At 54.7% G+C, this 72,089-nt stretch overlaps 3 protein-coding genes across 8 annotated transcripts; 1 reads left to right on the plus strand and 2 right to left on the minus strand.

Moving 5' to 3' along the window:
- Positions 1-899: 899 nt before the first annotated feature.
- On the minus strand, positions 900-17,715 carry LOC116955988 (uncharacterized). 2 transcript variants are annotated; one of them, XM_076053989.1, is made up of 6 exons: positions 17,478-17,715; positions 13,752-13,904; positions 10,166-10,420; positions 8,327-8,386; positions 7,404-7,655; positions 900-6,131 (listed from the first exon to the last, which is right to left on the minus strand). In XM_076053989.1, exons 1-6 carry the CDS (start codon positions 17,515-17,517, stop codon positions 4,402-4,404), a joined length of 2,490 nt encoding a protein of 829 aa, XP_075910104.1. In that variant the 5' UTR covers positions 17,518-17,715; the 3' UTR covers positions 900-4,401. The 2 variants fall into 2 exon arrangements, with proteins under 2 accessions (XP_075910104.1, XP_032833265.2); XM_032977374.2 differs by having other exon boundaries at positions 4,708-6,154; positions 17,478-17,709.
- A 667-nt stretch (positions 17,716-18,382) lies between these two features.
- TTI1 (TELO2 interacting protein 1) lies at positions 18,383-42,828 on the plus strand. The gene is made up of 14 exons (XM_076053988.1): positions 18,383-18,552; positions 19,870-21,237; positions 22,248-22,912; positions 23,766-23,884; positions 25,462-25,647; positions 29,153-29,296; positions 32,755-32,927; positions 33,792-33,948; positions 36,062-36,301; positions 36,772-36,986; positions 37,552-37,692; positions 39,456-39,684; positions 41,475-41,562; positions 42,348-42,828. Exons 2-14 carry the CDS (start codon positions 19,870-19,872, stop codon positions 42,553-42,555), a joined length of 3,933 nt encoding a protein of 1,310 aa, XP_075910103.1. The 5' UTR covers positions 18,383-18,552; the 3' UTR covers positions 42,556-42,828.
- A 14,115-nt stretch (positions 42,829-56,943) lies between these two features.
- TSPO (translocator protein) lies at positions 56,944-68,806 on the minus strand. 5 transcript variants are annotated; one of them, XM_076054015.1, is made up of 4 exons: positions 68,702-68,806; positions 63,214-63,408; positions 61,739-61,877; positions 56,944-60,391 (listed from the first exon to the last, which is right to left on the minus strand). In XM_076054015.1, exons 2-4 carry the CDS (start codon positions 63,396-63,398, stop codon positions 60,197-60,199), a joined length of 519 nt encoding a protein of 172 aa, XP_075910130.1. In that variant the 5' UTR covers positions 63,399-63,408; positions 68,702-68,806; the 3' UTR covers positions 56,944-60,196. The 5 variants fall into 5 exon arrangements, with proteins under 5 accessions (XP_075910130.1, XP_075910127.1, XP_075910128.1 ...); XM_076054012.1 differs by having other exon boundaries at positions 68,694-68,785; XM_076054013.1 differs by having other exon boundaries at positions 68,690-68,775.
- Positions 68,807-72,089: the final 3,283 nt, after the last annotated feature.

Below are 72,089 nucleotides of genomic sequence, written 5' to 3' on the forward strand. Positions count from 1 at the left end.
AGATGGATTACATGTTATAGTTTGCATCCTTTATTTACACCAGTTGAGAACCCATTGAGATTAATTATCTCCTGTAATCGGCGTACTTTATTTAACCAGATGACAGCCCATTGAGTTTATTTAACCAGGCGAACGCCCATTGAGGTTGTGTGTATGTTTGTTGTTGAACTTCTTTCGCACCGCACGTAGCAAAGCGTGCTAATCGGAAGTGTGGGGGAAGGACAACAAACTAAACACAACAAGCAGTTCTAAAGAAATGGGTTTCTGTGTGAGTCTACGGGTCTCTGTGAGTCTACGGGTCTGTGTGAGTCTACGGGTCTCTGTGTGAGTCTACGGGTCTATGTGTGAGTCTACGGGTCTGTGTGAGTCTACGGGTCTCTGTGCGAGTCTACGGGTCTCTGTGTGAGTCTACGGGTCTATGTGTGAGTCTACGGGTCTATGTGAGTCTACGGGTCTATGTGTGAGTCTACGGGTCTATGTGAGTCTACGGGTCTATGTGTGAGTCTACGGGTCTCTGTGTGAGTCTACGGGTCTGTGTGATTCTACGGGTCTATGTGTGAGTCTACGGGTCTCTGTGTGAGTCTACGGGTCTATGTGTGAGTCTACGGGTCTATGTGTGAGTCTACGGGTCTATGTGTGAGTCTACGGGTCTATGTGTGAGTCTACGGGTCTCTGTGCGAGTCTACGGGTCTCTGTGTGAGTCTACGGGTCTATGTGTGAGTCTACGGGTCTCTGTGCGAGTCTACGGGTCTCTGTGTGAGGCTATGGGTCTCTATGTCAGTCTAGGTATATATGTTGAACTTCTTTCGCACCGCTGAGCACAGAGCCAACTTTGGTTGGCCGAAGCAAGCTAGTAATTTGAACAGAACACATAGAAAGAAAGTACAATGCACAAATAATTGTATTGATGTTTTAATCCATTGACCCATCCGCTTTCCAGAGCAATATTATCCAGCGGCATTTGTTTAAGCAAGCAAAGTCTGAATTCGTTCAGACTTCTTGGGCCTCATCAGCAGTCATGCTTGTTCAACAAATGCTGATGGTTTACAGGTTATTGGCAAGAGCTCTCCATATTAACGATATGGTATCACCGTTCAATGCACAACGCAATGCCACGTACAAATACATTATCGTGGGTAAAGCCAAATATAATCGGAACTCCGTTATGTCTCTCTCTCTACATATAAATACAAATGTTTTAGCCCACGTTAAAGAATACTGACTTCTATTAATAATATAAAATAACAGTTGGTTTGTAAAAACCATTGATGAAACACGTTATTTTGAAATATAAGCGTTGCAATAAATCATCTTAGATGGAGACTGGGTTTCAGCTATTCGTGATTTATGTACGTGTACGTTGAACTTCTTTCGCACTGTACGTAGCCAATAGTGCTAATGAGAGGTGTGTGGGTAAGACAAACTAAACACAAAAAAGCAGTTCTAAATAAATTCATTTTCCAGGTTTCCAGGCGTCTTGGTCAGGTGGATCAGCAGTAGACGCCCATCATCCCACCCTTTGGGGCCGATAAAATGAGCACCACTTTGTTGGGGGGGGGGGGGGGAATCGGAATCAATGCTCATTTGAGCAGGAAGTCACCGACAGTTTTCCGCTAACCAACATTAAATCATCCACCGTACTGTAACGTCATAAACTGTGACCCATATTTCTGATATCACAATAGGGCTCCGCGATCCACACACGCAAGCGGTCCCAATGGCAACTTCAAAATGACCACAGACATCACCGCGGCAAGCCAACCGTGGCCGTACTACGGCCTCTCCCCCACACCCATCCTCATCACAGGAACGTGAACGTGGACTATTCACCATTGTCTCAGGGGCTGGGGAGCAGGAGACCGGCACCCGATGCCTCGGCGCCCACGTCGATCAGCAAAATCGCCTCCGTTTCGTCGGCGCGTCCCGTTTCCGGTCACGAAGCGACGTCACAAAGTCCGTCGCCGCGTCACGTGACGTTGGAGGGGGCCGGCTACGAAGCGCTGCGTGACGCAAGGCCACGTGGTGGCGGCAGACACGCGGTCGAGGAGGGGGGGGCGGGGGGGAGGGGAAGAGCGGCCTCTGGTGGGCAGTGAGAGGCCACTGCGAGTGTGGCAGCGGCTCCCTCCCCACCGGAGCGGGCTCAGTCCAGCGTCGACGCCTCGATACGAGGGGGGTGGGCTCTCGCCACTCCGCCTCACCCCACCAACCACTACTCATCGTGAACTCGTTCGTCGTTGATCGAGTCCACCCCCCCCACGCTTGGGGGGGGGGGGCGACAAGATAAAATGAGTTCCCATAACTTTAAACATAGGAACATTTATATCGTGTTGTTGATGCGGTATTTGAGTTTTTTTTAAAAAACGCGAATTTTTTTGTGGGTTACTTTTGCTCCGGAATTTGTATCAGCTTCATTGATCGTTCGTTTTTTGTGACATGGCAATTTTGGTAGCCCAGGTCAACTCCCGCAAACGAGGCTCATTCTGGTCTCGTGTTAACACCCGGTTACAACAACAAAATCAAGATTAATGCAGTTATTCGCAATTATTTTACCCAGGGAAGCCTCACACCGATTCTCAACACACTTTTTCAGGAGGGTCCTGCCACGTTTTTGTCGTGCAGTAGGGGGGGGGGTTGCTGCTGTGATCCCAATTGAATCAATCGCAGGCAACTTATCAAGCATTGTAATATTTGGCCAATGCCAGTGACATTGGACGACTTAAAATATATTTTTGTCATCTATTGTTCTGCGGGGTTACTGCCAACGCCGACAAATAATTAATATTTGCACAAGCTGGGTTGGGTGGGGTGGAGTTGAGGGAGGTGGAGTGGGTGCTGCGTGTGTGCCTGGATGGGGTGGCTGGGTTGGCTGGATGATTGTAAACGCGCTGTAGCAGACAATTAATAATCCTCTGCTCACCACACACGCACCTCCGATTAGCACGGTTGGCTACGTACGGTGCGAAAGAAGTTCGGCGTACATACATTCAGCTGCGTGCATTCTACATGCCACGTGCTCATCTGTTCCCCTTCATAGGAATCGCCTTTCTCGACGTTTCGCCGGAGTTATTGCATCCCACATCATCAGCAGCAGCAGCAACACCAGTTGATGCACTCTCCAGCGAAACGTCGGACAAACTTGTAAAATAAAAGTGTGCTTGCTTTTTTTCAACACTCGTCCTCCTCCTCCTCCGGGTTGGCTGAAACAAAAATGTCGTGATTAGTTTGTGGTCCTTCCCCACACACTCCGACGAGCACGGCTGGCTACGTACCGTGGTGCGAAACAAGTTCAACTTGCATACACAGACTCACCACACAGAGACCAATAGACTCACCACACAGAGACCCATAGACTCACCACACAGATACCCACAGACTCACCACACAGAGACCCACAGACTCACCACACAGAGACCCACAGACTCATCACACAGAGACCCACAGACTCACCACACAGAGACCCACACACTCAACACACAGAGACCCACAGACTCACCACACAGAGACCCACACACTCAACATACAGAGACCCACAGACTCACCACACAGAGACCCACAGACTCACCACACAGAGACCCACAGACTCACCACACAGAGACCCACAGACTCACCACACAGAGACCCACAGACTCATCACACAGAGACCCACAGACTCACCACAGAGACCCACACACTCAACATACAGAGACCCACAGACTCACCACACAGAGACCCACAGTCTCACCACACAGAGACCCACAGACTCACCACACATAGAGACCCACAGACTCATCACACAGAGACCCACAGACTCACCAGAGAGACCCACAGACTCACCACACAGAGACCCACAGACTCACCACACTCCCCACCAGCACGGCCGGCTACGTACCGTGGTGTGAAAGAGGTGCTAGCACGGAGTCGACCGCTCAACGCGTGCGGGCCACTTGCCGGGAATTGCCGAGCGCCATGCACCTCCCCCCCCTCCCCCCCTCCCCCTACTCCCCCCGTATTGAGAATCATGGGAAAGAACCTTGCGGCTCGCAAGCTGGGACGGACGAACTCTCCGTGCTGTTCAGCGGCCGATCCGCTCCCCTAACCCCCCCCCACACACACACCCTCACACTCCCACCTCGCGCCCTTCCCTCGCTCGGACGCGGGTAGAGAGATTGCCATCCTCGGCCGTCGGCTCTCACCGCGAGGCTAGACGCGCTCTGCTTTCAAAAATCAAACACGCACGCATTCAGATGAAGACGCGGGTCACCCGCGTAGCCCGTAGCAGGCTGTTGGGGCGAGTGCTGCTCAGCGAGCAGCACTCGCCTGCGAGGGGCGGCACGGCACGGCCGCCGAGGGGGTGGGTGGCCAGCACCGCGCCCGGTCGCCTTCGCCTCCCCGGCGGGCGATGTTTACCGACCCAGGGAAGGCTCAGGACGTATACTCCTCCACTGCCATCGGTGGTCGCGAGCGGGAACCGAACCCTTGTCGGCCGGGTTGGGAGCGCGGCGCTCCCTGCACCGGCACCGCCGAGTTGGGTTCCGTACGGAGCCGTCGCCCGAGTGCCTTCGTCGGCCGGCGCACAACCGCGGCGCGGCCGGAGGCGGAACAAAAATAAATTAACAAAAATAGATAGGCAATAAGTACAGCAAAACAAACAAAAAATTCGGCAAAGAAAAACACTGGGGCAGGTTTCGTTTGCGCGACGTGAACCCGAAACCGACGAGCCGCCCGCCCGCCCGCCCGCCCGCCCGGCCTCCTCCGGACAGCCTCTACGGATCGGGTTCCGTCGCAGCGGCCGCTGCGCTCTGGGAAGCCGCGACGATTATGGGCAGCGTCTGCAGAATCAGCCCGCCCGCGGCGCCCTCCGCCAGCCCCGCCGCCGCCTCCGCCGCCTCTGCCGCCAGCCCCGCCGCCGCCTCCTGCTGCTGCTGCTGCTGCTGCAGCTGCTGCAGGTGAGCCGCGACCGCGACGTCTTCCACGGGCCCGAAGCGAACGATGCTCAGCGTGGGGGTGGCCGCCCTCACCACGAAGTGGCCGTGCGACGACACCTCCACCTGCTGCCGCCACCGCCGACGCTCCTGCGCCGCCGCCGCGCCGCCGTGGTCCACGCGGACGACTTCTCCCGACGCCAGCCGCACCGACGGCGCCTCCTCCTCCTCCTCCTCCCCCGCCGCCGCCGCCGCCGCCGCCGCCGCCGCCTCCTCCTCCTCCTCCGACGCCGGGGCAGCCGGGGCAGCGGCGGCGCTCCCTCCGGCCGCCGACGCAAGCAGGCCCATCTCGTGCAGCAGACGCACGGCGCTGGACTGCGACGCCGCCGCCGCGGCCGCCGCCTCCTCGGCCGCCGCCTCGTCCTGGCCGCCGACCTCGCCGCCGCCGCAGTCGCCGCCGCCGCCGCCGCAGTCGCCGCCGCCGCCGCCGTGCGCGATGCGCATGGCGGCCCTCACGATCTCGTCGCTGGGCGGCACCGGCGGGCCCGCGATGACGATCCGCAGCACCTCCTCCTCGGCCACGGCGATCGCTCCGCCGGCCCCGTCCGCGGCGCGGCCGTCGCCCGGCGCCAGCCGCTCCCGCCGCCGCTCCCCCTGCGCCATTCCGCCGCCCAGCTGCAGCACGGCGAGCGCCGCGCTCTGCACGGTGCGCGCCACCTCCTCGTGCTGCCGCCGGTGCGAGCGCAGGGAGTCGGCGCGCACGAAGGCCGCGCCGCACGCCTCGCAGCCGTGCGGCCGCTGCTGCTGCTGCTGCTGCTGCTGCTTCGACGGCGTCCGCGCGGGGCTTCCCCGCTCCTCCGAGCGCCGCCCGGAGCGCCGGTGCCGCGGCGAGGCGGCGATGCCGTGGGCGCGGGCGTGGGCCCGCATGGCCGTGCGACCCTCGCACGCGAAGTCGCAGCCGCGGTAGTCGCAGCGCAGAGGCGCCGGGGCCGCCACGGCCGGCACGGCCGGCGGAGGCGCCGGCGCCGGTGCCGGCGCCGGCCGTGCCGGCTTCCCCTCCTGCTGCTGCTGCTGCTGCTCGAGGCGGTGTCGCGAGCGCTCGTGCGACTTCACGTTGGCCTTCATGGAGCTGCGGTAGTCGCAGTGGTCGCACTTGTAGGGCTTCTCGCCCGAGTGCACGCGCATGTGCCGCTTGAGGTCCGAGTTGATCTTGAATTTGGCGCTGCACAGCTGACAGTGGAAGGGCGAGTCGCCTATACAAAGCAGTCGGAGAAGAGGTGGGGGGGGGGGGGGGCGAGGGGGGGGGCGAGGGGGGGGGGCGAGGGGGGGGGGCGAGGGGGGGGGGCGAGGGGGGGGGGCGAGGGGGGGGGGGCGAGATGCACGTACGGTGGGGTGATATTCCAGTGTGTGTGTGTGCGTGTAGCGGTGAGCGCAAGTAGTCAGGAGCAGGTAGGGAATAGCAATAATAAGAATAATATATTACCGTGACATAATTACGTTGAAATATGAAAGTGCATTGTGATTGCTACTGGTGGCCATACGTGTGGTGTGCATGAGTGTTGTGCAGAGCGAGGAGTGGTGGCGCAGCGGTCAGCGCCACGCTGCGCCACGAACCCGGCGACCCGAGTTCGATTCCCGCTCACCGCCAACACCGGCGTCGATTATCCAAACCGGTCCTGGGCCTCCCCTAAGTCGACTCGGCCTCAAACGAGTACCCGGTGTAGCGGTGTGTAGTAAACGTCACCGCTGGGGAGACAAAGGCGGCCGGGCGTGCGTAGTTGCCGGCACCGCTCCCACCCCCGCCGTGTGCCACAGCGCCGGCCTTCACGGGTGCCGCTCGCTGACGGCAACTTGCCCCCCCTCACAGCCCCGTCAGAGGCTACGCGGGGGAAATCTCCCGTCTTAGTTTCGCTTGACCGGGTGGATCCTCACTTCGTAGCGGGGGTTTCCTGGCCTGGATGACCAACCAGGCGGGATAGACGGTGCGAAATCGAGGCGAGCAGAAATCGGAGCGTGAACAGCCGCGGCGACGCGGGAGGAGCTTCAGAAGATATCGCGCGGGGACGAATCGACGACGCCCAGCGGTTGCCCTCCCCCGGAGTACAAAGGGCGACCGACGGGGAAGCAAGAAGAAAAGGTCGCTAGCAGCAGCAGCAGCAGACGACGACGACGATGACAACGATGACAATGATGACAACGATGACGACGATGACAACGATGCCGCAGGCAGCGACGAGACGGTAAACCGGGCACTGTCTGGATACCAGCCGTATGTCGTAGGATCGACAGCAGCAGCAGCAGCAACATTTGGGGGAAAGAAATGTAAAGGAACCGGTAGGAGAGGAAGGACCCGACAGAGAATGGCTTGGCGGCGGCGGCGGCGGGACCTTCCCTACGGCTCAAGCGTGGCGCTCCCCTAAGCCGGCCCTAGGCTTCCCCTCGGTGGAATCGGCCTGGAACGAGACGAGGGCCCCCCCCCCCCGCTCCCCCCACGCCACTCACCGGTGTGCGAGCGCAGGTGCACGACGAGCTGGCTGGCGTTGCGGCTGGCGTAGGGGCAGATCTGGCAGCGGAAGGGCCGCTCGCCCGTGTGCGTGCGCAGGTGCTTGCGCATGCTGCTGCCGTCGGACGACGAGTAGTCGCACTCCATGCACTGGTAGGGACGGCGGCCAGTGTGAGCGCGCGCGTGCAGCTGCAGCTTGTCCCGCCGCGAGAACGCCTTGCCGCACACGCCGCACTCAAACGGCTTCTCCCCTGTGTGCGTGCGTGTGTGTGTGCATGTGTGTGTGTGTGAGCGTGCGTGTGTGTGTGTGTGTGAGCGTGCGTGTGTGTGTGTGTGTGCGTGTGTGTGTGAGCGTGCGTGTGTGTGTGTGCGTGTGTGTGCGTGTGTGTGCGTGCGTGTGCGTGTGTGTGTGAGTGAGCGTGAGGGGTGACAGTGTGTAGCGGTTAGCGCTACGCCGCGCTACGAACCCGGCGGGACCGAGTTCGACTCCCGCTCGCGGCCAACGCGGTGACGATTATCTGAACCCGGTCCTGGGCCTCCCCTAGGTCGACTCGGTCTCAAATGAGTACCTGGGTGCGGTGTGTAGTGAACATCGCCACTGGGGGAGACAAAGGCGGCCGGGCGCGGTGCTGGCCACCCACCCCCCTCGTGCGCCGTGCCGGCCTTCACGGGTGCTGCTCGCTAACAGCACTTGCCCCAGCAGTCTGTTGCAGGCTACACGGTGGGGATCTTTGTGGTTGTGTGTGTGTGTGTGGGGAGCGGCGGTGCGGTGCTTAGCGCGCTGCACTACAAACCCAGCAGGGGAGCTGCTCGCTTTTGATCTCGGAAAGGATCGCGAGCTCACGGGCAAAATGCAAAATCAACACAGTGGTGGGCGGCGGGGGGGGTAGAGAGGAGAGGGTTGAGTGCGGTTGTGACTCACCAGTGTGCGTGCGTACGTGTCTTGTGATGTCCTTCGTGTGAGCAGTTTTAAAATTACATCCTGCGCACACACACACACACACACGACCAATCTTACAGTCTCACCAAAGTTTCAGTTTATTTATTAGGCATGGCCCTGTGAGCCATTCGGCTCTTGAATCGGGTGCAACCGCAACAACAAACAAAAAAACAAAAACACGAACAGGAAAAAACATCTTAAAGTGACGATGCGCAACAGAAAAAAATCCGGCAAAAAACGGCAAAGTCTTCCAGAAAAAGCACCGCATATCAACGCTGTGTGCAAAAATCCCAGTGGGATGCAAGTCAAACAACAACAACAACCATGAGACAATTCAGATTAAAGTTACCAGTCTAACTCTGCGCACTACAACAGACAAATATGGCTAACTTGCACCGCACCACGACTCCCATTAAAGGCTGGATCAGCCGATTGGTGGCGCAGGACAGGTTCACATCATTTGCCACCGATGCGAAGTCATGGGCGGGAATCGACAAGACAGGATGCCCCCCGAGTTCCGAGCACGGCGCGCTAACGGCCGTCGAAGCCGCTCCACCCCCCGTGCATACGAGCATACACACACGTGCGCGCGCACAATAGCGGCATCATCTACCGTAACACCTTCATCATTAAATCGGTGTCCATTACTGGAAGTCCTCGTTTAACGCATTCGGGATCACTTTTCGCGGACCGCGCCGGTTATAACGCCCAACGCGCACCGTTATATCGAGAAATGTGCCCCCGTTAAAACTACTTTCTTGAGCGGCGCGGCTTAGCGGTACGATGCAGTTCGGCGGCGGCGTGCCCTCCGTTATTTGTCCCGCCATGGGATGACTGCGGGCTTACTTGATAGTCCAAATGCGATTTTAAATTTGCACAATGTGATATACTTACGCCCTGTCATTTTCGATTGACGTGCCACTTTTCAGGAAGGCATCGACTCGCGCGTTAAAACGATGAACGAGTGTACCTGCGTAAGAGGCAAATCCGAAACTCAGCTGACCATTGTCCTGCAGCTCCACACCCACTTGTGGTTTGTGTCGAGTGAAAACAACACTCTGTAACGCTTCTCTCAGGAGGTGGTGGGGACGGCCCGGAGGTCAGAGACCTTTTGAAAACTTTTTTAATTTATTTTACCAGGTAAGGCCCACCGAGCCGTACAACTCGTTTCTCAGAAGTGGCTCGGCCACAAATGAATGCACAAATAATTGGCTCTTAATGTGGAAATCCATAGTCGCCCAAAATGCGGAGGGAAAATCCGGAGGTGCCGGAGAAAAATCCACGCGACCACGGGGAGAGAGAGAGCCAGAAACTCCAAATATACAGCAGCAGCAGCAGGCATCAGGGGTCTGGATCGAAACCACGACCTCCTGCATACCAGGCGAGGCAGTTAACATCTCCTAGCCACCGTGATGATGAGAGAGAGACACGCAAACTCCAAATATACAGCAGCAGCAGGCGTCAGGGTCGGGATCGAACCCACGACTTCCTGTACACCAGGCGAGGCAGTTAACATCTCCTAGCCACCGTGATGATGAGAGAGAGACACGCAAACTCCAAATATACAGCAGCAGCAGGCGTCAGGGTCGGGATCGAACCCACGACTTCCTGTATACCAGGCGAGGCAGTTAACATCTCCTAGCCACCGCGATGCCACCGTGGTGATCTTGAGCCAGCACAGCTGAGAACCCTGGGTTCGAATCCGGGTTGCATCCACTGCCTGCGATTAAACCGCGACCTCGGGGTGTAGCGAGCTGACGGTCTCCAAAAAATGATCAACACAGCCTAAACGACAACAGCAACAGCATCAACGCAACGCACCTTGGAATTTGCACTCGTATCTCTTCTCTTTTGTTACTTTCACCTTCCCCGCCGCTCCGACAGCGGCAGCAGTCGCTGCAGCAGCAGCAGCGGCGGCGGCGGCGGCGGCGGCAGTAGCCTCGGCCTTCTTTGTAGGGGTGGAGTTCACGACCTCCAGGCTGTGGACGGGAGAAGGACTCCTGCTAACCTCAGGGCTGATCATCGAAGCGGCGTCGAAGACGCATTCCGCGGACGGCGGGTTAACGTTCGCAGGAGCTGGGGGGAAGAAAAGAAAGGGAACGTCACAGTGGCATTTATGAACGTGTTCGCCAGATTACACGGCGCTCCTGGGGAGGAAAAATGCACACACACAGCCGCGATGAAGTTGGACGCCCCCGGTTCGTCCGCGCACGCGGACGCAACAACGGCGTTAACTTTCGTTGAAATCTGGGGGGCCAAAAGGGACCGATGAGGTGCTTGGGTTTTGATCCCTGCGTCGAGGTGCGTGGCTGGATCTCGCTCGCTCAGGAGCTCCGTAATGGGCAAGTCAGAACAGCCGAGTTCCTTGGGTGCGAATGTTTTCCGAACTTAAAACGACGAAACTATTTTTTTATTTTACCAAGTAAGGGCCCACTTAGCTATATAGCTATTTTTCGGAAACGGGACCTGGCCATCACAAATGATAAGCTCAACGAAGTGGCTTGTCCTGTGGAAATTTAGAGCCGCCAAATGCACTAAACGCATATTTATAAATGTGGAGGGAAAAACTGGAGGACCCGGAGAAAAAAAATCGACGGGATCACGGGGAGAGAGACACGCAGGCTTCAGGGTCTGGATCGAGCCCACGACCTCCTGCACACCAGGCGAGGTAGTTAACATCACCTAGCCGCCGTGATGACGATGAGAGAGAGAGAGACGCAAACTCCAATTACACAGCAGGCGTCAGGGTCGGGATCAAAACCACGACCTCCTGCACACCAGGCGAGGCAGTTAACGTCTCGTCACCATGGCGCCCATCATCATGAAGCTCTAACGATGTTCACGATGATGGCCAAGCAGGAACAACCGAGCCGGCGAATCGGAGGTTCCGATGTAACGAGCCCAGGGTCTCGGTGTCTCGCTATTTTAGGCAGCTCGTAACGGCCAGTAAATGAGGGCCCGGATTCGAGCGCTAGGTCAGATTGCTCCATCTCAAAAAGGTGTTTAACGGCCACGGCGATATCAAATGAGGCAACAGTTTGAGGCCTGGGACTGGGGTTGCTCTCCCCTGTCCCTCCGTCCACGAGTCTCACTCTCTCGCTTTGTCCCCGTCTCGCTCTCTCGTCTCTCTCGCTTGGGCCTTGACTGATAAACATACGTTCTATTTTATAGAGTCTAAGTTAAGAAGTTAACATCTTTTGAGTTTTCTGGTCAATTGTAGCTCCAATGTTCATCGCCAAATGGCACCATATATGATAACAAAGGCTTCTCGCCATCAGACGAGAACACATTCCGATTAACTCTCCCCTTCATCAGCAGAAACATCATCATCACGACCACCATAATCATGAGCACCATCATCATCAACAACAGCAGCAGCATAAATATATGGGTTTGACTCGAGGCTCTGGGTGCCACTCAGTCTGGGATCAAGGTCATCGGACGCTTGCGGAGTGCCAGGTCAACATCGCGGACGCATCCTATAATGTGACGTTTCTCTGTTCCAGAGTCGCGAGGAGAGGCTCCCGACAGCGGAGCGCGGGGTTTGCAGCTCCGCTGGAAGACGGAGCGAGCGGCGAAATAAACTTACGTGCTGTGTACACGGTAGCATCATGGGATGGTCTTAGAATAACATTCTAACTTGAAGCATGTTAAAGGTAATTCCTGTGCTCGCTGTCATCCAGTATCATCTAGAGAATGCTTTTACACGTGACCGTTTCACACGAGCCCCAGACACTCGAGAAAAATAAACGCCTATGTTTGTCCAAGTCACATATTTCGAGTGGACGTCAGCCCACGTAGCCACGACGCCGTGCGGCAGCTTCCTCCTCCGGCACGTGCAGGGCAACCAGTCCGCCCTTGACGCCCTTCACAGCCGGAGCTGATGGTGCGCCGTGGTCACCTGGCTCCCCACAGCGGGGCCGTCGTGTGGCAGCAGTGCGATGCCCCAGCGATGTTAGGAAGCGGCACACACACACCCCTCTTGGTCACACCGGAAGCGCACACACACACCCCTCTTGGTCAAACCGGAAGCAGCACACACACACACACACACCCCTCTTGGTCACACCAGAAGCGGCACACACACACCCCCCTCTTGGTCACACCGGAAGCGGCACACACACACACACACCCCTCTTCGTTACACTGGAAGCGGCACACACACAAACACCTCTTGGTCACAACGGAAGCGGCACACACACACACCCCTCTTGGTCACAACGGAAGCGGCACACACACACACACACCCCTCTTGGTCACACCGGAAGCGGCACACACACACACACCCCTCTTGGTCACACCGGAAGCGACACACACACACACACCCCTCTTGGTCACAACGGAAGCGGCACACACACACACACACACCCCTCTTGGTCACACCGGAAGCGGCACACACACACACCCCTCTTGGTCACACCGGAAGCGACACACACACACACACCCCTCTTGGTCACACCGGAAGCGGCACACACACACACACCCCTCTTGGTCACACCGGAAGCGACACACACACACCCCTCTTGGTCACATCGGAAGCGGCACACACACACACCCCTCTTGGTCACACCGGAAGCGGCACACACACACACACCCCTCTTGGTCACACCGGAAGCGACACACACACACACACCCCTCTTGGTCACACCGGAAGCGACACACACACACACACCCCTCTTGGTCACACCGGAAGCGGCACACACACACCCCCCTCTTGCTTGGTCACACCGGAAGCGGCACACACACACACATACACCCCTCTTGGTCACACCGGAAGCGGCACACACACACACCCCTCTTGGTCACACCGGAAGCGGCACACACACACCCCCCTCTTGGTCACATCGGAAGCGGCACACACACACACACCCCTCTTGGTCACACCGGAAGCGGCACACACACACACACCCCTCTTGGTCACACCGGAAGCGGTTCGTCCGGTGAAAGTTGCTCAAACCCCTTTCCCGTTCCGGGGCGACTGCAAAGTTCCAGGGTGGTGTCCCGTCCACCGCTGAAGCGGTTCGACGTTCAATTTATTTGTAAAGGCGTAGCAGCACCGTTGTTCTTAAAGACATTGTACTCACCGCAGAGAACTGTAGTGACACGCCCGCTTTTTTACGATAGCTGGCGCCAAGCTGCGCCACACGCCCCTCCCGCATGGCCTCGCGGGAGCCTCGGTACCGATAAAGTCATTTAATTTTGTCTTCTCCTTCCGATTCCGTTCCGATGACGCGCGTCATCGGAACAGGAAAAGGGGGGGGGGGGAGTTACATCTCTCGCGTCGGATCAGGAAATCTCCACGCGAGGAATCGTGTCGCGGGCATCTTGAGCGGCGCGTCCATCCCCACACCTCTCTCTCCATCTCTCTCTCGCTCTCTCTCCCCGCCCCCCGCCGCCCAACACTTACTGATGTAGATGTTGCTCTCCGTGTGGAGTGGACACTGGTTCTCTTGCTTGTGAGTGATGAACGCCTCCAGGCTGTGAAACTGATGCCGGCACGTGCCGCAGATATGGATGTCGCTCCCGGCCACCTCCACCACCACCATGTCCTTGGGCACCTCTGGAATCGACGGCGGCAGCAGCAGCAGCAGCAACCAAAACAAACACAAAACGTCATTCGACACCCGAGCGGCGGGGGACGTCACTCGCGCGAGGCTCGGGGCACTTTCAGGTGCCGCGTGGAGTTGTCCGCACCGCCCGCCGGCGAGGTGCTCGGTCACGGGACGGGACCCAGGTGTTGACCGACGTGCAGGCTGGTCCACAGGTGTCTAGCCACCGGTGCCTGCATCAAGTGGGTCACACGTTGGTCTTCTCACGGCCCTCGTGTATTTTGATGGTGGCGACCGAAGGTGGCCGCGGACTGCCGACGGTTGTTTTGGCGCAACGTGAATAAAAACAGATTGAAGGGGGTTGCCGCCTCTCGGCACTTTTGCACCCAACGTGACCCCTGGATTAAGCCGCTCTCTCAGATCGCACGGCGGATCGTAAGCTCCGATCGCAGGCGTTTTAAATTCATGCGCGCAGTGGCAAAATTTAAACCGGACATGACGGGACCTCCCTTGCCAGGAGCAAAACACAATAATATAGGTTGTGAGCCTTTCTGGTAATAAAAACAGCAGCGTTAAAACACCCCCCCCCAATCCCCCACACCCCCCCCCCCATCCTCTACCCCCCCCCCCAATCCTCCACCCCCCCCCCCCAATCCTCCACACACCCCCCCAATCCTCCACCCCCCCCAATCCTCCACACACCCCCCCCAATCCTCCACCCCCCCCAATCCTCCACCCCCCCCCCCCATCCTCCACCCCCCCCCCCAATCCTCCACCCCCCCCCCAATCCTCCACCCCCCCCAATCCTCCACCCCCCCAAACCCCCTCCGCACCCCCCCCCCAATCCTCCGCACCCCCCCCGACCTCCGCACCCACCCCCAAATCCTCCACCCCCCCAAACCCCCTCCACCCCCCCCCCAATCCTCCACACCCCCCCCGACCCTCCGCAACCCCCCCAACCCCCGCCGCTAACAATCAAGGCCGAGGGTTAGGCCGTGAACGACACGCAGACACGGAGACACAGAGACAGAGACACGGAGACAGAGACACGGAGACACGGAGACAGAGAGACACGGTGACAGAGACACGGAGACAGAGACACGGAGACAGAGAGACACGGAGACAGAGAGACACGGAAACAGAGAGACACAGAGACACGGAGACAGAGAGACACGGAGACACGGACACAGAGAGACACGGAGACACGGAGACAGAGAGACACAGAGACACGGAGACACGGACACAGAGAGACACAGACACACGGAGACACAGACACGGAGACAGAGACACGGAGATGGAGACACGGAGACAGAGACACGGAGACACAGAGACAGGGAGACACGGAGACAGAGAGACAGAGAGACAGGGAGACACGGTGACAGAGACACGGAGACAGAGAGACACAGAGAGACACGGAGACAGAGAGACACAGAGACACGGAGACAGAGAGACACGGAGACAGAGAGACACGGAGACAGAGAGACACAGAGACACGGAGACAGAGACACGGAGGCAGAGACACGGAGACAGAGAGACACGGAGACAGAGAGACACGGAAACACGGAGACAGAGACACGGAGGCAGAGACACGGAGACAGAGAGACACGGAGACAGAGAGACACGGAGACAGAGAGACAGAGAGACACGGAGACACAGAGACACGGAGACAGAGAGACACGGAGACAGAGAGACACGGAGACAGAGAGACACGGAGGCAGAGAGACACGGAGACAGAGAGACACAGAGACAGAGAGACACGGAGACACGTAGACACAGAGACACGGAGACACGTAGACACAGAGACAGAGAGACACGGAGACAGAGAGACACGGAGACACAGAGACAGAGAGACACGGAGACAGAGAGACACGGAGACACAGAGACAGAGAGACACGGAGACACAGAGACAGAGAGGCACAGAGACAGAGAGACACAGAGACAGAGAGACACGGAGACAGAGAGACACGGAGACAGAGACACGGAGACAGAGAGACACGGAGACAGAGAGACACAGAGACAGAGAGACAGAGACACGGAGACAGAGACACAGAGACAGAGAGACACGGATACAGAGACACGGAGGCAGAGAGACACAGAGACACGGAGACAGAGACACGGAGACAGAGACACGGAGACAGAGAGACACAGAGACACAGAGACAGAGAGACACGGAGACACAGAGACACGGAGACAGAGAGATACGGAGACAGAGAGACACGGAGACAGAGAGACACAGAGACAGAGAGACAGAGACACGGAGACAGAGACACAGAGACAGAGACACGGAGACACGGAGACAGAGAGACACAGAGACAGAGAGACACAGAGACAGAGAGAGACAGAGGCAGAGAGAGACAGAGAGACACGGAGACAGAGAGACACGGAGACAGAGAGACACGGAGACAGAGAGACACGGAGACAAAGAGACACGGAGACAGAGAGACACGGAGACAGAGAGAGACAGAGAGACACGGAGACAGAGAGACACAGAGACACGGAGACAGAGAGACACGGAGACAGAGAGACACGGAGACAGAGAGACACGGAGACAGAGAGACACAGAGACAGAGAGACACAGAGACAGAGACAGAGAGACAGAGAGACACGGAGACAGAGAGACACAGAGACAGAGAGACACAGAGACAGAGAGACACAGAGACACGGAGACAGAGAGACACGGAGACAGAGAGACACGGAGACAGAGAGACACGGAGACAGAGAGACACGGAGACAGAGAGACACAGAGACACGGAGACAGAGAGACACGGAGACAGAGAGACACGGAGACAGAGAGACACGGAGACAGAGAGACACAGAGACACGGAGACAGAGAGACACAGAGACAGAGAGACACAGAGACACGGAGACAGAGAGACACGGAGACAGAGAGACACGGAGACAGAGAGACACGGAGACAGAGAGACACGGAGACAGAGACACGGAGACAGAGAGACACAGAGACACGGAGACACGGAGACAGAGAGACACAGAGACACGGAGACAGAGAGACACGGAGACAGAGAGACACAGAGACACGGAGACACAGAGACACGGAGACAGAGAGACACGGAGACAGAGAGACACAGAGAGAGAGACACGGAGACAGAAAGACACAGAGACACGGAGACAGAGAGACACGGAGACACAGAGACACGGAGGCAGAGAGACACAGAGACACGGAGGCAGAGAGACACGGAGACAGAGACACGGAGACAGAGACACGGAGACAGAGAGACACGGAGACACAGAGACACGGCGACAGAGACACGGAGACAGAGAGACACGGAGACACGGAGACAGAGAGAGACAGAGAGACACAGAGACAGGGAGACACGGAGACAGAGAGACACGGAGACAGAGAGAGACACAGAGACGTGAAGTTTTATTTTTTAGCGCAAAACGCGCGTGGGGGGGGGGGTCTGCAAATCAAAGTGGCCGCGAGCGTGCGAGCGAGCGAGCAGCATTGGACAACGAGGCGGAGAGGCAGCAGCCGCTGCTGGTTCCGGGGCCTTGCGAGCATGGATGGCGCCCCAAACAATGAATCCCACAACCACCACCACCACAACAACCACAACCACCTTCACCTTGACTCTCAAAGTCTTCGCTCGACTCGGCCACGTTCATCTTGCGCGTCCCACTGGCCCCTGGCCCCACCACTACAACCACCACCACTTTGATCTCTAAACGCTGCAGAGAGCACTCGGCAGGCGTCTCACGGTGCGAGGGTTCCACCACCCTCACGTTGAGCCATTCGAGGAGGAGGAGGTGGGGGGGTGCCTGCCGCGTCCCCCCTGCGCGTCACTTTGAACGCGACGTAGAGAGTGGGTGTTTGTTTGGCCGCCATGTTTGTAAGGGGGAGGGAGTGTTCACGTAGCAGGCTTTCGCGATCCATTATCATCTATGGGGGGGGGGGGGGTGTTGGATCGCGTAAGTATATAAATGTTGTGTCGTTAAACCCGCCACCACCCGATAAAAACAAAACTTGTATGGGGTGGGGGGAGGGGTGGGTTATGTTTTGACGTTGTCCTGGAGGGCGAGGCGTGGGTTACGTCGCGTTCTGATGACGTTTTCGAACCCCCCCCCCTCTACCGCGCCCCGCCCACTATTGGATATTTTTCCCTTCTACGTGACTTTACCGAAAGAACTTTGAATATCGATGTTAACATATCCCTACCTAAGATGGCGGTGTCGAAGTCACGTGAGTTGAGGGGGCGGGGGACCTTGATTCTTACCCCCCAACCCTACAGTCTTTCAAGATTGGCCAATCAGATCGCGTTTTGTTGCAACCGGAAGCGGTTTCCCCCCCCCTCTCTCCCTCTCTCGTTACCGCGATTAAATAAAAAAATGTCAACGAAATAATAAATAACGAATTTCGCCGAAGCGCTTCGTAATTTCCTGACGGGGTTTCTGTTTGTTTGTTTGTTTTGAAAGTAATATTTTTTGTTGCCGTTTAAAGAAAAATTCGTCGATCGAGTGAGCCGATTGGACGTGACGTCACAAAAGAGGCGGTGCCAATGGCCACCGCGCACGCGCGCGCGTGCGTGCGTGCTGGAGTTGCCTGCCGGGCTGCGTAACGAAACGTTTATCTTTTAATTTAAAAAAAATCGTTGGCGTGAGCTACCGCCGTTAAGCTTTGACGTTGGAATACTTGCGGCGAATGTAAGTGACAAACTGCGTCTCGGTGTAGCGTTGCGTTGTAAGCCGTTGTCCCGGGCCGCCCCCCTAGGTCGACTAGGCCTGAAAACGAGTGTTTGAACATCACCACTCGGAGAGACAAAGGCGGCCCTGCCTGGTGCTGGCCACCCACCCCCTCGTGTGGCGTGCCGGCCTTCATAGGCGCTGCTCGCTAACAGCACTTGCCCCTGCAGTCTGTTCAGGCTACACGGGCAATCTTTGTCTTCGGTGTGTAGTAAATATCCCTCCTGGGAAGACAAAGGCGGCCGGGCGTGACGCTGGCCAAGCACCCCATCGTATGTCGTGCTCGCTCTAATGCACCGTATGTATGGTGAACTTCTTTCGCACCGCACGTGGACCAAAAAACCGTGCTATTCGCCAACAGCACCTGCCCCAAAAAATGTTTTTGAGGCTATTCGGGGGCATCACTTGTGTATATCTGCAATTAGGTACTGTGTGTGTATACGGTAGAAACGTGGTGTGTATATACACGTGTGTATACACGTGCGTGTGTATACACGTGTGTGTATACGGTAGATACGTGGCGTGTATACACGTGTGTGTGTGTATACACACGTGTGTGTGTGTATACACACGTGTGTGTGTGTATACACACGTGTGTGTGTGTATACACACGTGCGTGTGTGTATACACACGTGCGTGTGTGTATACACACGTGCGTGTGTGTATACACACGTGCGTGTGTGTATACACACGTGCGTGTGTGTATATACACGTGCGTGTGTGTATATACACGTGTGTGTGTATACACGTGCACGCGTGTGTATACACGTGCGTACGCGGGTCGCCATTAAGTAAAGATGACGTGACCGCATTGCCTGCGCCAGGCTAGGTGCGCTCTCCTTTGAAAATGAAACACGCGCGCGCGCACACACAAAGACAAAGATCCCCCTGCATAGCATAAACAGACTGCTGGGGCAAGTGCCGTTAGCGAGCACCTATGAAGGCCGGAACGAAACACGAGGGCGTGGGTGGCCAGCACCACGCCCGGCCGCCTTTGTCTCCCCAATGACACGCCGTGCCGTGTACTCATTTGAGGCCGAGTCGACCTAGGGTCGGTTCAGATAATTATCGTCACCGCTGTCGAGCGTGAGCGGGCAGGGAGCCCGGGTTGCGGGGTTCTTAGCGCAGCGCGCTAACCGCTGCACCACCGCTCCCCCATTCGGCGTATACACACACGCACGCGCGCGCGTACTACACTGACACGCGCACCTTAACAAGCATGCAACTGAGCCTGACGAATACACAACCCCCGCTCCCCCCCCCCCCGTGCGTTGACAGATGCTCGCCTCGCCTGGCGCAATGGGCGACTTCACCGCCGCGGGCGGCATCAACGCCGTCGATCCCTCCACCTCCTCCTCCACCACCTCCTCCTCCGACGCCGACGCCGACGTATCCTCCCCGGGCCCGTCGTTCGCGGCGCTGCGCCCGCTCTGCGTGGCCGTGACTCGCTCCCCGTCGCGCGACTCCCTGCGCGCCCTCGCCGGCGCGCTCCGCTCCGTGCCCGACCCGCACCTGCTCCGCCTGCGGGACTACGTGCTCTTCCCCCCGCGCCACGCCCTCCGGCGAGCCGACGCGGCCCAGCGCGGCGCCCGGGACGGCGCCGACGGCGCCGGCGGCGGCGGCCGGGGTCCGCCGGCGTTGCCGACGGCGGCGCTGAACGCGGCGCTGGAGCTCCTGCGCGTGGCCGCGGCCGAGTGCATCGCGGCCGTCCTGTCGCGGGCCCCCGTCTCGGACGGGCGTCTGCTGGGCGAGCTCCTCACGGAGCTGTGCGCGCTGTGCGACGGCGGCGGCGGCGGCGGCGGCGGCTCCCCCCCCTCCGAGGAGGTGAAGCTGGCGGCGTTGACGGCGCTCGCCGCGCTGCTCCGCCCCGCCGAGCCCGCCGCCGCGGCCGCCCTCCACGGCGCCCGGCCGCGCCGGACGGGGGCGACGCTCCCGCGGCTGGGCCACGCCGTGGCCACGCTGTTGGCGGTGGCCGAGGGGGAGGGGGAGCGAGCGCTGAGGCTGCGGGCGCTCGAGTGCCTCGCCGCCCTCTGGCTCCTGCCGTGCCGTGCCGCCGCCGGGCCGCCGCGGCCGCGGCTCGCGGTCGGCGGCGAGGTGGAGGAGGTGGGGGAGGAAGAGGAGGATGAGGACGAGGAGGATGGAAACGCGATCGCGACGCGCGAAGCCTTCGACTCCCTCGCCTCCTTCCTGCCGGGCACGGCCACGGCGCTGTGCCGCATCGTCACGACGTGCGGCGGCCGCGCCGCCACGCAGCCCGGCGCCGTCGCGGCGTTGGCGACGCGCCTCCTGGCCCACGCCGTCGCCCGCGCCGCGCCGGACGACGTCCTGACCCCCGACCCCCGCGAACCGGACCCGGCGGCGGCCCCGGACCCGGCGGCGGCCCCGGCGCGGGGCGACGAGGGAGGGGCCCCCTCGCTGCTCGTGCGGAGGACCCCCGACTGGGCCCGGGAGACGGGCGAGAGGCTGGCGCCGCTGCTGCGGCGGCTGGGGCCCGTGGCGGCGGGGCACCGCAGCTGGCGCGTGCGGGTCGAGGCAGCGGCGCTGGCCGGGCGCGTGCTGCGGCGCTGCCGCCGCGTGCTGGGCGCCGAAGCCGTGGCGACGATGTTGGACGTCGTGGTGGGGCTGTCGTGCGACGAGGACCAGAGGGTGAGACGATGGTGATGATGATGATGATGGTGTTGTTGGATGATGATGATGATGATGTTGATGGAGGATGATGATGTTGATGGAGGATGATGATGTTGATGGGGGATGATGATGATGATGTTGTTGGATGATGATGTTGATGGAGGATGATGATGGAGGATGATGATGTTGATGGAGGATGATGTTGATGGAGGATGATGATGATGTTGATAGAGGATGATGATGGAGGATGATGATGGAGGATGATGATGGAGGATGATGATGTTGATGGAGGATGATGTTGATGGAGGATGATGATGATGGAGGATGATGATGATGTTGGATGATGATGTTGATAGAGGATGATGTTGATGGAGTATGATGATGTTGATGGAGGATGATGATGTTGTTGGATGATGATGTTGATGGAGGATGATGATGGAGGATGATGTTGATGGAGGATGATGTTGATGGAGGATGATGATGATGTTGGATGATGATGTTGATGGAGGATGATGATGTTGATAGAGGATGATGATGTTGATGGAGGATGATGATGTTGTTGGATGATGATGATGATGTTGTTGGATGATGATGATGATGGAGGATGTTGACGGAGGATGATGGATGATGATGGATGATGATGGATGCCAACCGCGCTAATCGGAGGTTCCCGCGGTGGGGGAAGGACAACAAACTAAAACACAAAGCGGTTCTAAAGAAATGAGTTTTCAATGTTAACGTGAATTATTAACATATATTGCAACGACATAGTTTTGATCATTTTTCAGGGGCCATATTATTGAGTGCAGTGCACTACTACTAGCTGCAGCATTGCGAATTATTTCATCTCGGGGCATGAGATCGTAGAAAACGACTTTTGGAGATTAAAAAAATTCATCCATCCATCCATCCCTCTATCTGTTCTGTATTTGTGTTTGTCCATCCGTTTATTGTCCGTCCGTCCATCTATTTGCCCGCTCCGCCCGGCCGCTCCCATCGCCCCAATCCCAACGCGGCGCCCCCCCCAGGTCCGAGCTGCCAGCTTCTCCGTCCTCCGGCGCCGCCGCTCGCTCGTCGGCACGACGCCCGGCGACGACCGGGCCGTGGAGGAATCGGCGCTGGAGCGCGCCTTCTCCCTCTGCTCCTCGCTCCCTCGCCTCGCCCGGTCCGCCGCCGACGACCGCAAGCTCGCCACGCTCTCGCGCCTGCTGGGCTACCTGCGCCTGCTGGGGCCGCGCGTCTCGGCCCTGCTGCGCTCGGCGCCGCACCTCTCCCGCCTCGCCCGGGCTCTCGTGCGGCTCCTCGCGCCCGACACGAGCCAGCAGGTCGTCGTGGAGGAGGGGGAAGTGGAGGAGGAGGAAGGACGAGGAGGAGGAGGCGACGATGGAGCCGCCGCCATTGCCTCTCTGGAGACGCCACCGGCGGGGGAAGCGGACCAAGGGGGCGGCGGCGGTGGCCATTTTGCGGCGAGAGGGGGCGGCGCCGCAGGCGGGCAAGCCCATTGGCCGCACGCCGGCTCTGCCCCCTCGGACTGGCCAATCCCCGGCGGGCGGAGGAAGCGCTTCAGCGGCTTCTCGGACGAGAGAGTGCACGCCACGCTGCAGCAGATTTGCCGCACGCTCGGGTTCTTCGGCGACCTCTACCTCCTCGTCGACACGTTCCTAGAGATGTACCGAGAGTCCCGGCTACAACGGTGAGTCCTCCTGTTCACAGCGGTGTGTCCAGGCTTTATCGGTGAGTCCCGGCTACAACGGTGGGTCCCGGCCACAGCGGAGGGTCCCACGTTCACAACGGACTGCCGCGTGCGGAACGCTGAGCCGCCAAAGGTAACACGGGCTCACGTCAGAAGACAAACCGTTTGGATGTCTCACAGAGCAGTGTAACTGCCTCCCCCCACCGCCCCACAGAAGTGGATGCCACAGAGCAACTTCTAAAGTCTTGTGGAGAGAGCCCTTGCCTATGAGCATCGAGCAGTTAACCGGCATTCGTTTTATTCCTGTTAATTTATTTTTTAAGCGATTGGTTCACCTCTCCGATACTTCGCACCCCTATCGTGCTTTTTTGTGCTATTTGTTGTCGTAGCTTACTGACCACGTGCCCCTGCTGGACATCTGTGAAAAAATAGCTTCAGGGCTCATTGGACTCCTCCTCCGGTATAAATACAAATTCTGACTTCAAGTGAGCCTGACGGTGCCGATGAGACGCTGTATGTCGAAACCAGCCCAGAGTGTTGCTTGTTTTGAACCGATGCTGCAGTTAACGTTGCACTCCCACAAGCCCGTGTGTCAAACGGGACGTACTGTCTGATTATTATAGCTGAGCAGCGAGGGTTAGTGGATCATGGCACGAATGTTTCGAAACTCCCTTCCCATGGGCGTTGAGGTGCCCGAGTTATAACGGGGCGCGCGCGATCCACGTCGTCGTAACGGCGCCCGTTCGTTATGGCGGTGCGCGTTCCACGTCGTAACGGCGGCACTCACGGTGCGTCTTGAGGCCGAGGGTTGTTCTCTGGACCGTGTGGGCAGCGTTGTCTCTCTCCCCTCCAGGGCCCCGGCTGCCATGATTCTCAACGAAGTGATCGTGGGAGCCGCCGGGCGTGGGTTGGACCCCTGGGCGTATTCCAGCGCTCGGTCCCTGCCGACCGCCCCATCGGAAGAGGCGCCCGGTGAGAATTTTTTGCGTTTTTGTATTATTATTATTGTTGTTGCTGTTGTTTAAACGTCACGGTTGCTGAGCACAAGCAGCAAAGGCCCCCAAAAGCAGCAGCGTCTAGCGACCGACAGCACGGTCGAAGTCCAGGTTTTAGCTCCGTGGGTTTAAATCCCGATCAGGGGTTGGCAGCGGCCCTTCATCTCTCTGGGTCGGGGACTCCTCTACTTCAGAACGTTCGACTTACAAACTTTCAGAGATACGAACAAACCCGTCCGTATGTCCAGTTGCCCGTTCGGACCGAGAGTCGTAAGTTCAACCATCGCACAATAGATAGGTTGTGGCATCTACATCTGTAGAGAGTGAAGAACCAGTGGCATCTACATCAGCAGAACGTGAAGAACGATCTACATCTGCAGAACGTGAAGAACCAGTGGCATCTACATCTGTAGACAGTGAAGAACCAGTGGCATCTACAGAACGTAAAGAACCAGTGGCATCTACATCTGTAGAGAGTGAAGAACCAGTGGCATCTACATCTGTAGAGAGTGAAGAACCAGTGCCATCCACATCTGTAGAGAGTGAAGAACCAGTGGCATCTACATCTGCAGATCGTGAAGAACCAGTGGCATCTACATCTGTAGAGAGTGAAGAACCAGTGGCATCTACATCTGCAGAACGTGAAGAACCAGTGGCATCTACATCTGCAGAACGTGAAGAACCAGTGGCATCTACATCTGTAGAGAGTGAAGAACCAGTGGCATCTACATCTGTAGAACGTGAAGAGCCAGTGGCATCCACATCTGCAGAACGTGAAGAACCAGTGGCATCTACATCTGCAGAACGTGAAGAACCAGTGGCATCTACATCTGCAGAACGTGAAGAACCAGTAGCATCTACATCTGCAGAACGTGAAGAACCAGTGGCATCTACATCTGCAGACCATGAAGAACCAGTGGCATCTACATCTGCAGAACGTGAAGAACCAGTGGCATCTACATCTGCAGAACGTGAAGAACCAGTGGCATCTACATCTGCAGAACGTGAAGAACCAGTGGCATCTACATCTGCAAAAGGTGAAGAACCAGTGGCATCTACATCTGCAGAACGTGAAGAACCAGTGGCATCTACATCTGCAAAAGGTGAAGAACCAGTGGCATCTACATCTACAGGAGATTGTGCCACTTATAAAAGCCACTCCCCTGTGTTTAGTGTACACGCCGGACAACGTGTTTGGAACCTGAAGGAGTAAATCGACTTACGAACAGACCTTACTTGTTCATAAGTCGAGGAGTCCCTGTACTACCTTGTAGGGGAGTCAGCAGCGGCTTGTTCCAGTGGCGGGACCTATCCCCCGCCATAGGCACGTGGAATTTCCACGACTGGCCCCAGGGCTCGAGACGGGAAGGAACTCAACTCCGTGACCGTTGACTTGGCTTTCTCCCGGGACCCGTCGCGCGCGGCTATCGCCGGTCTCCATTCGGGGGGCTGTCGCAGCGAGCAGTGCATCACCCCGTGGGGGGGGGGGGGGCATGTCCACACGCGTGCCCAGGACCCCAACTCAGGATCCTCGTTCTTTGCCACGCGGCGCAGGCGATTGGCGGTCGCGGTACAGCCAGGAGGAGCTGTTCTGGCTGGCGCGAGCCGTGGTGGAGGAGTACATCTCGCCAGCGAACTGGCGCTTGCCAACCGCGCGGCTGGGCAGCCCCGCTGTGCCGGGAGACGCCGGCACCGGAGCTACGTCACTCGTCGTGCCACTCGCCCCGCCGGTGGAGAGCGGTGAGCGAGAGATGCTCCACCCACACTCGCTCACACAGAGACGCTCCACCCACACTCAGAGACACTCCACCCACACTCACTCAGAGACGCTCCACCCACACTCGCTCAGAGACGCTCCACCCACACTCGCTCACACAGAGACGCTCCAACCACACTCAGAGACACTCCACCCACACTCACTCACACAGAGACGCTCCAACCACACTCAGAGACGCTCTACCCACACTCACACAGAGACGCTCCACCCACACTCGCTCACACAGAGACGCTCCACCCACACTCACTCACACAGAGACGCTCCACCCACACTCGCTCACACAGAGACGCTCCACCCACACTCAGAGACGCTCTACCCACACTCACACAGAGACGCTCCACCCACACTCGCTCAGAGACGCTCCACCCACACTCAGAGACACTCCACCCACACTCACTCACACAGAGACACTCCACCCACACTCACACAGAGACGCTCCACCCACACTCGCTCACACAGAGACGCTCCACCCACCCACACTCACTCAGAGACGCTCCACCCACACTCAGAGACACTTCACCCACACTCACTCACACAGAGACGCTCCACCCACACTCACTCACACAGAGACGCTCCAACCACACTCACTCAGAGACGCTCCACCCACACTCGCTCACACAGAGATGCTCCACCCACACTCACTCAGAGACGCTCCACCCACACTCGCTCAGAGATGCTCCACCCACACTCACTCAGAGACGCTCCACCCACACTCAGAGACGCTCCACCCACACTCACTCAGACGCTCTACCCACACTCACTCAGAGACGCTCCACCCACACTCACTCACACAGAGACGCTCCAACCACACTCACACAGAGACGCTCCACCCACACTCACTCAGAAACGCTCCACCCACACTCACTCAGAGACGCTCCACCCACACTCACTCAGAGACGCTCCACCCACAATCACTCAGAGACGCTCCACCCACACTCACTCAGAGATGCTCCACCCACACTCACTCAGAGACGCTCCACCCACACTCGCTCAGAGGCACTCCACCCACACTCGCTCACACAGAGACGCTCCACCCACACTCACACAGAGACGCTCCACCCACACTCACTCAGAGACGCTCCACCCACACTCACTCACACAGAGACGCTCCACCCACACTCAAAGACGCTCTACCCACACTCAGAGACGCTCCACCCACACTCACACAGAGACGCTCCACCCACACTCACTCACACAGAGACGCTCCAACCACACTCACTCAGAGATGCTCCACCCACACTCACTCAGAGACGCTCCACCCACACTCACTCAGAGACGCTCCACCCACACTCGCTCAGAGACGCTACACCCACACTCGCTCAGAGATGCTCCACCCACACTCACTCAGAGACGCTCCACCCACACTCAGAGACGCTCCACCCACACTCACTCAGACGCTCTACCCACACTCACTCAGAGACGCTCCACCCACACTCACTCACACAGAGACGCTCCAACCACACTCACACAGAGACGCTCCACCCACACTCACTCAGAGACGCTCCACCCACACTCACTCAGAGACGCTCCACCCACACTCACTCAGAAACGCTCCACCCACACTCACTCAGAGACGCTCCACCCACACTCACTCAGAGACGCTCCACCCACACTCACTCAGAGACGCTCCACCCACACTCACTCAGAGATGCTCCACCCACACTCACTCAGAGACGCTCCACCCACACTCGCTCAGAGGCACTCCACCCACACTCGCTCACACAGAGACGCTCCACCCACACTCACACAGAGACGCTCCACCCACACTCACTCAGAGACGCTCCACCCACACTCACTCACACAGAGACGCTCCACCCACACTCAAAGACGCTCTACCCACACTCAGAGACGCTCCACCCACACTCACTCAGAGACGCTCCACCCACACTCACTCAGAGACGCTCCACCCACACTCACTCAGAGACGCTCCACCCACACTCACTCACACAGAGACGCTCCACCCACACTCACTCACACAGAGACGCTCGACCCACACTCAATCAGAGACGCTCCACCCACACTCACTCAGAGATGCTCCACCCACACTCGCTCAGAGGTGCTCCACCCACACTCACTCAGAGACGCTCCACCAACACTCGTTCAGAGATGCTCCACCCACACTCACACAGAGACGCTCCACCCACACTTGCTCAGAGATGCTCCACCCACACTCACTCAGAGACGCTCCACCCACACTCAGAGACGCTCCACCCACACTCACTCAGAGACGCTCCACCCACACTCACTCAGAGACGCTCCACCCACACTCACTCACACAGAGACGCTCCACCCACACTCACTCACACAGAGACGCTCCACCCACACTCACTCAGAGACGCTCCACCCACACTCACTCAGAGACGCTCCATTCACTCAGAGACACTCCACCCACACTCACTCAGAGACACTCCACCCACACTCACTCAGAGACGCTCCATTCACTCAGAGACACTCCACCCACACTCACTCAGAGACGCTCCACCCACACTCACTCAGAGACGCTCCACCCACACTCACTCACTCACTCAGAGACGCTCCACCCACACTCACTCAGAGACACTCCACCCACACTCACTCAGAGACGCTCCACCCACACTCACTCAGAGACGCTCCACCCACACTCACTCAGAGATGCTCCACCCACACTCACTCAGAGACGCTTCACCCACACTCGCTCAGAGGCACTCCACCCACACTCGCTCACACAGAGACGCTCCACCCACACTCACACAGAGACGCTCCACCCACACTCACTCAGAGACGCTCTACCCACACTCACTCACACAGAGACGCTCCACCCACACTCAAAGACGCTCTACCCACACTCAGAGACGCTCCACCCACACTCACTCAGAGACGCTCCACCCACACTCACTCAGAGACGCTCCACCCATACTCACTCAGAGACGCTCCACCCACACTCGCTCAGAGGTGCTCCACCCACACTCACTCAGAGACGCTCCACCAACACTCGCTCAGAGATGCTCCACCCACACTCACACAGAGACGCTCCACCCACACTTGCTCAGAGATGCTCCACCCACACTCACTCAGAGACGCTCCACCCACACTCAGAGACGCTCCACCCACACTCACTCAGAGACGCTCCACCCACACTCACTCAGAGACGCTCCACCCACACTCACTCAGAGACGCTTTGCGGGCCATGCTGATCTTTCTTGGTGCTCCGCAACGGCGCTTGGCCCGGCAGCTTTGTGTCGGGCCAGGCGCCCGACACAAAGCTGTCATCATCAGGTGGAGAAAACCACAGCAAGAAAATGTTCTCACCCGATGATGATTGCTTCTTGTGTTGCAGTCGAAACGTCGTGAGAATTTTATTGTTTTTATATATTTATTATTTTATTGTTTCCCTTCTACGTGGTGACTTTACCGAAAGAACCAAGAATGTGAATCCCTGCAGTCACCAAAGCTTTAAATCAAAATCTTTGTCTTCGTTTCTTTGCGCAGAATGCACGGTGGAGGCGTTCAACGGCAACGTGTGGCAGCTGTGCGTGCAGCTCGAGGGCATTGCGGGTTTTTCCGGTGTCCTTGGCCACAACTTCAGGCCCATGCTGGCAGTCGCACTGTACCCCGTGCTGGAGAAGGTGGGAGGTGAGGAGGGGGGTGTCTTGTCTGCTCCATCACTCTTGGTGTTCATGCGTGCGCGGTGAGCTTCTCTCGCGCCGCGCGTAGCCAACCGTGCTCATCGGCGCTGCGGGGGGAAGGTCAACAAAACTATGGGTCTCTGTGTGAGTCTGTGGGTCTCTGTGGGTCTCTGTGTGAGTCTGTGGGTCTCTGTGGGTCTCTGTGTGAGTCTTTGGGTCTCTGTGTGAGTCTGTGGGTCTCTGTGTGAGTCTGTGGGTCTCTGTGGGTCTCTGTGTGAGTCTGTGGGTCTCTGTGTGAGTCTGTGGGTCTCTGTGTGAGTCTGTGGGTCTCTGTGTGTGAGTCTATGGGTCTCTGTGTGAGTCTACGGGTCTCTGAGTCTGTGGGTCTCTGTGTGTGAGTCTATGGGTCTTTGTGTGAGTCTGTGGGTATCTGTGTGAGTTTGTGGGTCTCTGTGTGAGTCTATGGGTCTCTGTGTGAGTCAATGGGTATCTGTGAGTCTATGGGTATCTGTGTGAGTCTATGGGTATCTGGGAGTCTATGGGTCTCTGTGTGAGTCTCTGGGTCTCTGTGTGAGTCTGTGGGTCTCTGTGTGAGTCTGTGGGTCTCTGAGTGTGAGGCTGTGGGTCTCTGTGTGTGAGTCTGTGGGTCTCTGTGTGTGAGTCTGTGGGTCTCTGTGTGTGAGTCTGTGGGTCTCTGTGTGTGAGTCTGTGGGTCTCTGTGTGTGAGTCTGTTGAGTCTCTGTGTGAGTCTGGGTCTCTGTGTGAGTCTGTGGGTCTCTGTGTGAGTCTGTGGGTCTCTGTGTGTGAGTCTGTGGGTCTCTGTGTGTGAGTCTGTGGGTCTCTGTGTGTGAGTCTGTGGGTCTCTGTGTGCGAGTCTGTGGGTCTCTGTGTGTGAGTCTGTGAGTCTCTGTGTGAGTCTGTGGGTCTCTGTGTGTGAGTCTGTGGGTCTCTGTGTGTGAGTCTGTGGGTCTCTGTGTGAGTCTGTGGGTCTCTGTGTGTGAGTCTGTGGGTCTCTGTGTGTGAGTCTGTGGGTCTCTGTGTGTGAGTCTGTGGGTCTCTGTGTGAGTCTGTGGGTCTCTGTGTGTGAGTCTGTGGGTCTCTGTGTGTGAGTCTGTGGGTCTCTGTGTAAGTCTGTGGGTCTCTGTGTGAGTCTGTGGGTCTCTGTGTGAGTCTGTGGGTCTCTATGTGAGTCTGTGGGTCTCTGTGTGAGTCTGTGGGTCTCTGTGTGTGAGTCTGTGGGTCTCTGTGTGTGAGTCTGTGGGTCTCTGTGTGAGTCTATGGGTCTCTGTGTGTGAGTCTGTGGGTCTCTGTGTGAGTCTGTGGGTCCCTGTGTGAGTCTATGGGTCTCTGTGTGAGTCTGTGGGTCTCTGCGTGAGTCTGTGGGTCTCTGTGTGAGTCTACAGGTCTCTGTGAGTCTACGGGTCTCTGTGTGAGTCTGTGGGTCTCCGTGTGAGTCTGTGGGTCTCTGTGTGAGTCTACAGGTCTCTGTGAGTCTACGGGTCTCTGTGTGAGTCTACGGGTCTCTGTGTGAGTCTTTGGGTCTCTATGTGAGTCTACGGGTCTCCGTGTGAGTCTGTGAATCTCTGTGTGAGTCTGTGGGTCTCTGTGTGTGAGTCTGTGGGTCTCTGTGTGTGAGTCTGTGGGTCTCTGTGTGAGTCTTTGGGTCTCTATGTGAGTCTACGGGTCTCTGTGTGAGTCTTTGGGTCTCTATGTGAGTCTACGGGTCTCTGTGTGAGTCTGTGGGTCTCTGTGTGAGTCTGTGGATCTCTGTGTGAGTCTATGTGTATCTGTGTGAGTCTGTGGGTCTCTGCGTGTGAGTCTATGGGTCTCTGTGTGAGTCTACGGGTCTCTGTGTGAGTCTGTGGGTCTCTGTGTGAGTCTTTGGGTCTCTGTGTGAGTCTACGGGTCTCTGTGTGAGTCTGTGGGTCCCTGTGTGAGTCTGTGGGTCTCCGTGTGAGTCTGTGGATCTCTGTGTGAGTCTATGGGTCTCTGTGTGTGAGTCTGTGGGTCTCTGTGTGTGAGTCTGTGGGTCTCTGTGTGAGTCTTTGGGTCTCTATGTGAGTCTACGGGTCTCTGTGTGAGTCTGTGGGTCCCTGTGTGAGTCTGTGGATCTCTGTGTGAGTCTGTGGATCTCTGTGTAAGTCTGTGGGTCTCTGTGTGAGTCTGTGGGTCTCTGTGTGAGTATATGGGTCTCTGTGTGAGTCTTTGGGTCTCTGTGTGAGTCTGTGGGTCTCCGTGTGAGTCTGTGGGTCTCTGTGTGAGTCTGTGGATCTCTGTGTGAGTCTGTGGGTCTCTGTGTGAGTCTTTGGGTCTCTGTGTGAGTCTGTGGGTCTCTGTGTGAGTCTATGGGTCTCTGCGTGTGAGTCTGTGGGTCTCTGTGTGTGAGTCTGTGGGTCCCTGTGTGAGTCTGTGGATCTCTGTGTGAGTCTATGTACGTGCGTAGCCAACCGTGCGCGGGGGAAGGACAACAAACTAATCACACGACAAAGCAGTTCTACATCAATCAGTGGGCGTCAATCTGGATGATGATGATGATGATTTAAAAGTGCCAAAGCTCCCCGTGGCTTCCTCATATCGGGAAGGGAGAGCGTTCCAGACGGCCGCAGAGGTGGCGCATCCGGAAGCGCCGCGCGCCGCGACAGCTGCACGTCTTTCTCCGACGGCTCTTCGCAATCCGCCGCCGCCGCCGCCGCGAGGACGGGCCGGGGTACCGGTGCCGATTGACGCGTTGCGGTCAGCGGGTGGCGGTTAGCAGGTGGACGGTCAGCGGGTTGCGGTTAGCGGGTGGACGGTCAGCGGGTTGCGGTTAGCGGGTGGACGGTCAGCGGGTTGCGGTTAGCGGGTGGACGGTCAGCGGGTTGCGGTTAGCGGGTTGCGGTTAGCAGGTGGACGGTCAGCGGGTGGTGGTTAGCGGGTTGCGGTTAGCGGGTGGCGGTGACTGCGGTGCCGCGTGCAAGGAGCGACGACTCGGGGCGCGGCGGGCGACGTTGGGTGGCGACGTTGGGAAGAGAGGGGTCCATGGAGTTGGCGACGGGGGGCGGGGGGGGGGTGGTGGTGTGAGGGGGAGGCTTGAGAGTGAAAGACGTGCGTGCGGTGGACGTGCCGGCGGGGGGCAGTTTGTTCCAGTGCGGCAGGGGGCCAGGAGCGAGGAGGAAAGGATTCGTCGACATCATCATCATCATCGGTGACATCATCGGTGACATCATCGACATCGTCATCGGTGACATCATCATCATCATCGTCGTCGACATCGTCGTCGACAGCATCATTATCATCATCATCATCAGCAGCGTAGTCATGGTGATTGTAATCAGCGGTGCGTAGTAAACGCCGCCACTCTGGGAGACAAAGGCGGCCGGGCGTGGTGCCGCGCCGCCCCTCGGAGGCGCTGCTCGCGAACGGCACTCGCCCCCGGAGTCCGCGGAAGGCTACACGGGCGGGGACTCTTTGTTTTTGTGCGCGCAGGTGACGGCTTAGACACCCAGCCCGTGTGCCGCACGGCCCGCCACGTGACGCGCCACGTGGCGGGCGCCTGTGGCTACGCACGGCCCGGCCTCCTCGTGTCTCACAACTCGGACTACGTGGCGAGCGCCGTCACCATCGCCCTGCGCCACCTGGGGGAGAGCGAGAGCGCGCCGGTGAGTGCGTGTGTGTGTGTGTGAGTGCGTGTGTGAGTGTGTGTGTGAGTGTGTGCGTGTGTGCGTGTGTGTGTGCGTGTGTGCGTGTGTGCGCGCGTGTGTGTGTGTACGGGGGAACTTCGTCTTGTATACGAAAAATGAAACTCGGCTACGTACGGTTCGAAAGCAGTTCACCATACAAACCTTGCCTCTGTCACAATCAACAAACTCGTTTTCATCTCAATGCTGTTTGGGTGGGAGAAGGGTGAAATGCAGAGCCAACGACTACAATTTCACAATCTAAAAAAGTTTGTATTCTCCCAGGTAAGGCACCGCTGAGCTGTGTAGCTCTCTTTCATAAGCGACCTGCCTGTCGCAATTGAGAGCTCAACGAAAGTGGCTTCATCATCGTCGTCATGATCGTCACGCGGACATTTATAGCGGTGGCCAAACACTTTAAACGCGTGGTGACGTTGATTCTAAATGTGGAGGGAAAAACCGGAGGGGCACCGAGAAAAATCCACGCTGCCACGGGGAGAGAGAGAGTGAGACACACAAACTCCAAATATACAGCAGCAGCAGGCGTCAGGGTCGGGAGCGAACCCACGACCTCCTGCACACCAGGTGAGGTAGTTAACATCTCCTAGATAACGTGATGATGATGAGAGAGAGAGACACACAGACTCCAAATATACAGCAGGCATCAAGGTCGGGAGCGAATCCACAACCTCCTGTATACCAGGCGAGGTAGTTAACATCTCATAGACAACGTGGCGCCCTGATTCCCGGGTCCATGGCCGACACCAGCGGCGAGAGCCGGGGACCGCGGCGACTCTAACGGCACCCCCCCTGCCCCCCCCCCCCGCCCCCCCCCCCCCACCACAGCTGGTGCTTGCCGCGGTGCTGCGCTACGGGGAGGGTCCTGACGCGGTGCTGCAGGCCGCAGGCTCCGCACAGGAGCTGCTGTCCCTGGTGGACCGGCACCCGGCGAGGCTGGCGAGGAGTGCCGCGCCGGCGCTGCACGCACTCGCGTGCGCCCTGGGTACGCACACACACACAGGGCACACACACACACACAGGGCACGCACACAGGGCACACACACACACACAGGGCACACACACACAGGGCACACACACACACACACAGGGCACACACACACAGGGCACGCACACACAGGGCACGCACACACAGGGCACACACACACACACAGGGCACACACACACACACAGGACACACACACACAGGGCACACACACACACAGGACACACACACACAGGGCACGCACACACACACAGGGCACGCACACAGGGCACACACACACACACAGGGCACACACACACAGGGCACACACACACACACACAGGGCACACACACACAGGGCACGCACACACAGGGCACGCACACACAGGGCACACACACACACACAGGGCACACACACACACACAGGACACACACACACAGGGCACACACACACACAGGACACACACACACAGGGCACGCACACACACACAGGGCACACACACACACACAGGACACACACACACAGGGCACACACACACACAGGGCACACACACAGGGCACACACACACAGGGCACACACACACACAGGGCACACACACAGGGCACACACACACAGGGCACACACACACAGGGCACACACACACACAGGGCACACACACACAGGGCACACACACACACACAGGGCACACACACACAGGGCACACACACACAGGGCACACACACAGGGCACACACACACAGGGCACGCACACACACAGGGCACACACACACACAGGGCACACACACACACAGGGCACACACACACACAGGGCACACACACGGGGCACACACACACACACAGGGCACACACACACACACAGGGCACACACACACAGGGCACACACACACAGGGCACACACACACAGGACACACACACAGGGCACACACACACACACAGGGTAGACACACACAGGGCAGACACACACACAGGGCACGCACACACACATACAGGGCACGCACACACAGGGCACGCACACACACACACAGGGCACACACACAGGGCACACACACACACACAGAACACACACACAGGACACGCACACACACAGGGCACACACACACACAGGACACACACACAGGGCACACACACACACAGAACACACGCACACACAGGGCACACACACACACACACAGGGCACACACACACACACAGGGCACGCACACACACACAGAACACACACACACACACACAGGACACACACACAGGGCACACACACACAGGACACACACACACGGGACACACACACAGGGCACACACACACAGGGCACACACACACACACGGGGCACACACACAGGGCACACACACACACAGGGCACACACACACACACAGGGCACACACACACACAGGGCACACACACACACAGGGCACACACACAGAACACACACAGGGCAGACACACAGCAGCAACCACGACAGCTCCCCACTGTGACAAGTCGCTGCGTTTTATCCACCCCGGGCACTCCGCTCGTTGCTGCAAGCTGCTGTGAGTGTCGCTCCTACAGCGGAGGGTGGTGGATGGGGGTCCTCGTGGCGTCCGTCGTGAGCCTCTCCCCACGTTGGCATCCACCGCACGCAGCACCCAGGATGCTGCGGTGGCTATGAGATGTTAACTACCTCGCCTGGTGCGCAGGAGGTCGTGGGTTCGATCGCGACCCTGACGCCTGCTGTGTATTTGGAGTTTGCGTGTCTCTCTCTCATCATCATCACGGTGGCTATGAGATGTTAACTACCTCGCCTGGTGCGCAGGAGGTCGTGGGTTCGATCCCGACCCTGATGCCTGCTGCTGTATGTGGAGCTTGCGTGTCCCTCCTCCGTTTTTTTTTTCCCCTCCACAATTTGGAATGAACGTCGCGCGTTTTAGAGTTATTTTTTTGGCCCGCTGCTGTAAATTTCCGCACAACGACAAGGACGACGATGACGACGACGAGCCGCCACCTTGTTGGGCCATCTTTTGTCGCTTCTGACAAAGAGCTGCGTAGCTCAGTGGGGGGGCCCTTAGCTGGGCAAGCAAAAAATACAAAAAAAAAATCGCTTAGTTAATCCGGCGGCGGGGCCGGCGGCGACGCTCCGGCTCGGTTTTTCTCCCGCGGCCAGACAAGTGGTTTCCGGGCCCGGACACGACGGCCTCCGGGAACGAGCGGAGAAGGAGCGGCGACAGCGGTGGCGCGGGAGCCCGGACGCCGGGGCCGCGCGGGGAAGAAGGCCGCACGGCCTGCTCCCCGGAGGCGGTGGCGGAGTTTCTGCGCGACCACCACCGGCAGACGCAGCTCGCGTCCGGCATCGTGGGGCCGGAGGAGGAGGTTGACGGCGACGGCGGCGGCGGCGGCGACGCCGGTACCCGCGTGGCGATTCGTCGGCTCGCTCGTTCGTTCTCGCGTTCGCCCGCTCGCTCGCTCGCTCGCTCGATCGCTCGATCATTCATTCTACTCGTTCCCCCCTCGTTCATTCACCCGCTCAGCTGTGCACTCATTCACCCGCTCGTTCACCTGTTTGCTCACTCGTCCATTCACTCATTTACTCGCTCATGAACGCGCTTGGTTAACTTGCGCACGCATTCACTCGTTCACTCATTGCCTCGTGCATTTACTCACTCCTTCGCTCATTCAGTTACTCACTCCTTCACTCATTCATTGACTCATTCGTTGACTCATTCACCCGCTCGCTCATTCGCTCACTCGCTCGCCCGCTCGTTCGCTCATTCGTGCACGCACGTTGAATTTCTTTGGCGCCGTAACGTAGCCAAGCCTGCTAATCGGCGGTGTCGTGACCCCCCCGTCCCCCCTCCCCTCCGTGTGCGGGCCTAGGGGCGGAGTTGGGGGCAGGGTTAGGGGAGGGGACAGATGAGAAGGAGGAGGAGGAGCTGAAGGAGGAGGAGGAGGAGGTGAAGCAGGAGGAGGAGGAGGATGATGCCGGCTACGACAAGAAGCCGGCGCTGCCTCCCCAGCTGGAGCTCTGCCGGGCGCTGCTGGAGCGGAGCGTGCACCTCCTGTCGCATCGCGACGTCGCCGTGCGGCTCACGGTGAGACGGGCGCAAAGTTCCACCGCTGGGGGGGGGGGGGGGGTGATGGTGGGGGTGGTGGGGGTGGTGGGGGGGGGGGGGTCGTCCGGGGTTGTTGAGGTGCCTAGCCCGTGGCTGTGACGCGGTGTCTGGGGGAGGAGGAGGGGGTGCCCACACATGGGGCCCACACACAGGGCCCAGGAGCTTCTTTAACCCGACCCGCACGATCGCTCGCTCTGTGTGTGGCTCCTGGGGGGAGTGTGGGGTGACTGTGGGGGGGGGTGTGAATCTGCACTGCGAACCCGGCGACCCGAGTTCGATTCCCGCTCACGGCCAACACCGGTGACGATTGTCTGAACCGGTCCTGGGCCCTCCCCTAGGGCGACTCGGCCTCGCAATGAGTGCCCCGTGCGGTGCGGAGTGAACATCGCCACCGGGGAGACAAAGGCGGCCGGGCGTGGTGCTGGCCACCCACCCTCTGGTTGCGCCGTGCCGGCCTTCACAGGTGCTCGCTAACAGCACTTGCCCCAACAGTCTGTTAAGGCTACACGGGAGATGTTTGTCTTTTGCATCCCTGTGCGGGTAGATGCTGGAGGTGGTACGGCTGGGTATGGGCGTTCTGGCCGCCCGCGAGGATTCCTGCCTCCCCATGGCTCACCGCCTGTGGCCGGCGCTCGTCCAGAGGCTCACCGGCGACGAGTGGCGCGTCATCCTCGCCGCATTCAAGGTGCCGTCGCGTCTGAGCGGACCTACGTGTGGGACGGTGCGCCACAAAGTGAGCCACCCGCGAACCCATTTTTCCGCTGGCTCACGCGAGCCGAGCCATCTCTGGAGCGCCGTTTTCCGCTGGCTCTTTCCGAACTATTCTACTAATTTTATTTTACCAGATAAGGCCCCACTGAGCTTGCTTGCTTATTTTTTCAGAAGCGACCTGGCGATCACAAATGATAGCCCAACAAAGTGACTCGTCATCATCATCATCACCACGGGGACATTTATAGCAGTGACGTTGATTCTAAATGTGGAGGGAAACAACGAAGGACCCAGAGAAAAAATCCACGCGACCACGGGGAGAGAGAGAGAGACACGCAAACTCCAAATATACAGCAGCAGCAGCAGGCGTCAGGGTCGGGATCGAACCCACAACCTCCTGTACACCAGGCGAGGTAGTTAACATCTCCTAGCCACCGTTATGATGAGAGAGAGAGACACGCAAACTCCAAATATACAGCAGGCGTCAGGGTCGGGATCGAACCCACGACCTCCTGTACACCTGGCGAGGTAGTTAACATCTCCTAGCCACCGTTATGATGATGAGAGAGAGAGACATGCAAACTCCAAATATACAGCAGCAGCAGGCGTCAGGGTCGGGATCGAACCCACCACCTCCTGCATACCAGGCGAGGTAGTTAACATCTCTCCACCGTGACAGTCTTGCCCAAGCTCGCATTTGATCTTTACAAAACTGCAAAAATGTATCTACAGGGATTCCTCTACTTACGAACGAGTTAGGTTCCAGAGGTCTGTTTGTTAGTTCATTTGATAGTAAGTCTAACTTTACTTCTGTGGATTCCAAACGTGGTGTACGACGTGTACACTAAGCACGGGAAATGGCTTTGAAAGTTGTATAATCTCCTGCAGATGTAGATGGCACTGGTTCTTCACGTTCTGCAGATGTAGATGCCACTGGTTCTTCACCTTTTGCAGATGTAGATGCCACTGGTTCTTCACGTTCTGCAGATGTAGATGCCACTGGTTCTTCACCTTTTGCAGATGTAGATGCCACTGGTTCTTCACGTTCTGCAGATGTAGATGCCACTGGTTCTTCACGGTCTGCAGATGTAGATGCCACTGGTTCTTCACGTTCTGCAGATGTAGATGCCACTGGTTCTTCACGGTCTGCAGATGTAGATGCCACTGGTTCTTCACGGTCTGCAGATGTAGATGCCACTGGTTCTTCACGTTCTGCAGATGTAGATGCCACTGGTTCTTCACGTTCTGCAGATGTAGATGCCACTGGTTCTTCACGGTCTGCAGATGTAGATGCCACTGGTTCTTCACGTTCTGCAGATGTAGATGCCACTGGTTCTTCACGTTCTGCAGATGTAGATGCCACCACCACCATCTATTGTGCGGCGGTTGAACTTACGACTCAGAAACTCATAGACTCACGCATAGACCCATAGACTTTCACAGAGACCCATAGACTCACCACACAGAGGCCCATAGAATCACCACACAGAGACCCATAGACTCACCACACAGAGGCCCATAGAATCACCACACAGAGACCCATAGAATCACCACACAGAGGCCCATAGAATCACCACACCGAGACTCATAGTCTGTTGTCTTTCCCCCGCACGGTTGGCTACGTACGGCGGTGTGAAAGACGTTCAACACGCACGGACACGCGACCTCCTCGTCTCTGTGAGCCGCATCACCACCCCCATTAAACTCTGTCTCCTATCCCCCCCCACCACCACCCAGACCCTGGTGTCGCTGTCGCGCGTCTGCGGCGACTTCCTGCGCCGGCGCGTCTCCGGCGAGCTGCTGGGCCCCGTCGCCGCCTCGCTAGCGGCCAGGGCGGCCGCGAGCGCCGCCGCGGGGGCCGGGGGCCGGCGGCGAGGGCCGCCCCTGTACCCGCGATCGCTCGCCTGCCGCCTGCAGGCGGCCGCCCTCGACAGCCTGGGGCCTCTGGCCGTTGCCCTGCGGCTCGGTGAGAGCGGTGACGGGTCGCTCGGTGGCATCCACAGAGCGCAATCGGGCCTGGCCTGGCCTGCACTGACCTGGCCTGGCCTGCACTGACTTGGCCTGGCCTGGCCTGGCTTGGTCTGGCCTGGCCTGGCCTGGCCTGAACTGGCCTGGCCTGGCCTGGCTTGGCCTGGCCTGGCTTGGCCTGGCCTGGCTTGGCCTGGCTTGGCCTGGCTTGGCCTGGTCTGGCTTGGCCTGGCTTGGCCTGGCCTGGCCTGAACTGGCCGGGCCAGGCTTGAACTGGCCTGGCCTGGCCTGGCCTGGCTTGGCCTGGCCTGGCCTGCACTGAACTGACCTGGCCTGGCCTGGCCTGGCCTGGTCTGGCTTGGCCTGGCTTGGCCTGGCCTGGCCTGAACTGGTCTGAACTGCCCTGAACTGGCTTGAACTGGCCTGACCTGGCCTGGCCGGGCCTGGCCTGGCGCGATGCGTCGTGGTGACATCACCGTCATTCGGTGGTGAACGGCGGTTGATGTCGTTGGTGTTGGTGTACGCTTGTTGTTGTGTGTTTTGCGTGCCTTCTGTGTGTGTGTGCGTGTTGGTGCGTGCATTCCGCGCATGTGCGTGTGCAGCCTGTGTGTTTTGTGACTAACGGCATGGCGCCAGAGCGAAGGTGTGAGGATGAATTATTAATGTGCGCTCATCTATTCATGAGCGCTCGCACGGCGCGCGCGCGTGTGTGTGCGCGTGCTTTTATTTTTTTGTGTTTGTGCGCCTTTATTTTTTTGTGTTTGTGCGTGTGTTTTTGTCTGTGTGCATCTGTGGGTGGGGGAGGTGGCGGCTTAGCGCGCTGCGCTATGAACTCGGCGACCCAAGTTCGAGTCTCGCTCGCGGTCAACACCGGTGACGATGATCTGAACCAGTCCAGGGCCTCGCTTAGGTCGACTCGGCCTCAAATGAGTACCCGGTGCGGTGTGTGGTAAAACATCGCCACTGCGGAGACAAAGGCGGCCGGGCGTGGTGGCTGGCCACCCACCCCCTCGTGCGCCGTGCCGGCCGTCACAGGTGCTGCTCGCTAACAGCACTCGCCCCAACAGTCTGTTACAGGCTACACGGTGGGGATCTTTATCTTTGCATCTGTGTGCGGGCGTGGTGGCTGGCCACCCACCCCCTCGTGCCCCGCGCCGGTTGTCACAGGTGCTGCTCGCTAACAGCGCTTGCCCATGAAGTCTTGTGTGGGGGAGCGGTGGGAGTGTAGCGGTGAGCGCGCAGCGCTGCGACCCCGGGGGTTCGAGTCGCGCTCGCAAGCCCCCGCAACGTCGTCAGTTACAATCCTCCGAAGCGGCCCTGCGCCTCCCCTAGGTCGGCTCGGCCTTAAAAGAGCACCCGGCGCGGTGTGCAGTAAACATTGCCACTGGGGAGGCAAAGGTGGCCGAGCGGTTTCCTTTCGCACGTGTGAACGCTCGTTCAGCGCGCGTGCGCGTGCGTGCGTGTGTGTGTACGTCGAAACCCTACGTAGCGGGAGGTGTTGGCCAAAGCTCCCGACCAATAGGATCGCAGTGCACGGGGCAGTCGTTGGCAGCGCCCGGTTCCTGGCTACTGGCGGCTGCTTTGTTCTCCCATTTTGCACCAATGACTCTGTGTGTGTGTGTAAATATATAAATACGTACGTCCCAAAAACACGCGCGTCGTCATTACGATACGTGATGAAAAAACTAAAAGAAGGATATCCGTGCGTGCGTGTGTGTGTGTGTGCGTGTGTGTGTGTGTGTTCGTGCGTGTGTGCGTGTGTGCGTGTTTTGTTTTGTTTGACCTCAGGCAACGGAGATCTGGACACGGTGGTGAACGCTGCCTTGCCCTACCTCAGCTGCCACCAGCCGATCGTGCTGCAGGAGGCAGCTAAGGGGTGAGCCCCCGCGCTCTCTCATTGCCAGCGGTGCTGTTGGGGCGTCTGCGCGTTGAACTGTTTTCGCCAGCGTACGTAGGCAGCCGTTCTGATCGGAGGTGCTGGGGGTGGGGGGGGCGGAGGACGGCAAACGAAACACAGCGAAGCAGGCCTAAAGAAATTAGTTTTCACTCTCGATGATTCCAAAGTTCACAGCTCCATTGGCTTCCGTGCAGGGCGACATCAGCGGCGGAGAGCGATGCGACGATGTTGACGACGTTGACGACGACGATGATGATGATAACGATGATGCGACGATGACGACGATGATGATGATGAGGACGACGATGATGATGAGGATGATGATGACAACGACACGACGATGATGATGATGAGGACGACGATGATGATGAGGATGATGATGACAACGACACGACGATGATGACGACGCGACGATGATGACGACAATGACGACGATAACGATGATGCGACGATGATGACGACGACGACGATGCGTCGGCGACGATGACGACGACGATGACGACGATGATGATGATGATGTAACGACGACGATGACGACGACGATGACGACGATGATGATGCGACGACGATGTTGACGACGATGACGATGACGACGACGATGATGATGATGTAACGATGATGATGCGACGACGACGACGATGTCGGCTACGTCGTGCCGTGGGTCGTACCCGTTCCGCCGCACACGGACTGAGCCCGTGTGCGGCGCGTTTATTTTATCTTTATATTTTTAATAATTTATTTCTCCCCACCGCCTCGTGGACCAGGCTGCTGCAGAGCGTCATGGCCGTGGACCCCGATCGGGTCTGGCTCAGCCTCTGTCAGCTCCACTGCCCCTGCGTCCCGGAGCCGCCCGGCGAAGGTTTTCGCCCGGTTCAGTTCGCACGGAGCGCCTCCTCCTCCTCCTCGGAGGGGGCAGAGTTTGCGGTTAACGTCCGCTCCTTGCTGGCCCTCGCGGACGACGGATCGTCGTGACGCTGGACGTCACGCGGAGGACCCTTCCCCTCCCCCCCACCGCGGAAGACTGTTGACCTGCCCCCTCCCCACCTCCCCCACCCCCTTGAAGTTGGTGGAGGGGGGGGGGTCACCGTGGCCGTAGAGCTTGACCCGCAGGTCAGAAGGTCGCTGGCTTCATCCCCAGGTCGGAAGGTCGCTGGCTCAGCCCCTGGTCACCACGGTTACGTAGCCAACCGCGCTAATTGAAGTTGCGGGGGGAAGGACAATAAACTATGGATCTCTGTGTGAGTCTATGGGTCTCTGTGTGAGTCTATGGGTCTCTGTGTGAGTCTATGGGTCTCTGTGTGAGTCTATGGGTCTCTGTGTGAGTCTATGGGTCTCTGTGTGATTCTCTGGATCTCTGTGTGAGTCTATGGGTCTCTGTGTGAGTCTATGGGTCTCTGTGTGAGTCTATGGGTCTCTGTGTGATTCTCTGGATCTCTGTGTGAGTCTATGGGTCTCTGTGTGAGTCTATGGGTCTCTGTGTGAGTCGATGGGTCTCTGTGTGAGTCTATGGGTCTCTGTGTGAGTCTATGGATCTCTGTGTGAGTCTGTGGATCTCTGTGTAAGTCTATGGATCTCTGTGTGAGTCTACGGGTCTCTGCGCGAGTCTTTGGATCTCTGTGTGAGTCTATGGATCTCTGCGCGAGTCGATGGATCTCTGTGTAAGTCTGTGGATCTCTGTGTGAGTCTGGATCTGTGTGAATCTATGGGTCTTTGTGTGATTCTATGGATCTCTGTGTGAGTCTATGGGTCTCTGTGTAAGTCTATGGATCTCTGTGTGAGTCTGTGGATCTGTGTGAGTCTATGGATCTCTGCGTGAGTCTATGGATCTCTGCGCGAGTCTATGGATCTCTGCGCGAGTCTATGGATCTCTGCGCGAGTCGATGGATCTCTGTGTGAGTCTACGGGTCTCTGCGCAAGTCTATGGATCTCTGTGTGAGTCTATGGATCTCTGTGTAAGTCTATGGATCTCTGTGTGAGTCTATGGATCTCTGTGTGAGTCTATGGATCTCTGCGCGAGTCTACGTGTGTACAGTATGTTGAATTTATTTCGCCACCGCTACTTCGCCAACCGTGCTGAGCACGTTGCGTTCACGTGACAAACGCTGACTAAATTGGCTGAGTCGGGTGGTGGCGGGTTTAACGGCACGTTTATATTCATTAAAATTTTCCGTAATTACAAAAAAGATATCCTTCGTTACGGATAATTCTGTTCACACAAACCTGCTTCTACTACCGCTTAAGCGTTGAACGTTTCGTCTCGGGGGGGGGGGGCTTCTCCAGCGCCCTCCGAGCGAATTGTCTGCGCGAGTTTCAAATGCGCCAACGGCGTTTCAATCTTCAACTTTGCGCGAAATTTCGATTCAAAGCTTTCGTGACTGCAAGGATTCATCTTCTTTGGTTCTTTCCTGTAAAGTCACGTAGAATGAGAATAAAATAATAAATTGATAAAATAAAATAACACAATAAAATTCTCACGACGTTTCGGCCACAACACAAGCGTCCCTTCACCTGATGAAGGCCGCTTGTGTTGTGGCCGAAACGTCGTGAGAATATTATTGCGTTATTTTATCAATTCATTATTTTATTCTCATTCTACGTGACTTTACCGAAAGAACCAAAGAAGATTTGCGCGAAATGTAGCGCGTCGTGTATTTATTTATTTATTTGTTTTTGGGAAAAAAACCATCACCGCAGCAGCAGGGCTCTCGACAACCCGCGCTCGTGACGGGGAGGACGGTGTCCGCCGACGATTTTCCGGACCCGCGGATTACAATCCCGAAGCGGAAACATTTTCCGCGGACCGGATTGATGCTGCGCGCCGTCTCTCGCTGGCCATCAAAACTTTCCAGGCTCCCAATCAACGTCGAATCAAGAACACGTGGCGACTCGCTGGACTTGCGGGTGGACGGTCGCGTGGAACTTCGGGCGAACCGGAGCAACGCATCTGCTCGGTTTGAGCGCGCGACTTGTGATGGCGGGGGGGGGGGGCGCTGTCCATAAATGACGTCACGCGATTTTGGACGTATTTTGACCCTCCCCCCCCCCCATCGTCACACGGCGTCACCAAAAGTCAGACTCGCCCCCCCCCTCCTCAAATGTGACGTCACAAAGCTCTGCCCCCATCCCCCCCCCCCAAAAAAAAATATATAAAACATGCTTCAAATCGTAATGATAGGATTTTCCCCCTTTTTTCTGGCAACAAAATTGAAACCTTTTTTTTACAAGGATCCATGTTAACAGTACCTGCAGTCAAAATGCAAACAAAAAACACTATGATAATATATGATGCATTGTCCTTGAAACTGATTGGTCCACACCAAGGGACGGCTTTCTTTTGAGCCTCGACCCAATTGGTGCTCGACCAGATGACGCCAAAAGGCGTACTGCATCATATTATCATAGTATGTTTTTTTGTTTGCATTTTGACTGCAGGTATTGTGGTTAATGCAGTAAACATGAATCCTTGTAAAAAGGGTTCAGTTTTGTTGCCAGAAAACAGGGGAAAACCCTATTATTACATTTTGGTACTGGCAAAAGAGGTCTAATGATGCTTCAAATCGCTTTAAACTATTGTCATTGTAGTGCGCATTTAATGTAGCGCTGCACTCTGATGTTGTAGGAGAAAACATTTATTAAAAAGTCTATTTAATTAAGTAGAACGTGTTGTCTGTATTTATCACCCCCCCCCACTCCCATGTCACATCGTCACAAATGTCTGACCCCCCCCCCCACAGGTGCGTGACGTCATTTATGGGCGGCCCCATAGTGCGAGCACCGCGCGTTAGTGCGAAGACTTGGCCGAGGTTTCGCGGTAGGGGGCGGTGTTGCTCTGTGTGTAGGTGTCATTCTATCAGGGGTCAGCCGGTGGTGCACATGCTAGTAGTGATGTCAGTCGGTCAAACCCATGGCACCTGCTGGGTCTGACCCCGTGACCTCCTGCACCTAGCCTGGCACAGTAGGCAGCACAGCTGGTGCATCTGCCAGTCATCTGAGTCAGCCCCAAGGCAACCTGCTGGGTCTGACCCCATGACCTGCACCTAGCCTGGCACAGTAGGCAGCAGAGCTGGTGCATCTGCCAGTCATCTCAGCCCCAAGGCAACCTGCTGAGTCTGACCCCATGACCTGCACCTAGCCTGGCACAGTAGGCAGCAGAGCTGGTGCATCTGCCAGTCATCTGAGTCAGCCCCAAGGCAACCTGCTGGGTCTGACCCCGTGACCTCCTGCACCTAGCCTGGCACAGTAGGCAGCAGAGCTGGTGCATCTGCCAGTCATCTCAGCCCCAAGGCAACCTCCTGGGTCTGGGTTGCTCCATAACCACCCGCCACACGGTGGCCCACGCTTTTAGACTACAACAAATCTAACCCCACCCCCACCCCCAAATAAAAAAACCCCTTCATTATGGATGATATTAGTCGCGAAAGCCTACGTGTTAAACTACAACACCACCATCATCATCGCCACTAAGTTGCACCACATTCACTGCACCCTGCCACGCCATGTAACTGCTGAGTCTCTGGATCTCTATATAACTCTACGGAACTCTGTGGATCTCTATGTAACTGTGGAACTCTGTGGATCTCTGTGTAACTCTATGGAACTCTGTGGATCTCTATGTAACTGTGGAACTCTGTGGATCTCTATGTAACTCTACGGAACTCTGTGGATCTCTGTGTAACTCTACGGAACTCTGTGGATCTCTATGTAACTCTACGGAACTCTGTGGATCTCTATGTAACTGTGGAACTCTGTGGATCTCTGTGTAACTGTGGAACTCTGGATCTCTATGTAACTCTACGGAACTCTGTGGATCTCTATGTAACTGTGGAACTCTGTGGATCTCTATGTAACTGTGGAACTCTGTTGATCTCTATGTGACTCTGCGGAACTCTGTGGATCTCTGTGTAACTCTACGGAACTCTGTGGATCTCTATGTAACTGTGGAACTCTGTGGATCTCTGTGTAACTGTGGAACTCTGGATGTCTATGTAACTCTACGGAACTCTGTGGGTCTCTATGTGACTCTACGGAACTCTGTGGATCTCTATGTAACTGTGGAACTCTGTGGATCTCTATGTAACTCTACGGAACTCTGTGGATCTCTATGTAACTGTGGAACTCTGTGGATCTCTATGTAACTCTACGGAACTCTCTGGGTCTCTGTGTAACTGTGGAACTCTGTGGATCTCTATGTAACTCTACGGAACTCTGTGGGTCTCTATGTAACTCTACGGAACTCTGTGGATCTCTATGTAACTCTACGGAACTCTGTGGATCTCTATGTAACTCTACGGAACTCTGTGGATCTCTATGTAATTCTACGGAACTCTGTGGATCTCTATGTAACTCTACGGAACTCTGTGGATCTCTATGTAACTGTGGAACTCTGTGGATCTCTATGTAACTCTACGGAACTCTGTGGATCTCTATGTAACTGTGGAACTCTGTGGATCTCTATGTAACTGTGGAACTCTGTGGATCTCTATGTAACTCTACGGACCTCTGTGGATCTCTATGTAACTCTACGGAACTCTGTGGATCTCTATGTAACTCTACGGAACTCTGTGGGTCTCTATGTAACTCTACGGAACTCTGTGGATCTCTATGTAACTCTACGGACCTCTGTGGATCTCTCTGTAACTCTACGGAACTCTGTGGATCTCTATGTAACTGTGAAACTCTGTGGATCTCTGTGTAACTGTGGAACTCTGTGGATCTCTATGTAACTGTGGAACTCTGTGGATCTCTATGTAACTGTGGAACTCTGTGGATCTCTATAACTCTACGGAACTCTGTGGATCTCTATGTAACTCTACGGAACTCTGTGGATCTCTGTGTAACTCTACGGAACTGTGGGTCTCTATGTAACTCTACGGAACTCTGTGGATCTCTATGTAACTCTACGGAACTCTGTGGATCTCTATGTAACTCTACGGAACTCTGTGGATCTCTATGTAATTCTACGGAACTCTGTGGATCTCTATGTAACTCTACGGAACTCTGTGGATCTCTATGTAACTCTACGGAACTCTGTGCGTCTCTATGTAACTCTGCGGAACTCTGTGGATCTCTATGTAACTGTGGAACTCTGTGGATCTCTGTGTAACTGTGGAACTCTGTGGATCTCTATGTAACTCTACGGACCTCTGTGGATCTCTATGTAACTCTACGGAACTCTGTGGATCTCTATGTAACTGTGGAACTCTGTGGATCTCTATGTAACTCTACGGAACTCTGTGGATCTCTATGTAACTGTGGAACTCTGTGGATCTCTATGTAACTGTGGAACTCTGTGGATCTCTATGTAACTCTACGGACCTCTGTGGATCTCTATGTAACTCTACGGAACTCTGTGGATCTCTATGTAACTGTGGAACACTGTGGATCTCTATGTAACTGTGGAACTCTGTGGATCTCTATGTAACTCTACGGAACTCTATGGATCTCTATGTAATGGCGATGTCCAGTAACTTCCCCTACTGCCAAAGGTCACCGAGCTAACAGCACTTTCCCTAACATAAAGTTAAGGCTGTAGGCGCACTTTGAGGCCACGTGGAGTGTGGAAGGCTTGCTGCTGGCGGGAGGTCACGGGGACAGACCCAGCAGGTGCTACGGGTTCACTGAAACGACTGCTGCGTTTTAGCCGCCCGCTGCTCCGCTCATTGTTGTGAGCGTCGCTCCACCGCCCTCCGTTGTTGTTGGAGGGCGACTGCCTCCAACTGCCCAGTAGCGTCCTTCACGAGCCTCCTCCACAGAGGCCGATCCGGACACCGCTGGTACCGCTCATCGGCAAGTCCACTCAGTTCCACGTCCTCCTGTGCCACGTCACTCCGTCTCTTCTCTAGCCCGTGCCACTAACCCACGTCACTCACTCGCTCACCCCATTCACCCAGCCCGCTCACGCATCCGCTCCATCTCATCTCCAGCCCGTGCCGCGCCCATTTGGCCCCCTCGATCCGGCCAAACAGGAGTTGTTTGGCCGGGCGTGCGGTGGCTGGGCGTGCGGTAGCTGGGAATGTTGTGGCCGGGCACGCGGGCCAAGTTCAGCTCACAGCCTTAACTTACTGTTCGGGCAAGTGCTGTGTGAGTGGTGATGTTTACACACCAACACGGGATACTAAATTTGAGGCTGAGTCGACCTGGGGGGGGGGGGGGTGGGGCAGAACCGCTTTCGAAAATCGTCTCTGGTGTTGGTGGTTGCCCCGAGCGGATCCGTAGCGCAATTCGCCGCTAACCACTGCACGACCGCTCCCCCAGCTTCAGACAACAACAAAAACAAAGAGCCCCCGTATAGCCTGTAACGGATGTAACAGACCTTTTCGGGGCAAGTGCTGTTGGCGAGTACCGCCTACGAAAAGCTGTTAATGCGTTTGTCTTCCTCGGCACGGCATCCAGATCACCATCATTAGCCATTTGGGGTGGGTGGGTGGGTAGGGAGATCTGTAAGCTGTGGAAGAGCGAGCAGATCAACCCAATCGGATCATGAATTCATAGCCACGGCACTCGCGGGGTTCTGGCATTTGCTACGGTGGATATATTGAGCGCTGTGTTCCTAGAATCAATATCCAAGTCAAACGATAAAATCTGTTAAACCCTTAGAGAGAGAGAGAGAGAGAAAAATATACGACGTCTTATATAAATATATTACGGGGTGAACCACAATTGGGCCTCAGACGTTGTCAATTATTGCGGTCTCCGCTTGGCGGTGAGCCAGCGGTGGAAATTCCACATTAATATGGCGGGGTCAGTCTATCCATACAGGATGAATACTGCAGGTTTGTGATGGTCCACGTGTACAACTACTGTCACCTTCGTTGCTAACACCACCACTACAACCTTCACAATCTGTACCATCAACATTAACACTAACACCACCACTGGACATCCTAATCACCACCAACATCACCACCACCATCATGATCACCACTATCAGCACCACCATCATCACCACTAACATTATCACCATGACCACCATCATCACCACGAGCATCATCACCATCATCACCACTGATAGTCATCACCAGCATCATCATCATCATCACCGCCACGATCATCACCAACATCCCCATCATCACCGCCACGATCATCACCAACATCCCCATCATCACCACTGACAAGCATCACCATCATCACCGCCACGATCATCACCATCATCACCGCTGACAATCATCACCACCATCACCGCCATCATCACCACCACACGCTGCCACCTCCCCCCCCATCGCTCATCAGTAAACAGCCCACAGCTAGCACTGCGCGTGCACATACAGAGCACGCGGGATTAAACCACAACAACACAACAACAAAGTCCCCCAGGGGTAGCCCACGCAGACCGCTGGGGCAAGTGCTGTTAGCGAGCAGCAGCACCTTACGGCACACGAGGGGGTGGGTGGCCAGCACCACGCACGACCGCCTTTGTCTCCCCAGTGGCGATGTCTCGCACACACCGCACCGGGTACTCATTTCAGGCTGAGTCGACCTAGGGGAGGCCCTGTACCGGTTCAGTTAATCGTCACCGGCGTTGGCCGTGAGCGGGAATTGAACTCGGGGTCCGTAGCGCTCACCGCTGCAGGACCACACACGTGAACACACACACACACATGAACACACACACACGTGAACACACACACACGTGTACACACACACACGTGAACACACACGTGAACACACACACGTGTACACGCACACACGTGTACACACACACATGTGAACACATACACACGTGAACACACAAACGTGAACATACACAAGTGAACACACACACGTGTACAACAACAACCGCCATTCCCCACTAAGTGGCGGTGACGTCACCACGACGCTTGTGCCAGGCTAGGTGCACCTTGAGGCCACGTGAAGTGTCGAACGCCCGCTGGCAGGTCACGGGGCAGACCCAGCAGGTGCCACGGGTCGACTGACTGAGATGACCGAGATGACTGGCTGATGCACCACCTGTGCCCCCTACTGTGCCAATCTGCTGTGCTTTAGCCACCCGGCGCTCCGCTCGTTGTTGTGAGCGTCGCTCCTCCGCCCTCCGTTGTTGTTGCAGGCCGACTGCCTCCAACTGCCCAGTAGCAGCAGCGTCCTTCACGAGCCTCCTCCACAGAGGATGATCTTGACAACGCGTGTACACACACACACACGTGTACACACACACGTGTACACACACACACGTGTACACACACGTGCACACACACACACGTGTACACACACGTGCACACACACGTGTATACACACGTGCACACACACACGTGTACACACACGTGCACACACACACGTGTACACACACGTGCACACACACACATGTACACACACGTGTACACACACACACGTGTACACACACGTGCACACACACGTGCACACACACACACGTGTACACACACACACGTGCACGCACACACGTGCACACACACGTGTACACACACACGTGCACACACACACGTGCACACACACGTGCACACACACGTGCACACACACGTGTACACACGCACACGTGTACACACACACGTGTACACACACACACGTGTACACACACGTGCACACACACGTGTACACACACGTGTACACACACACACGTGTACACACACGTGCACACACACGTGCACACACACACACGTGTACACACACACACGTGCACGCACACACGTGCACACACACGTGTACACACACACGTGCACACACACACGTGCACACACACGTGCACACACACGTGCACACACACGTGTACACACGCACACGTGTACACACACACGTGTACACACACACACGTGTACACACACGTGCACACACACGTGTACACACACGTGCACACACACACGTGTACACACACGTGCACACACACGTGTACACACACGTGTACACACATACGTGCACACACACACACACGTGTACACACACGTGCACACACACACACACGTGTACACACACGTGCACACACACACGTGTACACACACGTGCACACACACACGTGTACACACACACACGTGCACACACACACGTGTACACACACACGTGCACACACACACACGTGTACACACACGTGCACACACACCTGTACACACACACACGTGTACACACACACACGTGTACACACACACACACGTGTACACACACGTGTACACACACGTGCACACACATATACGTGTACACACACACGTGCACACACACACGTGTACACACACGTGTACACACACACGTGTACACACACGTGTACACACACACGTGCACACGCACACGTGTACACACACGTGCACACACACACGTGTACACACACGTGCACACACACGTGTACACACACGTATACACACACACACACGTGCACACACACACACGTGTACACACACGTGTACACACACACACGTGTACACACACGTGCACACACACAAACGTGTACACACACGTGCATACACACACGTGCACGCACACACGTGCACACACACACACGTGTACACACACGTGCACACACACACGTGTACACACACGTGTACACACACACGTGCACACACACACGTGCACGCACACACGTGTACACACACACACACGTATACACACACGTGTACACACACACGTGCACACACACACACGTGTACACACACGTGTACACACACACACGTGTACACACACACACGTGCACGCACACACGTGTACACACACACACGTGTACACACACACGTGTACACACACGTGTACACACACACGTGCACACACACACGTGTACACACACGTGTACACACACACACGTGTACACACACACACGTGCACGCACACACGTGTACACACACACACGTGTACACACACACGTGTACACACACACAGGCACTCCAACCATAACCACCCTCAGCACCTCCGATGAGCACGGTTGGCTAAGTACGGTGCGAAAGAAGTTCAACACAGGTGGTCAATCACGCGATTCGTTTTAATCGCGATGGCCTTTTGAGTGGAAGAAGGGGGGTGGTGGAGATGCAGCACCAACAACTAAAATTTCACGTTCTAAAAACACGTGGTTTGTTTTTTTTAAAGACCACACTGAGCTGCGTTTATGTTTTTTTTTAATTAGTATTATTACACGCTTTTTATTAACTCACTCTGTTGTTGTTGTCGTTGTATCCTCAAATCTTATAACTCCATTTTAACCTACTTCCCAACGTGGTATGATGAGAGAGAGCGAGACGCAAACTCCAAATATACAGCAGCAGCAGGCGTCAGGGTCGGGATCGAACCCACGACCTCCTGCACACCAGGCGAGGTAGTTAACATCTCCTAGCCACCGTGATGATGATGATGAGAGAGAGAGACACACACAGACTCCAAATATACAGCAGCAGGTGTCAAGGTCGGGATCGAACCCACGACCTCCTGTACACCAGGCGAGGTAGTTAACATCTCCTAGCCACCGTGATGATGGTGAGAGAGAGAGAGACACGCAAACTCCAAATATACAGCAGCAGCAGGCGTCAGGGTCGGGATCGAACCCACGACCTCCTGTACACCAGGCGAGGTAGTTAACATCTCCTAGCCACCGTGATGATGATGATGAGAGAGAGAGAGACGCAAACTCCAAATATACAGCAGCAGGCGTCAGGGTCGGGATCGAACCCACGACCTCCTGCACACCAGGCGAGGTAGTTAACATCTCCTAGCCACCGTGATCATGATGATGATTAGAGAGAGAGAGACACGCAAACTCCAAATATACAGCAGGCGTCAAGGTCGGGATCGAACCCACGACCTCCTGCACACCAGGCGAGGTAGTTAACATCTCCTAGCCACCGTGATCATGATGATGATTAGAGAGAGAGAGACACGCAAACTCCAAATATACAGCAGGCGTCAAGGTCGGGATCGAACCCACGACCTCCTGCACACCAGGCGAGGTAGTTAACATCTCCTAGCCACCGCGTCTGGAGCAGCAGCTGCGTTCGTTCGCCGTGAAGTCTTCTTCGTGTCTTGTGTATCGGGGCATTGTCGCGAGTTCCACGTCGTGCTAGCGGCCTCTGTTGCTGATGAGCGCAGCCGTCGGCACTGACGACTGGAGAAATGTCGACTTGAAACTTTCGTGACTGTAGCAATTCATCGTGTGTTGCTTCTTTCCGTAAAATCACGTAGATAGAACATTTATTAAAATTACAATGAATTGTCTAACGTCACGTAGATAGAAAAATAATCATTATTTGGAAAAGTAATTCTAATTTTAAAGAATAATCATAATTATTTTTCTAAAGTCACGTAGATAGAATTGTTTTGTTTATAATTAATTAAAATAATTAGAACTTTACCGAAAGAACCAAAGAATACGACTGGATGGTTTTGCTTATTTACATTCCGCGTCTGCCGCTTCCGTGGGGTTCGTGCGCTGCCGGTGTTTACCACGTGTTCTCAATGCTTACCACGTGTTCTCAATGCTTACCACGTGTTCTCAATGCTTACCACGTGTTCTCAATGTTACCACGTGTCTCCAATGCTTGCCACGTGTTCTCAATGCTTACCACGTGTTCTCAATGCTTACCACGTGTTCTCAATGTTACCACGTGTCTCCAATGCTTGCCACGTGTTCTCAATGTTACCACGTGTCTCCAATGCTTGCCACGTGTTCTCAATGCTTACCACGTGTTCTCAATGCTTACCACGTGTTCTTAATGCTTACCACGTGTTCTCAATGTTACCACGTGTCTCCAATGCTTGCCACGTGTTCTCAATGCTTACCACGTGTTCTCAATGCTTACCACGTGTTCTCAATGCTGACCACGTGTTCTCAATGCTGACCACGTGTTCTCAATGCTTACCACGTGTTCTCAATGCTTGCCACGTGTTCTCAATGCTTACCACGTGTTCTCAATGTTTACCACGTGTTCTTAATGCTTACCACGTGTTCTCAATGCTAGCCACGTGTTCGCAATGCTTACCACGTGTTCTCAATGCTTATCACGTGTTCGCAATGCTGATCACGTGCTCCCAATGCTTACCACGTGCTCTCAATGCTTACAACAATGAACATACATGTTATGAACATACATGTTATGAACGTACATGTACTGTATATCTTTTATTGTTACATTTGAATCCCAGTTGCTATGATCACTGTTAACATTGTTTTTATAACTTTATTTTGGTGATTTCGAAAACGTTTTGGTTTAGCCATGTTTGTTTGTTGTTGTACAGAGTTAGACTGATAACTTTAATCTAAATTGTCTCATGGTTGTTGTTGTTGTTTGACTTGCATCCCACTGGGATTTTTGCACACAGCGTTGATATACGGTGCTTTTTGCTGGAAGACTTTGCCGATTTTTCCTGTTTGCGCGTCGTCACTTTAAGATGTTTTTCTTGTTCGTGTTTTAGTTTTTTTGTGTTGTTGCAGTTGCACCCGATTCAAGAGCCGAATGGCTCACGGGGCGCTATAACCCAAATACACGAAACTGAACAATGAACAGGGCGACTAGTTTGCAGCGTGCGGCGGTGGACAGTGAGCCGCAGTGATGATCGTGGAAGGTGGGAAACGCCAGGGCTTCGTCTCCATTGGGTCTGTCAGGGTTGACGAGTTACTGCGGTCGGCCACCCCTTCGCTCCCGGCCCACCACCCACCCACCCCCAACAAGTTTCAAATCCGATCGTTAAACTCGCACAGCGGTGAACCATCGTGCCCCAGCCGACATCATTGACGTCAGATTAAGCCTTTCGCGACCAATATTATTCATGATGGGTTTAGATCGCGTTATTTATCAATGTAAGTCGTAACCCTCCACCACCCGACACGGCCGATCAGCTAAAAAAGAAAAAAGTGTCACGTTGACAAAGGAGTTCAATACTTTAGCCTACCGGTGTGTTGAAGAGTGAATCCACAACATTTACGATTTTTTTTAGTACGACGTTTCGCTGGTGATGACATTGACGGATTTAGATTTTGTAGGCCCCTGGGCTCCAGGTACTGAGCCCCCACCCGCCCACTCCACCCCCAGTAATATTTTGAAAAGGAAAATAAATATTATTGGTTCTTTCGGTAAAGTCACGTAGATAGAAAATACAAATTAAATAAAAATGTAAAAATTTTAATAAATTTTATTACTTTTAAAAATGTCAAAAATTAATTTAAAATTTTTTATGAGAAGTTTGTCAAGAGCGCCTCTAGGTTGACTCGGCCTGAAATGAGAACTCTGTCAGGACCACCTCTAGGTTGACTCAGCCTGGAATGAGAACTCGTCAGGACCACCTCTAGGTTGACTCGGCCTGGAATGAGAACTCGTCAGGACCACCTCTAGGTTGACTCGGCCTGGAATGAGAACTCGTCAGGACCACCTCGAGGTTGACTCGGCCTGGAATGAGAACTCGTCAGGACCACCTCTAGGTTGACTCGGCCTGGAATGAGAACTCGTCAGGACCACCTCTAGGTTGACTCAGCCTGAAATGAGAACTGTCAGGACCGCCTCTAGGTTGACTCGGCCTGAAATGACAACTCGTCAGGACCACCTCTAGGTTGACTCGGCCTGGAATGAGAACTCGTCAGGACCACCTCTAGGTTGACTCAGCCTGAAATGAGAACTCTGTCAGGACCACCTCTAGGTTGACTCAGCCTGAAATGAGAACTCTGTCAGGACCACCTCTAGGTTGACTCGGCCTGGAATGAGAAGTCAGGACCGCCTCTAGGTTGACTCGGCCTGAAATGAGAAGTTAGGACCACCTCTAGGTTGACTCGGCCTGGAATGAGAACTCGTCAGGACCGCCTCTAGGTTGACTCGGCCTGAAATGAGAAGTCAGGACCACCTCTAGGTTGATTCGGCCTGAAATGAGAACTGAGAAAGGACCACCTCTAGGTTGACTCGGCCTGAAATGAGAACTGAGTCAGGACCACCTCTAGGTTGACTCGGCCTGGAATGAGAACTGTCAGGTCCACCTCTAGGTTGACTCAGCCTGAAATGAGAACTCTGTCAGGACCACCTCTAGGTTGACTCGGCAAGGAATGAGAACTCGTCAGGACCACCTCTAGGTTGACTCGGCCTGGAATGATAACTGTCAGGACCACCTCTAGGTTGACTCGGCCTGGAATGAGAACTGTCAGGACCACCTCTAGGTTGACTCGGCAAGGAATGAGAACTCGTCAGGACCACCTCTAGGTTGACTCAGCCTGAAATAAGAACTCAGTCAGGACCACCTCTAGGTTGACTCGGCCTGAAATGAGAACTCAGTCAGGACCACCTCTAGGTTGACTCGGCCTGAAATGAGAACTCAGTCAGGACCACCTCTAGGTTGACTCGGCCTGAAATGAGAACTCAGTCAGGACCACCTCTAGGTTGACTCGGCCTGAAATGAGAACTCAGTCAGGACCACCTCTAGGTTGACTCGGCCTGAAACAAAACAAAACCTCCACCCAACACGAAGGTTGAATGCCAGTGTTTATTTAAAGGTAACGTCGAACGCCAATCGAAACGGTGCAACATAGTTTTGCTTTCTTTGATAAATTTGCTTCCTAATGGGAACCTTTATTTTAGACTGCGGAGTGGGAATCCGATGAGCTATGAAGCGATTTGTTTCGACTTCTTCCTACACAGAACGTCCAAGGCAGTGTAGTGATGACTGTACTAGTGATGAGTGTACTAGTGATGAGTGTACTAGTGGTGGGTGTACTAGTGATGTGTGTACTAGTGATGTGTGTACTAGTGGTGAGTGTAGTATTGGTAAGTGTAGTAGTGAGTGTACTAGTGATGAGTGTAGTGGTGAGTGTACTAGTGATGAGTGTACTAGTGGTGAGTGTACTAGTGGTGAGTGTACTAGTGGTGGGTGTACTAGTGGTGGGTGTACTAGTGGTGAGTGTAGTATTGGTAAGTGTAGTAGTGAGTGTACTAGTGATGAGTGTAGTGGTGAGTGTACTAGTGGTGAGTGTAGTAGTGAGTGTACTAGTGGTGAGTGTACTAGTGATGAGTGAGCTAGTGGTGGGTGTACTAGTGATGAGTGTAGTGGTGAGTGTACTAGTGGTGAGTGTAGTAGTGAGTGTACTAGTGGTGAGTGTGCTAGTGATGAGTGTACTAGTGGTGAGTGTACTAGTGGTGAGTGTACTAGTGGTGAGTGTACTAGTGGTGAGTGTACTAGTGTTGAGTGTACTAGTGGTGAGTGTACTAGTGGTGAGTGTACTAGTGGTGAGTGTAGTGGTGAGTGAGCTAGTGGTGAGTGTACTAGTGGTGAGTGTACTAGTGGTGAGTGTAGTAGTAGTGGTGAGTGTAGTAGTAGTGGTGAGTGTACTAGTGATGAGTGTACTCGTGGTGAGTGTACTAGTGATGAGTGTACTAGTGGTGAGTGTACTAGTGGTGAGTGTACTAGTGGTGAGTGTACTAGTGGTGAGTGTACTAGTGATGAGTGTGCTAGTGGTGGGTGTACTAGTGATGAGTGTACTAGTGGTGAGTGTACTAGTGGTGAGTGTACTAGTGGCGAGTGTGCTAGTGGCGAGTGTGCTAGTGGTGAGTGTACTAGTGGTGAGTGTACTAGTGGTGAGTGTACTAGTGGCGAGTGTGCTAGTGGTGAGTGAGCTAGTGGTGAGTGTACTAGTGGTGAGTGTACTAGTGGTGAGTGTAGTGGTGAGTGAGCTAGTGGTGAGTGTACTAGTGGTGAGTGTACTAGTGGTGAGTGTACTAGTGGTGAGTGTACTAGTGGTGAGTGTAGTAGTAGTGGTGAGTGTACTAGTGGTGAGTGTACTAGTGATGAGTGTACTAGTGGTGAGTGTACTAGTGGTGAGTGTACTAGTGGCGAGTGTACTAGTGGTGAGTGTACTAGTGGTGAGTGTACTAGTGGTGAGTGTACTAGTGGTGAGCTTGACAGCTCTACGATACGAGCCGCGATGATCATTCAGAGGGGGGGGGGGTGGGGGGGATGACGGTGAGTAAGAGAACGGCGTTGTGAAGTTATCACTTCTCCCTAGGCCAGTGCCCCACTCGTAATCTAAACTAAAACTTTCGGGGTATGTTTGTTCTTCTTCTTCTACATGTCACCAGGTAAGGCCCCAACGCCCAAGCGACACCGGCTCTTTTTCAGCAGCGGCCTGGCCAGAACAATAACAACAACAAACCCGATCAAGCCCAAACGACGAAGTGGCCGATGACGTGGAAGGACCGAGAGAGGAGAAACCCGCGTGATTAGTAACGCAACTTGTGCGTGTGTGCGTGTGTGCATGTGCGTGTGCATGCGTGTGTGCGCATGTGTGCGTGCGCGTGCGTGTACGCGCGTGTACGTGCGCGCGCGTGCGTGCACGTGCGCGTGTGTGTGCGCGCGTGTGTACGTGCGTGTGCGCGCACGTGTGCATGTGCGTGCATGTGCGTGTGTTGAACTTCTTCGTCACCACCGTACGTAGCCGCCAGCCGTGCCGATCGGAGGGCGCGGGAGGCAGGCGGCGGTGGCGGTGGTGGGGGGAGGGAGGCGGGAGACATGAAACTGAACGCAACAAGGAACAACGAGTTCTCAAGATTTTCAAATTGAGACACTCTTCAACAGAGTACAGCGGTGTCGCGTTACAGTGGGGTGGTGTCTAGTAGTGTGCAGTGTATAGCGTTGTGTGGCGTAGTATATAGTGGAGTTTATAGTAGTGTAGTGTATTTTATAGTGTAGGTAGTATATAGCGGTGTATAGTGTAGTGTATTTTATAGTGTAGCGTATAGCACAGTGTGGGTAGTATATGGTGTAGTGTATAGTGCAGTGTATAATAGTGCATAGTGTAGTGGTTATTTATAGTCTAGTGCATAGCGCAGTGTGTGTAGTCTTTAGTGTAGTGTATAGTGTACTGTAGTGTATAGTGTGTTGTCTAGTGTAGTGTATAGTGGTGTATAGTGTATATTAGTGTGTAGTGGATAGTGTGGTATATTACTTCAGCCCAAACGGTGTAGTACGACGTTTTGCTGGTAATTACATCAACCAGTACCACTGGGCGATTTGTCAGGATCGTGAAGCAAACCATTGTATAGTGTGTATAGTATAGTGTAGTGTATAGTGTAGTGTATTGCATCGTGTTGTGTATTGTATAGTGTGTGTAGTATATAGTGTAGTGTATAATAGTGTAGTGTATTTTATAGTGTGGTGTATTTTATAGTGTAGTGTAAAGCGCAGTGTGTGTAGTATATAGTGTAGTGTATTGCATCGCGTAGTGCATTGTATAGTGTGTGTAGTATATAGTGTAGTGTTTCGTGTAGTGCATCGCGTAGTGCATTGTATAGTGTGTGTGTAGTATATAGTGTAGTGTAGTGTATTGCATCGTGTTGTGTATTGTACAGTGTGTGTAGTGTATAGTGTAGTGTATAATAGTGTAGTGTATTTTATAGTGTAGTGTAAAGCGCAGTGTGTGTAGTATATAGTGTAGTGTATAGTGTAGTGTATCGCATCGCGTAGTGCATTGTATAGTGTGTGTAGTGTATAGTGTAGTGTAAAGCGCAGTGTGTGTAGTATATAGTGTAGTGTATAGTGTAGTGTATCGCATCGCGTAGCGCATTGTATAGTGTGTGTAGCAGTGTGCATGTATGAATGCTGAACTTCTTGGGCACCACAGTACATAGCCAACGGTGATGGATCGGAAGGCGCAGGGGTTGGGGGCGACAAAACCAAGCACAGCAACAAGCAGTGGAATTCGCTTTCCCAACGTTCCAGCGAGCCATCATCCTTCCTTCTTATCGCTCTCCCCCTCCCCCGGCCCCTTGTTGTCCTGCCACACCCTGTAGTTGAGCGCAGCGGCGAAGCTCAGCCACGCCAGGTAGGGCACCATGAGCATGGCCGCCGTCGTGTTGATGGGGCACCAGCTGACAGCGGTCGCCGCCGCCGTGCCGCACAGCAGCAGGATCTCGGCAAAAGCCTGCGTGGGGACGCAGCGGAGGTGAGATGGCGGGGGTCGGTCGCGCGACAATTCCCCATCCGTTCCACCTGCACGGGGGATCGAACGTTGCACCGCCCCCCCCGCCTCCCGCCCCCCCGCCCCCCACCGCGCCCCCCCTCTCTCCGGCTGTTCCAAGTTTCCAAAGAATCAGAATCAAATGTACAGGGACTTCTCGACTTAACGGACGCTCGACTTACGAACTTTCAGAGATACGAACAAACCCGTCCGTGTGTCCAGTTGCCTGTTCGGACTGAGAGTCGTAAGTTCAACCATCTGCAGTACGTGAAGAACTAGTGGCATCTACCTCTGTAGAGAGTGAAGAACCAGTGGCATCTACATCTACAGAACGTGAAGAACCAGTGTCATCTACATCTGCAGAACGTGAAGAACCAGTGGCATCTACATCTGCAGAACGTGAAGAACCAGTGTCATCTACATCTGCAGAACGTGAAGAACCATTAACATCTACAGAACGTGAAGAACCAGTGGCATCTACATAACATGAAGAACCAGTGTCATCTACATCTGCAGACCGTGAAGAACCAGTGGCATCTACATCTGCATGAGATTATACAACTTTTAAAGCCATTCCCCGTGTTTAGTGTACACGCCATATGTGTTTGGAATCGACAGAGAGTAAAGTTGGACTTGCTATCAAATCGACTTACAAACAGACCTCTGGAACCTAACTCGTTCGAAATTAGAGGAGTCCTTGTCCAGGTGCGTATCGCTTAACAAGTGCTAATCTCAATCCGTTCCATCTGCAGGGGGGATTGAGCGTTTCAACCTCCCGCTCGCGTGCGAGCGAACTCCGGCTGCTCCGGTTTCCAAGGAATGAACATTTAGAAACTGTATTTAACTGGAGGAATCCGATGAGCAACAAAGCTCTTTTTACACAGATGTTCTGTCCCATGGCAGATATGGGGGGGGAGGGGAGTGTTTATACAGGAACGTCCTGATATGAGGGTGCTCAGTTTGGTCACTTGACCAGGAAGTTCCGGGTTAAAGGTCTTTAAGCCACTCGGCCAGTAGGGGGTGTCGGCTATTACACAATAATGAGGCATAAATGGCGTCTCAGTGAAGACCGGTGCATCTGTTCATTTGCCGGACTTTAAGAAGCGTTGTCTTTTAGAACTCGTTGAGAACCAACGAATCTCGTTGATAACCATGAATCTCGTATGCATGTTGCGTTATATATAGAGGTGTATAGAGGTGTGTCGCATGCATGTTGTGTTGTATATATATGTGTGTATAGAGGTGTGTATATGTGTACAAGCGTGCATGTTGTGTTGTACATAGAGGTGTTGTATACAGGCGATTGCATACCAAGCCCATGCGATGAGCCTTGAAGAAAATCGGGGTCCACATCCAGTTGAGGGCCAGCTGAGCCCCGTAGAGGCCCAGCGGCGTCACGGCATCGTCGGTGAAGCCCCCAACGTCACGCCACACCAGGTATGACGCGTACCTGCCCCGCACGCAGAAGCAAAGACGCAGGTGCCGACGTGTGACCCTGCAGTGTGACCCGGCAGTTGCGAGTTTGAAAGGAAATAAGAACGGGCTCAGCCCCTTTCTGGCAATGCAACAGGTCACGGGACCTCTTGCAGCAGTAAACCATTCATTTGTCATACTTTGCCAGTTGTCAAAGTGTGAACGATAAGAAGAGGGTTTGAGCCTTCGTGGCAATTAAACGGATGGTGTGTCAAGATGTTCATACACCGTAATGGATACATCTTGCGTTGACCACGCACGGTACTTGCGGTGAACATGCAAACACAACACGTGGCTCCGATAACAATGTTACGCATCGTCTTTGAAACCGATTTCGCCTACACCAGAGACGGTAGCGGCCCTTCTTCACGGCCTAGTCTCACCACCAGCGTCAGACCAGAGGACAACGCCACAAGGCGAACAGCGCAATGACAATGCACGTGCCAGAGCATTTACAGCTCGGGGGGTGAGCAGCAGCTACATCACGGGATACCTTTCGATTTAAAGCTTTCGTGACTGCAGGGATTCATCTTCTTTGGTTCTTTCGGTAAAGTCACGTAGAATGAGAATAAAATAATAAATTAATAAAACAAAATAACACAATAAAATTCTCACGACGTTTCGGCCACAACACAAGTGGTCTTCTTCAGGTGAAAGGAACAGACCTGTCGGGACGACACAGCTTCAATGAACGTTGTTAAGATTCGTAGCGTCTTTTTAAGCTGGTTTAGAGAAGTGAGGCACCTTGACAAAGGGGTCCACATATCAAACAGGAGCTATTTCAATGCTAAATTTTCCTGTTTGATATGTAAACCCCTTTGTCAAGGTGCCTCACTTCTCTAAACCAGCTTAAAAAGACGCTATGAATCTTAACAACGTTCATTGTCGTCCCGACAGGTCTGTTCCTTTCACCTTAAGAAGGCCACTTGTGTTGTGGCCGAAACGTCGTGAGAATTTTATTATTTTATTTTATTAATTTATTATTTTATTCTCATTCTACGTGACTTTACCGAAAGAACCAAAGAACATGGGATACCTTTTGGCAGTACCCAAGCGTGCAATTTTTGCCTTGTGGCGTTGTCCTCTGGTCTGACGTTGGCGGTGAGACAAGCCCATGAAGTCCGCGACTCTCTCTGGTGTAGACCAATCAGTTTCAAAGTCATTACGTAACACTCTTATCAGAGCCACGTGCTGCGTTTGCATGCTCGCTGCAAGTACCGCTGAGCTAACACTTACTACGGCCAAGGTGTGCTTCTGAAAAAAAATATAAAGAAGCTACGACGTAGCTCAGTGGGGCCTTACTAACGACTCACCCCATGCCAGTGTACAGCAGCGGCCACACCACGGGGAAGGCCCGGTTGGGCGGCCGCCAAGCGGGCTTCTTGAGGCCCTCGTACCAGCCCTTGATCTCGCTCCGCGTGAGCAGGCCGCCCACAATGCCGCCGACGTGCGGCAGGAGGGTGGCGCACACGGGAGGCACCCACGCAGCCGACACCATGGTGTGGTTCCTGCGGCACGCGGCATCATCATCGCCGCGACGTCAGCACGGCGTCGCCAGCACTGCCGCGTCATCGCCGCGTCATCGCCGCACCATCACGGCATCATCGCCCCATCATCAGGTGTCATCGCCGCATCGTCATCGTCACATCATCGCCGCATCACCACAGCACGGATTCCACCCAGCCACCAGACACAGCCCAGCCCCGCCACCCTTCACCGTGTAGCCTTTACAACAATCATGGACGTATCTAAAACCAGCTCAGGCCTCTCGTAAACCACATGGCTACTGTGCGCCTCCCAACACTCTTAATCCCTACCCCTCTCATCTGTATGTCTCCATCTCTCACTCTAAACCGGCTCAATCCTCCCGTAAACCAAGTGACTACCAGGTGTGGCCACCCTCCACTCTGAATCCCCTCTCCCCGCCCACTGCGAAAACCGACGCCGCTCCTCCTCCTCCTCGCAGCAGCAGCAAGAGCAGCAGTGAGAGGCCCTCATACAGCCTCGTCCGCCTCCCCATACCCGTCTCTCCTGACCCCCTTCATCCCGTCCCTCCGTTCCTTCGCCATCCTTTTCCCCTCCTAGGGTACCGTCCTCCTGCAACGCGGCGCTAGTAGCTGCGTTCCCGAGGAACGGCACGCGATGGAAAAATCGCGCTCGAATGAGCAATGTATACAATATTCTTGGTTCTTCCGGTAAAGCCACGTAGAAGGGAAACAATAAAAATATAGAACAATAAAATTCTCACGTTTCGACTGCAACACAAGCAATCGTCATCAGGTGTGAAAACCATCATCAGATGTGAAAACCACTGTGGTTTGCACACCTGATGATGATTGCTTGTGTTGCAGTCGAAACGTCGTGATAATTTTATTGTTTTTATTATTTTGTTTCCCTTCTACGTGACTTTAACGAAAGAACCAAGAATATGAATCCCTGCAGTCACGAAAGCTTTAAATAAAAAAAGTATACAATGTAGGGCAACGGCAAACGGTGGGCGATAACGCGCGACGGTGCGTACGAGATTCCGTGACGAAGACCGAGGCGAGTGTGGGTGGCATCCGGAAGCATCCAGCAGCATCCCAATGCCCTGTGCGATGGACGCCAACCCCCGGGGGGTCAGCCGTACGACCGCTTGTTCCTGCTCGCGCGACGTAGTGTCCGCTCGCTCGAATCGCGTTGCGTCCAATTCGCCTTCCCCGTTCGAACAACAGATGCCTTCCCCGTTCGAACAACAGATGCCTTTCCCCCATTCGCTCATCGCGCTTTGTCCAAAAAGCGTCGTGAAAACGGCGTCGCGGCAGTACGGGAAAGGCATTTCCCATTTTCCTCTCTCTCTCTTCTTGCCGTGGTGCGCGCGCCATGGGCGCAAAAGTTGCTCGTAATAATTTTGTATCACTTACGCACAAGCGAGTCCAATGATCATTTTTCAGGAGAGTCCTGCTTTGGGTTTCTTATATTAGGTCTGTATGTTTAACTTCTTTCAGAGGTACGGGGAAAGGAGAATTAAACACAAACAGCAGGAGTAAGATTATTACAGCTAAGTAACGAGTGTTTATCAATGACGGTAACTGCATCGCGCGCCTTCTGCGGCCGTCTGGAACGCTCTTCCTTGCGATATTCAGAGGCCACCGGAGCTATGCACACACTGTACATACAACACAGCACTGCAACTAACGCTGTATACACACAAACTGTACATTCAACACAGCACTGGAACTAACCCTGTATACACACAAACTGTACATTCAACACATGATTCTCCAACTAATATTGTACACACACACACACGATACATACACAGAGCTGTAACTAACTCTGTATACACACACTGTACATACAACAGAACTGCAACCAACTCTGTATACACACACTGTATATACAACACAGAGCTGTAACTAACCCTGTATACACACTGTATATACAACACAGAGCTGTAACTAACCCTGTATACACACACTGTATATACAACACAGAGCTGTAACCAACCCTGCATATACAACACAGAGCTGTAACTAACCCTGTATACACACACTGTATATACAACACAGAGCTGTAACCAACCCTGTATACACACTGCATATACAACACAGAGCTGTAACCAACCCTGCATATACAACACAGAGATGTAACTAACCCTGTATACACACACTGTATATACAACACAGAGCTGTAACTAACCCTGTATACACACTGTATATACAACACAGAACTGTAACCAACCCTGTATACACACTGTATATACAACACAGAGCTGTAACTAACCATGTATACACACTGTATATACAACACAGAGCTGTAACCAACCCTGTATACACACTGTATATACAACACAGAACTGTAACCAACCCTGTATGCACACACACTGTATATACAACACAGGGCTGCAACTAACCCTGTATACACACACTGTACATACACAGAGCTGTAACTAACCCTGTATACACACACTGTACATACATACACAGAGCTGTAACTAACCCTGCATACACACACTGTACATACATAGAGCTGTAACTAACCATGTATACACACACTGTATATACAACACAGAGCTGTAACTAACCCTGTATACACACACTGTATATACAACAGAGCTGTAACTAACCCTGTATACACACTGTACATACAACACAGAGCTGTAACTAACCCTGTATACACACACTGTACATAGAGCTGTAACTAACCCTGTATACACACACACTGTATATACAACACAGAGCTGTAACTAACCCTGTATACACACACTGTACATACAACAGAACTGTAACCCTGTATACACACTGTACATACAGAGCTGTAACTAACCCTGTATACACACTGTACATACAGAGCTGTAACTAACCCTGTATACACACACTGTACATACATACAGAGCTGTAACTAACCCTGTATACACACACTGTATATACAACACAGAGCTGTAACTAACCCTGTATACACACACTGTACATAAAACACAGAGTTGTAACTAACCCTGTATACACACACTGTATATACAACACAGAGCTGTAACTAACCCTGTATACACACACTGTACATACAACACAGCTGCAACTAACCCTACATACACACTGTATATACAACACAGAGCTGTAACTAACCCTGTATACACACACTGTACATAACACAGAGCTGTAACTAACCCTGTATACACACACTGTATATACAACACAGAGCTGTAACTAACCCTGTATACACACACTGTACATACATACACAGAGCTGTAACTAACCCTGTATACACACACTGTATATACAACACAGAGCTGTAACTAACCCTGTACACACACTGTACATACAGAGACGTAACTAACCCTGTATACACACACTGTATATACAACACAGAGCTGTAATTAACCCTGTATACACACTGTATATACAACACAGAGCTGTAACTAACCCTGTATACACACTGTATATACAACACAGAGCTGTAACTAACCCTGTATACACACTGTACATACAACAGATCTGTAACCCTGTATACACACACTGTACATACAGAGCTGTAACTAACCCTGTAAACACACACTGTACATACATACACAGAGCTGTAACTAACCCTGTATACGCACTGTATATACAACAGAGCTGTAACTAACCCTGTATACACACACTGTATATACAACACAGCTGTAAATAACCCTGTATACACACTGTACATACAACAGAGCTGTAACTAACCCTGTATACACACACTGTACATACATACACAGAGCTGTAACTAACCCTGTATACACACACTGTATATACAACACAGAGCTGTAACTAACCCTGTACACACACTGTACATACAGAGACGTAACTAACCCTGTATACACACACTGTATATACAACACAGAGCTGTAATTAACCCTGTATACACACTGTATATACAACACAGAGCTGTAACTAACCCTGTATACACACTGTATACACAACAGAGCTGTAACTAACCCTGTATACACACACTGTATATACAACACAGAGCTGTAACTAACCCTGTATACACACTGTACATACAACAGATCTGTAACCCTGTATACACACACTGTACATACAGAGCTGTAACTAACCCTGTAAACACACACTGTACATACATACACAGAGCTGTAACTAACCCTGTATACGCACTGTATATACAACAGAGCTGTAACTAACCCTGTATACACACACTGTATATACAACACAGCTGTAAATAACCCTGTATACACACTGTACATACAACAGAGCTGTAACTAACCCTGTATACACACTGTATATACAACACAGAACTTTAACTAACCCTGTATACACACTGTACATACAACAGAACTGTAATGAACCCTGTATACACACTGTACATACAACAGAACTGTAACTAACCCTGTATACACACTGTACATACAATACGGCACTGTAACCCTGTATACACACACTGTACATACAATACGGCACTGTAACCCTGTACACACACACACTGTACATACAATACGGCACTGTAACCCTGTATACACACACACTGTACATACAATACGGCACTGTAACCCTGTACACACACACACTGTACATACAATACGGCACTGTAACCCTGTATACACACACACTGTACATACAATACGGCACTGTAACCCTGTACACACACACCACACCTACTACACACTGACGCCATCGGTGTGACCAGCGTGGTGAAGTATGGTCACACCGATCAACCGCCGGTTTGGGGGCACTGTCGGCCCACCGTTACCATCCAGCAGTGGATGTTGACAAACAATCTCCCCTAGCATGTTGGGGCGAGGAGCGGCAGCGTCTGTGAAGGCCGGAGGCTCTTGTGGCACACAATGGGGCGGGTGGGAGAGCTACCACGCCCGGCCGCCTTTGTCTCTCCTACTCCCACCCCCCCCCCCCCCCCCACCGAGTGGCGATGTTTGACTCCACACATCGCCACACCAAGGTACACATTTAAGGCCGAGTAGACCAGTTTACACACAGAGACACACACCGACACACACACACACCGACACACACGGACACACACACACCGACACACACACTGACACACACACACCGACACACACACCGACACACATAATGTAACAGTTTAGTGGTTGTAGTAACAACAACAACAGCGCCTTGAACCGGTGTCGAAATTGTGAGAGCACCACAACTGCCCTGGCACCACCGCCACCGAACTCACTCCCGAACTCACTCACGAACTCACTATCTCACTCCCGAACTCACTCACGAACTCACTATCTCACTCCCGAACTCACTCACGAACTCACTCACTCACTCACGAACTAACTCATTCATTCATTCACGAACTAACTCACGAACTCACGAATTCACGAACTCAGCGATGGCGAGCCGCTCGCTTCCGTGCCGGTTTAAGTCTGCGGCCCAGTTAAGGGCGGGGTTAGGGGCGGAGTTAAAGGTCAAGGATCTTATATAACAAAAACAACAACAACCGCCATTCGCCACTAAGTGGCGGTGACGTCACCACGACGCTTGTGCCAGGCTATGTGCACCGTGAGGCCACGTGAAGTGTCGAACGCCCGCTGGCAGGTCACTGGGCAGACCCAGGTGCCACGGGTCGACTGACTGAGATGACTGGCTGATGCACCACCTGTGCCCCCTACTGTGCCAATCTGCTGTGCTTTAGCCACCCGGCGCTCCGCTCGTTGTTCTGAGCGTCGCTCCTCCGCCCTCCGTTGTTGTTGGAGGGCGACTACCTCCAACTGCCCAGTAGCGTCCTTCACGAGCCTCCTCCACAGAGGCCGATCTTGACACCGCTGGTACCAGTCATCGGCAAGTCCACTCAGCTCCACGTCCTCCTGTACCACATCACTCCATCTCTTCTCTAGCCCGTGCCGCGCCCGCTTAGCCCCCTCAATCCGGCCGAACAAAAGCTGTTTCGGCATGCGGTGGCTGGGCATGCGGGCTACATGACCCAGCCATCGCAGCCTTGCCTGCCGGAGGAGCTCACCGATGGGACCTTGCCCAGATCTTTCAAGGATTTGTGAGCTCCTCACACAATCCAGTCTGGTTAAACCCAGGATGGATCGTAGGCAGGCCAGCCTAAATGTTTCTAACCGGCGAAGATGTTCCATAAGGGGGGTCCACGTTTCGCAAGCGTAGAGAAGGGAGGGAATGACCGTGGCCGAGAAGACCTGAAGCTTAGTGCGGAGCGACAGACCAGGTAGCTTCCACACAGCGTTACGCAACCGATGAAAAGATATTGCCGCTCGACTGATTCGGAGTGAGACCTCTGCTGTTAAACTGGAGCCAGTCATAAGCACACTGCCCAGGTATGGGAAACTCTCCACTCTCTCCACAACTGCCCCATCACCGATTGGGAGTTGTGGGGGTGGAGTGTCCGATGGTACAAAATACCCAGGCAGGTGCTTAGTTTTGGTGGGGCTGATGGTAAGGCCCCACCTCTTAGTGGCACGCTCCAGTCTCAGCAGCAGCGTCTCCAACTCCTCCTCTGACTGAGCAGCTATTACCAAATCATCAGCATACATAACGTGGTTGAACAATAGGGAGCCATCCCTTGACCGCACCCGGGCATCGATTAGCCTCCCATTATATCTGTACCATATGGAGATTCCCCCGGTACAGCTATTGAAGGCTTCACGAACTACGTGGTCAAAATAGATGTTAAATAATGTGGGAGCCAGAGGACATCCCTGTCGCACCCCAAGGTGTACAGGGAATGGCTCTGACTCCCAGCCACGTAGTTTTACCCGGGCCCGCTCACCATCATGAAGGTCCTTAATGATCGTGAGCAGAGGGTCAGGTACTCCAAAAGCACAAAGAACGACCCAGAGCCCAGGCCTACTGATGGTATCATAGGCCTTGACCAGGTCAATAAAGCAGAGATGTAGGTCTTGTTGGAATTCCCTACACCTCTGCTGTAGCAGACGGACAGAAAATATGGCATCTGTGCAGGACCGCCCTTTCCTGAAACCGCATTGGGGCTCCGCAAGCCTCTCCTCGGCGTGCCTGGCAAGGCGATGCTGAATAATCCTTGCCAGGATCTTTCCCGGCACACTGAGGAGTGAGATGCCCCTGTAGTTGTTACAGTCTGTGCGGTCCCCCTTCTTAAAAAGGGGGACCACCAGGGCATCCTTCCAATCCTGCGGAACCCGACCAGTGGTCCAGACTGTTGTTATGATGTCATATAGGGCAGTCTGTGCACAAACGCCACCCTCCCTCAGCATTTCGCTTGGGAGATCATCTCTGCCCGCTGCCTTTCCTGGTCTCAGACTCCGGATCGCCTTCAATACTTCCTCAGCAGATGGCACCTCAGCCAGCCACTCACAGGGGGTGACTTCTTCCAATATTTGAGGCACCGCAGCCTCAGCAGGGTCATCCTCACTTTGTGCCACGATGTTTTCCTGGCTGAGGGATTTTCCCTCCCCCAGGACCTCACAGAAATGCTCAGCAAATCTGCGAACCTGTTCCTGGGGGTCGGAGATTGGATCACCGTTTTTTCCCCTAATGATGGTAATAGGTGTGGCGCTGCAGGTTACTTTTTTGATGGAGTTAAAAAGAGATTTGTGATCACGGGCCACTGAGGCAGACTCCATCTCCTCAGCAACCCGCGACCACCACCCATCCTTGCAGCGCCTCACAGCTCTCCGAACCTCTGAGCGAAGGCTGCGGTAAGCCTCCTCATTCTCTGACGTGGGATTCTGTAGCCGATGACAGTGGGCCTGTCGCTTTGTCTCAACCATCCTGAACACCTCCTCTGTCAGCCAGGGTCTCTGGGGAGGTCTGGACCGCGTACCCAAAGCAGCCATTGCAGCTGCATGAGTCACAGTCCTAAACCTTGCCCATTTACCCTCGACATCAGGAGGAGTCGGGGACGATGCCAATCCTAGCCGCAAGCGATGATGAAATTCTCGCTTGCAACTTTCATCAGATAACTGAGACCAGGCCACTTTATGTTGGAATGAGGTCCTGGGTGTACACCCACCACCGGAGTGGAAGAAAGGCAGGCGCATCTTACAGATGACTAGTCGATGGTCAGAGGGCAGATCAGCTCCACGGTAGGTCCTGGTGTCAAGGACATGGGCTCGCATTCGCTGGTCCGTCACTATGTAGTCCAGCAGATGTTCTTGCTTGGACCCGGCATGCATCCATGATGTTGTGTGGATGCGCCGATGCCGGAACAGCGTGTTGGTAATTACAAGCCCATGGGCTGCACAAAAATCTAGCAGCCTCCTACCGTTGTTATTGAGCTGATCTGGCCCATGCCCTCCAATCACTCCAGACCAGGTGCCAGTATCATGACCAACTCGGGCATTGAAGTCACCCAACATGATGACTCTATCCCGAGGGGCCACTTTAGCCAGCACCTGTGACAGGAGGTCATAGCAGGCATCTGACTCATCGGCTTTGCCTGCATCCCTCCACGGATGTTCATCTTCGGTGGGGGCATAAGTAACCACGACCACCATTCCTCGCCTCTGGTTGATGGGAAGGCGAGCCCAAAGTAGCCTGGGGCTTACAGCTTCCCACACCTCACCGCCACGCTCCCACTCCCCCTTCATTCTTTTGTTCAAAAGAAGACCCACACCCTGTTGTTTGGCAGTCTGCTGCCCCGAGTAGAGGACTGTCCACCCTTCATGGTGGCAGGAGCCAGAGCCAGTCCACCGGACCTCCTGAATGCCGCATAGATCCAGGCGGTACCGGTCCAGCTCCCGACAGAGGAGTGGCAGCCT

The sequence above is a fragment of the Petromyzon marinus genome, chromosome 63 (assembly GCF_048934315.1).
Source record: "Petromyzon marinus isolate PM22_M1 ecotype Great Lakes invasive population chromosome 63, UKy_Petmar_22M1.pri1.0, whole genome shotgun sequence".
NCBI classification, from domain to species: domain Eukaryota; kingdom Metazoa; phylum Chordata; class Hyperoartia; order Petromyzontiformes; family Petromyzontidae; genus Petromyzon; species Petromyzon marinus.

Coding starts and splice junctions, on each gene's coding strand:
- TSPO (XM_032977600.2), bottom strand. CDS start 64,471: ATGCTTCCGGATGCCACCCACACTCGCCTCGGTCTTCGTCACGGAATC. Junction 63,409..64,421: donor GGTCTTCGTCACGGAATCTC/GTACGCACCGTC, acceptor CGCGTGCCGCAG/GAACCACACCATGGTGTCGG. Junction 60,392..61,738: donor AGGCTCATCGCATGGGCTTG/GTATGCAATCGC, acceptor GTCCCCACGCAG/GCTTTTGCCGAGATCCTGCT.
- LOC116955988 (XM_076053989.1), bottom strand. CDS start 17,517: ATGAACGTGGCCGAGTCGAGCGAAGACTTTGAGAGTCAAG. Junction 8,387..10,165: donor ATACGAGTGCAAATTCCAAG/GTGCGTTGCGTT, acceptor GTGTGTGCGCAG/GATGTAATTTTAAAACTGCT. Junction 6,132..7,403: donor GCACCTGCGCTCGCACACCG/GTGAGTGGCGTG, acceptor TTCCACTGTCAG/CTGTGCAGCGCCAAATTCAA.
- TTI1 (XM_076053988.1), top strand. CDS start 19,870: ATGCTCGCCTCGCCTGGCGCAATGGGCGACTTCACCGCCGCGGGCGGC. Junction 33,949..36,061: donor CGCACTCGCGTGCGCCCTGG/GTACGCACACAC, acceptor TCCCGCGGCCAG/ACAAGTGGTTTCCGGGCCCG. Junction 36,302..36,771: donor CGGCGGCGGCGGCGACGCCG/GTACCCGCGTGG, acceptor GTGCGGGCCTAG/GGGCGGAGTTGGGGGCAGGG.